The following is a 72,089-nucleotide window of genomic DNA, read 5'->3' as shown; positions in this document are numbered from 1 at the left end:
CAGAAACCATAGAAAAACAAGAAGAAAATCAAACCTGAAAGAAATCATGATAAAGAAAAGGAAAACTAAACCCGGAGTAAAAAGATCAAGTAAGGAGAATAATAATAATAAATTGAAATATTAAATTGAAGAAAATAACAAAACTGTGCTCCATGTCGAGATGTGTTTTCAGAAAAATGTTCTCAATTAAGAAAACTGTTGAAAAAGTCAAAAAAATCGCATATTGTAGAAAAAAAACTGGAAATTTTCAAAAAATAATAATCAAGTTTTGACATATTTTTCAGGAAATTTTCAAAAGAAATAATCATCAAATTTTATATACACGTTTAACTTTTTGAAATACATGATTAACATTTTTGGAAACCTTATATTTTTTAAGAATACTTTTGTCCATAAACATTGTGTTTTTGGTATATATATAAAATATATTTTAAATACATGTTTAACAATTTTTAAATATAAGATTACCAGTTTTTAAATACGTGGTCAACATTTTTCAGTGAACATTTTTTCACACATAATGTTACATTTATTGTATATGTCAGGAACATTTTGATATACATGTTTAACAATTTTTAAATACAGAATCAACTTTTTTTGAATATAGATTTTTATGTGTACTTTAATTTAATGTTTGTTGTACATTTTTTTTGCATACACAAGGAATATATTTTTATACACGTTTAACGTTTTTTAAATAGATGGTCAGCATTCTTTCGTACACATTGTATATTTTTGTATATACGACAAACATTTCTCTATAAACAATTGAAAAAAATTCAAATGCTTGATTAAATAAATGAAAATGCTTAATTTACATTTTGAAAATGTTTTGTGTGATATTTATAAGTACGAACAAAAGTAAGAAAAATAACGGAAAAAATGAAAACAAAAAACATGAAGAAAAAAAATTAGGTTGTGACCTGTGGCCTCCTGCGCCTGGGCCGGTCCATCTCACACTAGCCTTCAGGCGAGGCTGCTAAAAGTGAGTCATATATGTGTTCCCTGACGAAGTTCTCAAAAAAAAGTGCCCCCTAACCCTGAGCAGCTACATTGTGCGGTATTGGGCCGCCCAGTTGGAAGGCTCCGTGTTGTGAATCACTGTGTTCTCTTCTTGTACATGATTGCCGTTGAGGGTGTGTTTGGTTGACGGGCTATCCCTCGAGTGATAGGAACACACGATGACATTTGTTGGTAACCAGAAAAAAGGAATTGAGAGAAGCAATTATTATTGCGTTATGTTTAAAATTTGTATGTTAAGGGAGTAACCTCATCTGCTTAATAAAAAAATACAGTTATAACACTTATCCACCATTTATCCCTCAAACCAACCGCTCTAATGGATATCCTCAACCACTTTTCATCCTTCGAACCAAACAAAATAGTGGCTACCCTCACCCCTTAACCAAACAAAAAAAGAGGCTATATCTAGCCAGGTTGTTGGGGCTATCCACAACCACCCTAAAATATCCCCCGAACCAAACACACCCTAAGCCCAACGCCTTTGTCGCGTTTTTGGACTTATGTTTCTGAAAAACTCACATCTTTTGATTGGGACATCATTTCATGAGTACTCATGGGAAAGCAGTTTTCCTTAATCCAACAATATCAGCAGTCAATTTGCCAATTGATTTTCTGCCGGTGCTCCTTCACAGTACTTGTTCTTCAGCCACTGTCCCTCCCTTCATTGTTCTCCCGGCGACCCTCTTCCCCAATTTTCATTGTCCTAACTTTTAAAATTTAAAACCTCATCATGGCTTCAGCACTTCAAATCTTGTAATAGTGCTCCCTTTGACCGATGCAATTGCACAACTGTAGTGATGCATGTTCATTTCAATTTTTTTCCTCTGCCGCTCAACGTCCTAGCATCCCATTGTTTGAATTGCACCGGGAATGTGGATTTTAGTAAGTGCACTAATTGTTGTAACTACTATTTCAAAATAACTACACTCATTTTGATTATTTCGTAGCATCGTACATGCATTACACTAATGTGTTGTGAAGTCCAAGTTTTGGCAAAGTTGACTTGTGGATTTCTTGTACTGTCCGGCTTAAAAATAATCCTACATATGTAGTACACACTCTATCTCAAGCGTCAGAAATAAATGGAGCATGCATGTTCCTTAACTGTCATGCCAAATCTAAATTACCGCCGCATCAAAGCTATACAAGAAAAATGAATTCACACCCCGACCCTATATGACTAGGATAGACATAACAAAAACAAACACACATTCTATGAAAATGCAGCAAAAAACAAAGTCGTTCATGACTAGATAATGCCTGAGGCAAGGAGTAAGGGAGCTGATCCGTAGACTATGTTGTAACCTATGTTGGATAAAAATATCATTGGCCGCCTACTCAAACCGCGTGCATAATGTCGTTAACTTCTGCCACTGTTCATGTCGCCAAATAATAGACAGCGAATCATACCTATTGTGTACATTGATAGATGACCTGTAGCGAGGAGAACTTTTTATCATTAAAAACCATATTATTTCTATATAGCCTTAGTGACTTGTAAGGTGAAATTTATATGGAAATATAACTACATAAAGAAATCAAGAATGGGAAGTATAGTCAATCGCTGGGTTAGCTTAGTTGTTGGTTGAGTTATACCTTACTATGCACAGTTGCAACTTCTAGAAATTAATTGGACTTCCGAACATGTAAATGTAATTAAAAAGCCATATCAAACCCGAAGCTAGTGCATATATTACTGTGCATCGTTTTCAGAGGACAATAGCATGGAAGTCCATCCTCAGGTTGCAAGTGGGATCGTACATGGGAGTCTCACCTTTAGCCCATTTAGGCCCTTCCCAGTGCTCCACCGTGGACGGGTGCTAATCATGCCACATAAGTAAAAAAATGACATGGCACAACATTTAAGGAGGGGAGAGAGTACTTTGGTGACCCCAGGAAGAACCAATGCCAAGCGCGAGAACCTAGGCAAACCACTTAAATTAAACAATTTTGCCAATGCACGAAAGACTTTAGGTGCTAACTCATTAAATAATTAAGCACCTATGCATTGGGGAGTTGAGTTACTAAGATATTTAATGCACTTAGCACCTCATCTAAGCACCTTTGCATTGGAAGAGGTCTTAGTCCCAGTAGGTTTAGTGGGAATAACTGGACCTCCCATCAGAACATACACAAATTATGTGGGCACAAATGGGATCCCACGTAATCCACATCCACAGTGAGCTTAGTTACTCAATTAAGCTTGGAAAGAATTTCAATGTGTTGCCGTTGGATCTGGACACCAAGTGGGGGAAGAACACCTCGCTACACACATGCCAGCGAGACGGGGTGGAGTGCGCATACGGGGCAGCACGGGGCACCTTGCACACCTGCTCCGGCCAGCAGCAGGACACGAGCACAACGCAGATCCAATCGAAGACGGGCGGGGCAGGGAGGATCCGCCGCGCGGGAGCACCACACCAGGGGGAGGGGACGGCTGCTGCTGGGCACGGGCCAGCGAGGCGGGGGTGGGGGCCGCGCGCGCCGTGCACGGGAGCGCCCGCTGCTGGGCACATGCCAGCAAGGTGGGGGTGGATGGCGCGTGCGCCGCGCGCACAAGAGCACGCTGCGGCGGCGGCCATTGCTCGTGCTACGGCCCCGCCCTCTTTCGGGGTTGTGTTAATAGGGCAAGGTGGGCTCCCAATTGGAATTATTATTTTCTCTATCTGATGGGAGCCCACTAAGTTAATTTAAGTGGGATAGGCTATTTTTTTTGAAACTTCGATCACTTCATTGAATCATATAACTGTTACATCGTCCACCAAGCCTTTTACAATAAAATCCGGCGGTTCCTCGACCCACAGTGAAGGTGACGGCCTTGCCAGCCTAGCTAGGTCGTGAGATACAGAATTTGCCTCTCTAGGGCAATGAGCAAATGTGATCGAAGTATATCCTATGACGAGGACCAAACAATCTGAATAAATCGCCGCTGCACCTGAAGCCGTGAAGCCTCCATTCTTCATGGTATTGATCACCTCGAGACAGTCCGAATCAACCACAAGCTTACATATCCCCAGTTGTTGCGCCAGTAGCAATCCATGTCGAAGTGCATAGGCTTCCGCCGTCCCTGCATCTGCAACATGCTCCAGTTGTTCATTGGACGCCGCAACGAATCCACCCTTGTGATCCCGTAGGACAGCACCAACAGCTCCCTGGAGGGAGTGTGCCCTGAATGATGCATCTACATTTAAGTTCACGAAGCCTTCAAGCGGCTTTGTCCAACCATTTTTCCTTGGTTCGACGCTTTTCTTCATGGCCTTAAGGTAATTAGCAGTTAGCGCCGCAATCGACAGCGCTGACCGAGCCGGGGCTTGCACCTCCTCGCCATGAACGTGTTGTCGTCGTTCCCACCATATATACCAAATTCCAACTAGGATGAGAGCTTGGGCAGGGGCATGCGATATCAGACTCACTCGTGGCGGAGCACATAAAATATAGTCCAATGCCGCCGTTCCCGCCCTATCAGTCGCGCAAGCTTCATCAATGAAATTGTCTAGCTTCAGGCATCTCCAAATTTCAGCTGCTCTCGGGCAAGTAAACAGTTAGTGCATGATGTCCTCACATCCACCAGCGCACATAGGGAAACTATCGTCCGTGCCAATGTGCCGGTTCACCAGAACCCCACGGCAAGGAATAAATCCATGTAGAACCCTCCAAGCATGGATCTTGATCTTTGCTGGGACTTGAGAACTCCACAGATTTGCCCAAACCAGGTGTCGTTGTGACGGTTGTCCCTCTGTTCTCTCCTATCAGCGAGCAAATTGATGATCCCATTCAACGTAATAAGCTAATCTTACCGAAAAGATATTGTTCCTTGTAAATCTCCAAGCCACAAAGTCTTCCATCATACCATTTGGCCCAGTGGGATTGACAAGATCCGATGGGCATCAACCGGCCAGAACACATTATTTATCAGCTCATGGTCCCATAGGCCGGTGACAGGATCAATCAGCTCTGAAACCTTAGTCAGCAAAGTCGCACCTCTTGGTGTAATGATCCGTCCATCAGCACTAGTCTGAATCCACGGGTCAGACCAGATATTCACTTGTGATCCATCTCCTATGCGCCATATTGCTCTCTCCTGAACATGTTAATCCCAGCACAAATACTCTGCCACGTATACGAACTCCCACTCTTTAATTTAGCGTCTAATAACTTTCCATCCGGATAATATTTGGCCCTCAAGATCTGCGCACAAAGAGAGTCCGGGTTTTCCAGCAACCTCCACACTTGTTTAGCAAGTAAGGCAAGGTTAAAGCTATGAAAATCCCTGAACTCCAGTCCTCCTCTATCCTTAGGTACACAGAGTTTCCACCATGCCGCCCAATGAATACGCTTGTGGTTGTCATCATCTCCCCACCAGTACTTTGCTATTGCGTCCGTCATTCCTTTGCAAATTTTTCTTCGGAATTTTGAACATAGACATCGCAAATACCGGCATAGCTTGAGCAACAGCCTTAATAAGCGTCTCTTTACCACCAGAGGAGAGCAATTTCTCCTTCCATCCAATGACCAATTGATTTATTCTATCAATCAGGTACTCAAAAGAATCACTCCTATCAACTCCTACCATTGCAAGTAGGCCATGGTATTTGTCACTAAGAGCTTCAGTGTCAATATTTAGTTGCTGGCATATGACAACCTTCTCCTGCACCGGAGTGTTTGCACTAAAAAAATTGCTAGACTTTGCATCACTAACCAAATGACCTGAGCTCGCACAATAGTCATCGAGTACCCTTCGAAGGCATGCCGCATTGGGACCATCCGCTTTCATTAAGATCAAAGAGTCATCAGCGAAAAGCAAATGTGAAATTTGTGGTGCCTCCCTACATACCTTGACCCCAATAAGCGAGCCATCATTCTCCTCCGCCTGGAGCATACTGGATAGCGCCTCCGCACATATCAAGAACAAGTAAGGTGACAACGGGTCGCCTTGTCGAAGCCCACGAGTAGGAGAGAAACCCTCCGTACAACAGGAGTTATATCTCACATTATATGACACCGAAGACACGCATTCCATAATCAAAGCGATCCACTGCTCCGCAAAACCAAGTCTCTGCATCACTCGCCTGAGAAAGCACCACTCAACTCGATCATATGCCTTGTGCATGTCGAGCTTAACTGCACATAGGCCGGACTTTCCTTTCTTCCTATTAATTGTGTTAACACACTCATATGCTATTAATATGTTATATGTGATCAATCTCCCGGGGACGAAAGCACTATGCGTCGGGCTTATGACCTCCGGGAGAATCACCTTGAGCCGACTGGCGAGCATCTTGGAAATGATTTTGTACACTATGTTACATAAGCTAATCGGCCTGAACTGCGTGATGCTTGTTGGATTTTCCACTTTCGGTATCAACACTATGGTCGTACTGTTCCACCCTGATGAAGCTATGTACCTAGGGTAGGGTCATGGACCTGTCCTAACTACCCTACCCAAGGACATCTCTAGAAGAAATCACCTTTCAATCGACTTGAAGGTGTTTCACTCGACAGACTCGAAGTCACTCGACCAAGAAGCGATCACTCGACCAAGATCCAACCACTCAACGGCCAGGAGACCTAAAGTCACTCCGCACACTAACGGTCGGTCATTAAATAGCTTTTATGGTCATCATAGCACTTTATTACTAGCGTTACCAGTAACGCCCTGCCTTAATGTACATTGAACCCTTCGTAACGTGGGCTGGCCGGGGTCCTAGCGCACTCTATATAAGCCACCCTCCTCCTCTGAGACAAGGGTTCGCACCTCTGTAACTCATACTCACATAATCCAGTCGACCGCCTCCGGGCTCCGAGACGTAGGGTTTTTACTTCTTCCGAGAAGGGCCTGAACTCGTAAACCTTGCGTCCTTACAACTTCTCCATAGCTAAGATCTTGCCTCTCCATACTTACCCCCTACATTACTGTCAGACTTAGAACCACGACAGTTGGCGCCCACCGTGGGGCGGGTGTTTTAGCGTTTTGTTGGAGGAGTTGCAATCTTTTCCGACCCGAATCATCATGGTTTTCGATGGAGTTTTGGTGGAGGGCCGCGAGATCCGTCTCGGCGCGCTCACGTTCATCGCCGACGACTCCGCCTGGCTTCAGGAGGCTCCGCTCGACGTGGACACACTCCCTGTCCATGGTGCAACGCACTTTAGCGCGTGCGTCCGTGGCGTTCTCCTGCGGCAACCGTCGACCCCCTACCGGTCGGCTCCTGTGTTGTCCTCCCTCCCCGTTCCCCGCCGGTGCAAGCGCTCCGGTCGGTCGAGACTTCAGCGGTGGGTGAGACACGCAGTGGCCCGTCAGTCGGCCATCCCTCAAGTCGCGGCGATCGAGCCCGACGAATCCCTCTACGGCCTGTTCGACCTGTCGACTGGCTCCGAAGAGACTGCATCCGAGTGCGACAGCAGCAATCCGGCGGCAGAGGTTCTGATGGTCGACGGACCGCCCAGTCCCCCCGGTTTTACCCGCACCAACGGAGGCGCGGGAGGAGGCGACCCGTCGCGTCCCCATGAGGAGTATCTTCCCGAGCCTGTCACGTCGCTGCAGAGAGAAGAACTTCGCCGCCGGAATGTGGATGCGCTGCACACTCCTATCGTTGGAGAAACCCCCGAGGCTCGCGCCTTGGAGGACGCGCTCCTGGCAAACTTGGCCGAGCGCACTCGACTGGAGAACCTCCAGCGAGCACTCGACGAGCGGGCACGACAACGGGTTCCCGAATCCAGTCGACGTCAGCTCTTCCCGCCCCCGCAGGTATATCGGACTCCGATTCAGAATTTAGCAGCTGCGGCCCGTATAGCGGAGTCGATTCATCCTTCCCAGTCGGAGGCTGGCAGAGGCTTGCTGCAGATCAGAGCGTTACTCCGAGCAGCAGGAGATCAGAATTCCGTTGTTTCTCAGTCGCGGAACAGAATTCACAGCAGATTAGTTGCTGCGGACACAGTCCAGTCGGCTCACAGCCCGAGATCGCCCCCGAGGCGTGAGGGACGTGGAGACCGGCGTGACCAATATGGGAACCATGAGCAGTATGATCACTGAGTCGATCGTGATGGTCGACGTCGAGTGCCCACGCCTCCCCCGAGGAGCGGGTCGTATGTGCCTCGCCAGCAGGATGACAGGCGCCCTCATAGTGGTGGGCGAAGGATTCCAGTCGACCCCAGAGGGCCAGGCTTTGACGCGAGATCCATCCTCGTCCAAGGTCTGGTCGACAGGAACAGGGCTCACCGAGAAGGCCACGACAGAGATGCGCCAGCCAGCAGCAGAGTACATGTTTCGGGGCCAGAGTGCTTTAGTAGAGCCATCAGGGCTGCTGTGATTCCTCCCAATTTCAGGTTGGCGACTGGAGTCAGTAAGTTCACTGGGGAGTCCAAGCCCAATACTTGGCTTGAGGACTACCGAGTGGCCGTCCAGATTGGCGGCGGCAATGATGAAGTGGCCATGAAGCACCTGCCTCTCATGTTGGAGGGCTCGGCCAGAGCGTGGCTAAACCAGTTAGCACCTAGCAACATTTACACTTGGGAAGATCTCCCCCGAGTGTTCGTCACCACATTTGAAGGCACATGCAAGCGACCGGCAGGACTGACGGAACTGCGGTCCTGTGTGCAAAAGCCGAATGAAACTTTGAGCGATTACATCCAGAGATGGATCACGCTACATCACTCGGTGGAGAATGTGCCTGACCACCAAGCAGTTTGTGCCTTCAAGGAAGGCGTCAAGTATAGAGAACTGAATTTGAAATTCGGTCGAACCGGAGATATGTCCCTGAATCGAATGATGGAGATTGCCACCAAGTACGCTAACGACGAAGATGAGGATCGACTCAGGAGTGGCAAGTGATAACCCACAAGTATAGGGGATCGCAACAGTTTTCGAGGGTAGAGTATTCAACCCAAATTTGTTGATTCGACACAAGGGGAGCCAAAGAATATTCTCAAGTATTAGCAGCTGAGTTGTCAATTCAACCACACCTGGAAACTTAGTATCTGCAGCAAAGTGTTTAGTAGCAAAGTAATATGATAGTGGTGATAACGGTAACAAAGTAAAGACAGCAAAAGTAATATTTTTGGTATTTTTGTAGTGATTGTAACAGTAGCTACGGAAAAGTAAATAAGCGTAAACCAGTATATGGAAAACTCGTAGGCACCGGATCAATGATGGATAATTATGCCGGATGTGGTTCATCATGTAACAGTCATAAACATAGGGTGACACAGAACTAGCTCCAGTTCATCAATATAATGTAGGCATGTATTCCGTAAATAGTCATACGTGCTTATGGAAAAGAACTTGCATGACATCTTTTGTCCTACCCTCCCGTGGCAGCGGGGTCCTATTAGAAACTAAGGGATATTAAGGCCTCCTTTTAATAGAGAACCGGAACAAAGCATTAACACATGGTGAATACATGAACTCCTCAAACTATCACTACTAGTAAAATGGTTTTTAACGATGGTATATGCGGTCGTTAAAAGTCGGATTGTGGTCGTTAAAGTTCATTAACGACCACAGTCTACTGGTCGTAGTAGGCTCCGTCATTAAAAGTATAACGACCACATAGCTTTTGTGGTCGTTATTCTCGTAACGACGGGATGATGTGTTGTCGTAAATCCCAAGTCAATAACGACCACAATTATAGTATTAACGGCCATTTTTTTCGTCGCTAATAATGTTCGAATGGTGATCGCTAATTTTTCATGGTGATCAAAGCATCATACCACGTTATATACCGTTTCCGATCAACCACCTTAGAATCGCAAACAATCACATTATGCGACATCCAACATTTGAATTGACAAAAGCCTCTTTTATTAATAGACAAGAGAGAAATTGACAAAATTCCACCATACAATTCTACAATTAGTATACCATTTAAGAAATTTGGGTGAAAATCACTCTTTACATGACCATGGTACTACCTCATTTCTAATTGGAAAATGTGATAATATTTCTAAATCTTCAATCGAGAGGCACCATCCTTGTTTGAATGGATATGATTCTTCAACAGCGATTACAATGCCTCCTCGTTCTTCTATATATTATAAGCTTGATCATCAGTCCTAAAAAATGTTGGGAAATTTCTGAAAGTCAGTCAATGTAAATAAGTTGGCACAAAGTATAATACCAGATAAAATCAGTGTACGAAAACAACTAACTTGAGCGTAATTAGAAGGCATCAATGGTTATAGGCATAGAGAGCATCAATATGAACTAATATGAATGATCGTAACAGAATTCAAATGCAAACATCCACAGCTCTTATTCAAATCAGACAATAGCACCTACTGTCGGGAGAAGCTGGAAACACAATATATAATGAAACAAGGAACCATTGTGGTGCCAAAAACGTTTTGTTTTGTTTTTTGTTTTGCTAAAGCTAATTAAAGTACACAAAGAGTATATGCTGGAAATACAGAACAATGAGCTAGTATTTTAGGATCAGAACTTGTAACCAAGTAGGTTAGCTTGTGTTAATCCTAGCTGCTACATATACGTATGTATATCCATTTGTAAACATTTAATAGTGAGAGGAAATAAACGAAAAGAACCAGGCTTGATACAAGCATGTGGCAATATGCCGTTTTGTGTGTGCACGTGTACTAGTACGTTTTCAGCCGTGAGGATCGATCAATGCAAAGATATATCAAGAGCTTTGTACGTGTGTGTTTCGTCAGGCTAGAATCAATTAACTTGATGCTAACTTTGTACTGCATTGCTTCAGACAGTCTGGGGCAGGAATCAAGCTGCGTGTTCTCTTATACCAACTCCTCTGCATATAAGTACATCCTATTGCCTACACCCGGCAATGTAAACTTAACCTTTCCATGGATCACCATACTATCTTATGTATCCTATAAACCAATTTGGGCATAGATGATACCTCGGGTATTGGCAGACGGTCTGTAGGAAACAAACACCATCTTCTCTGAAGATAAAGTTCAGATTGAACTTAATACATTTTTCGAGACCAAAAAAAACTGTGATTCTCAAATAGATTTTTCTAATGGTAGTATTCAAACCTGTAGAAACAAAAAGAACAAAATCAGCACCATCTTTGTTGGAACTGATTCAAGAGCAAATAGGCAAATGCGGAACCATCTTCTCTGAAGAAAACAACTTAAGCGATTTTTACCTTCCTAAAATACCTTAATTGGAGAAAGATCATAAAAGAAAAACATGTAAAGAAGAGCTTGTACTCACCGCTCTCCCTAATTCACATCTATCCATAAATCTGCAGCAAGGAACATCTTCAGGGTGGGGACTTCCTTCCTGCTGCGGCAACACATGCGCATCCTTCTCCCCGTGCACATCCTAGGGAAGACCACTCGTCCCCTCCACCCGCCGCCTCTCCATCCTCCTCACCTCAGCCCCTACACCATGCGGGAGGCCGGTCGAGGGTTAGCTATTACCTCTCCTGCTCTCCGATGGCCGTGGATGGGGGAGGACATGGATGTGTCGCATCTTGATGAGGCTGGATGGACGAGGCGCAACACGGAAGGTGGAGGTCATGCTCGCAGCGGTGGATCGGGTGGAAGAGGAAACAAGAGAGAGGCGGTAGGTCATGTGGGAGATGAAACGAGAGAAGGTCACGTTAGGAAGGAGAGATAATTAAAGGAGATTTTTAAGCCACGAGTAGTTTGGTGGCTGTTACGAGTATAGTATTTGGTAGCCTGATTTTATCGTGCGGGGTTTGCTTTAGTTCTTTTAACGACCAATAGTTTTTTTCCATCATCGTTAATAATTGTTTCTCTAGTAGTGTATGGTCATCACCAGGAGTGGTCCCGATTATTGTCACTTCGGGGTTGCCGGATCATAACACATAGTAGGTGACTATAGACTTGCAAGATAGGATCTAGAACTCACATATATTCATGAAAACATAATAGGTTCAGATCTGAAATCATGGCACTCGGGCCCTAGTGACAAGCATTAAGCATAGCAAAGTCATAGCAACATCAATCTCAGAACATAGTGGATACTAGGGATCAAACCCTAACAAAACTAACTCGATTACATGATAAATCTCATCCAACCCATCACCGTCCAGCAAGCCTACGATGCAATTACTCACGCACGGCGGTGAGCATCATGAAATTGGTGATGGAGGATGCTTGATGATGACGACGGCGACGAATTCCCCTCTCCGGAGCCCCGAACGGACTCCGGATCAGCCCTCCCGAGAGAGATTAGAGCTTGGCGGCGGCTCCGTATCATAAAATGTGATGAAACTTTTTCTCTGATTTTTTCTCCTGGAAAGCCAATATATGGAGTTGGAGTTGGCGCCGGAGGGCCACCAGGGGGCCCACGAGGTAGGGGGCGCGCCCAGGGGGGAGGGGCGCGCCCCCCACCCTCGTGGATAGGGTGTGAGCCCCCTGGTCTTCATCTTTGGCGAGGATTTTTTTATTATTTATTCTAAGATATTCCGTGGAGTTTCAGGTCATTCCGAGAACTTTTGTTTTCTGCACATAAAACAACACCATGGCAATTCTGTTGAAAACAGCGTCAGTCCGGGTTAGTTCCATTCAAATCATACAAGTTAGAGTCCAAAACAAGGGCAAAAGTGTTTGGAAAAGTAGATACGACGGAGACGTATCAACCCCCCCAAGCTTAAACCCTTGCTTGTCCTCAAGCAATTCAGTTGACAAACTGAAAGAGAAAAAGAAAAAACTTTTACAAACTCTGTTTGCTCTTGTTGTTGTAAACATGAAAAGCCAGCATTCAAGTTTCAGCAATTATTATGAACTAACCATACTCACAATAACACGTAGGTCCCACAATTACTCATATCAATAGCATAATTAGCTAGTGAGCCATAATAATAAAACTCAGATGACAACACTTTCTCAAAATAATCATAACATGATATAACAAAATGGTATCTCGCTAGCCCTTTCTGAGACCGCAAAACATAAAGGCAGAGCACCTTTAAAGATCAAGGACTGACTAAACATTGTAATTCATGGTAAAAGAGATCCAGTCAAGTCATACCCAATATAAACCAATCATAATGAATGCAAACGACAGTGTGCTCTCCAGCGGGTGCTTTTTAATAAGAAGGGTGATGACTCAACATAAAAGTAAATAGATAGGCCCTTCGCAGAGGGAAGCAGGGATTTGTAGAGGTGCCAGAGCTCGATTTTTGAAATAGAGATAAATAATATTTTGAGCGGCATACTTTCGCTGTCAACGTAACAACTATGAGACGGTTGTATCTTCCATACTACATGCATTATAGGCAGTTCCCAAATAGAATGGTAAAGGTTTATACTCCCCCTTCTCCACAAGCATCAATCCATGGCTTGCTCGAAACAACGAGTGCCTCCAACACTCAACGGGTCTCAGGGGGAGTTTTGTTTAATTATTTTGATTTTCTTTGATCTTTTTGGATCATGGGAGTGGCATCCCGGTTACCGGCCCTTTCTCGTGAATGAGGAGCGGAGTCCACTCCTCTTGAGAATAACCCACCTAGCATGGAAGATATAGGCAGACATAGTTGCACATGAGCTGCTCGAGCATACAAAACAGAATTTCATTGGAAGGTTTGGAGTTTGTCACATACAAATTTACTTGGAACGGCAGGTAGATACCGCATATAGGAAGGTATAGTGGACTCATATGGATCAACTTTGGGGTTTAAGGAGTTTGGATGCACAAGCAGTATTCCCGCTTAGTACAGGTGAAGGCTAGCAAAAGACTGGGAAGCGACCAACTGAGAGAGCGACAACAGTTGTAAACATGCATTAAAATTAATTCACACCGAATATAAGCATGAGTAGGATATAATCCACCATGAACATAAATATCATGAAGGCTATGTTGATTTGATTCAACTACATGCGTGAACATGTGCCAAGTCGAGTCACTCAATTCATTTAAAGGAGGATACCATCCTATCATACCACATCATAATCATCTCAATAGCATGTTGGCACGCAAGGTTAACCATTATAACTCATAGCTAATCAAGCATGGCACAAGCAACTACAATCTCTAAATGTCATTGCAAATATGTTTACTTCATAATAGCTGAATCAGGAACGATGAATCATCATATTTACAAAAACAAGAGAGGTCGAGTTCATACCAGCTTTTCTCATCCCAATGAGTCCATCATATATCATCATTATTGCCTTTCACTTGCACGACCGAACGGTGTGTATAATAATAAGAGTGCACGTGCATTGGACTAAGCTGGAATCTGCAAGCATTCAACTCAAGAGAGAAGATAAGTAATATGGGCTCTAAGTTAAATAAACAATCATGCATATAAGAGCCACTAAGCATTTTCAATATAGTCTTCTCGACCCCCAAAGAAAGGAAAAGAAAAATAAAAACTATTTACACGGGAAAGCTCCCAACAAGCAAAAGAATGACGGGAAATATTTTTGGGTTTTCTTTTTAATTCTACTACAAGCATGGAAAGTAGACTAACACTATTTTTTTTTGTTTTTCTTAAGGTTTATTAAACACACAAGAAGAAAGCAGGAAAAAGAAAAATAAACTAGCATGGATATTACAGTGAAAGAGTATGAGCACCGACATCTAGCAATGAGTGTGAACATGAATGTAATGTCGGTGGGAAATACGTACTCCCTCAAGCTTAGGCTTTTGGCCTAAGTTGGTCTATTGCCAGGGATAACCTGGCTGATATCCGTAGGTGAAGCTGGGGTCGTACTGCGATGCAGCGGCTACCGCCTGCTGAGCAGCAGCACGGCGTCGGGCTGCTTCCACTCCCCTCTCGTACTCATCTGCCTCCTCTCTGGTAATAATATATCTTCCTCTTGCCTGAAAATCAAAGAAGGTAGGAGCAGGAAGAGCAACACGGACCACACGCCGTCTGTCAAAGATTAGTCGATACTGGTAAGGTGGTCCAGTCCTCTCAATGAACTGGTGGGAAAACATAGGATCAAGATCTAAATAAGAAGTGGGCAACTCCACATCACCCTCACAAATGTCTACATCAAGAAAATTAGCTAAGCGGGTTGCATAAATTCCTCCAAAGAAATCTCCGTTACGTCTATTAAGATGCAACCTACGAGCTACAATGGCTCCCATATGATAAGCTTGGTAGCCTAACACAGCACTTCTGAGAATGCTAAGATTAGGGGCACACATGTGACATGCTTCATCCTTAGCAGTTATACATCTACCAATGAAGAGAGCAAAATAATGTATAGCAGGAAAGTGAATGCTCCCTATAGTGGCCTGTGCTATATCTCTAGATTCCCCCACAGTTATTCTAGCAAGAAAATCTCTATATTCAGATTTAGGGGGATCCCTGATACTACCCCAAGATGGAATTTTGCATGCACGAGTGAAATCCTTTAAGTCCATGGTATAAGACTTGTCATAAAGGCAAACATGACTGAAGGAGAATTACGCGAAGATGAATAATCAAACCTCCCCACAAATGAACTTGTGAGATAACGATACTGAGGGCATTTATCAGCTTCAAAGTCCTCAAGACCGGCATTACGCACATATGCGTAAAATTCTTCTTTAATTCCCACTTGATTCATAAAATTTTCCGAAGGCCATTCACAGGGCCTCACGAGAGCGTCTCTTGGTGGTTCCTCGTCACCATCACGCATTGCAAGTCTGGGACCTTGCTTCCTTGAAGAACCGCCTTGGAACATCCTCCTAAGCATATTGTTTTCTCTGAAAATAATTCTGAAATTTTTAGTAACTTCAAACAAAAGTGAACCAACTTCAATAAGATTAATAGCAACTACTCATACAAGTGCCTAGAGCATATATCAAGCATTAGAACTACTTGGAACCATATATATTTGACATGCAAGCTCAAGAACATGGTCACCTATGCAGCACAAATTTGCAATGAATAAAGCACTAGAACAAAAACTAATTGGACCAATGGAGGAGTCACATACCAAGGAACAATCTCCCCAAGCAGTTTTGCGAGAGGTGCTTTGAGCAAGGAGATCGAAAATCGCAGCAAAAGTTGCTGGAACACGAGCTTGAGTTGGTTTTTCGGGTTTGTGCGAGACAGAGGAAGAAGATGATTGCAGGAATAAGTGGAGGAGGGCCACCGTGGGCCCACGAGGCAGGAGGGGCGCCCAGGGGGTAGGGCGCGCCCTCCACCCTCGTGACCAGGTGGCAGCTCCCCCCGCGGTAATTTTTGCACTAAAAATCCTTAAATATTCCCGAAAAAATCATATTAAATTGGCATGGCATTCTGAGGACTTTTATTTTTGGGATATTTTTATATTGCACGGATAAGTCAGGAAACAGACAGAAAAATACTATTTTACTTTATTTCTACTAAAGAACAGAAAATATAAAGAGGGTACAGAAGGTTGTGCTTCTAGTTTCATCCATCTCATGCTCATCAAAAAGAATCCACTAACAAGGTTGATCAAGTCTTGTTAACAAACTCATTCCGATAATCATGGAACTAGAGAAATTTCGAATAACACTATGTTACCTCAACGGGGATATGGACATCCCCAACAATAAGTATATCATATTTCTTTTTGACAGTAGGAAGAGGAAATTCAAAACCTCCAAATATAATCGATGGAATTTTTCCAATAGAGTTGATACTATAAACTTGAGGTTGTTTCCTCGGAAAGTGCACCGTATGCTCATTACCATTAACATGAAAAGTGACATTGCCTTTGTTGCAATCAATAACAGCCCCTGCAGTATTAAGGAAAGGTCTTCCAAGAATAATAGACATACTATCATCCTCGGGAATATCAAGAATAACAAAGTCCGTTAAAATAGTAACGTTTGCAACCACAACAGGCACATCCTCATAAATACCGACATGTATAGCAGTTGATTTATCAGCCATTTGCAAAGATATTTCAGTAGGTGTCAACTTATTCAAGTCAAGTCTACGATATAAAGAGAGAGGCATAACACTAACACCGGCTCCAAGATCACATAAAGCAGTTTTAACATAATTTCTTTTAATGGAGCATGGTATAGTAGGTACTCCTGGATCTCCAAGTTTCTTTGGTATTCCACCCTTAAAAGTGTAATTAGCAAGCATGGTGGAAATTTCAGCCTCCGGTATCTTTCTTTTATTAGTAATGATATCCTTCATATACTTAGCATAAGGATTTGTTTTGAGCACATCAGTCAATCGCATACGCAAAAAGATAGGTCTAATCATTTCAGCAAAGCACTCAAAATCCTCATCATCCTTTTTCTTGGATGGTTTCGGAGGAAAAGGCATGGGTTTCTGAACCATGGTTCTCTTTCTTTACCATGTTTCTTAGCAACGAGGTCTCCTTTATCATAACGTTGATTCTTTGATTGTGGGTTATCAAGATCAACAGCAGGTTCAACTTCTACATCATTATCATTACTAGGTTGAGCATCATCATGAACATCATCATTAACATTTTCACTAGGTTCATGTTCATTACCAGATTGTGTTTCAGCATCAGACATAGAGATATCATTTGGATTATCAGGTGGTTCAGCAATAGGTTCACTAGAAGTTTGCACAGTTCTATCATTTTTCTTTTTCTTCCTTTTAGAAGAACTAGGTGCATCAATATTATTTCTTTGAGAATCTTGCTCGATTCTCTTAGGGTGGCCTTCAGGATACAAAGGTTCCTGAATCATTCTACCAGTTCTAGTAGCCACTCTAACAGCATAATCATTTTTCTTACTATTCATTTCATCAAGCATTTCTTTCTGAGCTTTAAGTACTTGTTCTACTTGAGTGGTAACCATAGAAGCATGTTTGCTAACAAGTTTAAGTTCACCTCTAATATTATCCATATAATCACTCAAGCGTTTAATCATAAAGGTATTCTGCTTTAATTGTCTACCAAAATAAGCATTAAAGTCATCTTGCTTAAACATAAAGTCATCAAACTCATCCAAGCACTGTCTAGCAATTTTAGTAGGAGGGACTTCAACTTTATCATATCTATAGAGAGAACTTACCTTTACTACCTGTGTCGGGATATCGGGAGGTTCTTCAGTAAATAAGTAATTGAGATCATATACTTCTTCAATAGGCGGTAAATTAAGACCATGTATTTCTTCAATAGGAGGTAAATTCTTAACATCTTCAGCTTTAATACCTTTTTCTTTCATAGATTTCTTTGCCTCTTGCATATCTTCGGGACTGAGAAATAGAACACCTCTCTTCTTCGGAGTTGGTTTAGGAATAGGCTCAGTAATTGGCTCAGGAGCTGGCTCAGGAGTTGGCTTGGGAGGTGGCTCAGGAGGTGCCCAATTATTTTCATTTGCCAACATATTATTCAATAAAATTTCAGCGTCATCCGGTGTTCTTTCCCTGAAAAGAGAACCAGCACAACTATCCAGGTAATCTCTGGAAGCATCAGTTAGTCCATTATAAAAGATATCAAATATTTCAGGTTTCTGAAGAGGATGATCAGGCAAAGCATTAAGTAACTTGAGAAGCCTCCCCCAAGCTTGTGGGAGACTCTCTTCTTCAATTTGCACAAAATTGTATATTTCCCTCAAAGAAGCTTGTTTCTTATGAGCAGGGAAATATTTAGCAGAGAGGTAATAAATCATATCCTGGGGACTTTGCACACAGGCAGGATCAAGAGAATTAAACCATTTCTTAGCATCACCCTTTAATGAGAACGGAAATATTTTGAGTATATAAAAGTGGCGCGATCTCAGATTATTAGTAAACAGGGCAGCTATTTCATCTAACTTACGAAGATGTGCCACAACAGTTTCAGATTCATAGCCATAAAAAGGATCAGATTCAACCAAAGTAATTATATCTGGATCAACAGTAATATCATAATAATCCTGATCAGGAACACAGATAGGTGAAGTAGCAAAAGCAGGGTCGGGTCTCATCCTACCTCTAAAAGATTCCTTACTCCACTTAATTAGTAACCTCTTACGTTTAGGTTTATCCGGACAAGCAAGAATAGCTTCATAAGATTCATTATTAAAAAGATAACCCTCGGGAATAACAGGCATAGGTTCATCATCACTAACATCGTCGTGTTCAGGTTCACTAATTTCTCTTTCTCTAGACTTAGAAATTTTCTCATCTAGAAATTCACCAAGTGGCACAGTAGTATCAAGCATAGAAGTAGTTTCATCATAAGTATCATGCATAGCAGAAGTGGCATCATCAATAACATGCGTGTTGGAAATATGCCCTAGAGGCAATAATAAATTATTTATTATTATATTTCCTTGTTCATGATAATCGTTTATTATCCATGCTATAATTGTATTGATAGGAAACTCAGATACATGTGTGGATACATAGACAACACCATGTCCCTAGTAAGCCTCAAGTTGAGTAGCTCGTTGATCAATAGATGGTTACGGTTTCCTAACCATGGACATTGGATGTCGTTGATAACGGGATCACATCATTAGGAGAATGATGTGATGGACAAGACCCAATCCTAAGCCTAGCACAAAGATCGTGTAGTTCGTATGCTAAAGCTTTTCTAATGTCAAGTATCATTTCCTTAGACCATGAGATTGTGCAACTCCCGGATACCGTAGGAATGCTTTGGGTGTATCAAACGTCACAACGTAACTAGGTGACTATAAAGGTGCACTACAGGTATCTCCGAAAGTTTCTGTTGGGTTGGCACGAATCGAGACTGGGATTTGTCACTCCGTGTAAGTGGAGAGGTATCTCTGGGCCCACTCGGTAGGACATCATCATATGCGCAATGTGACCAAGGAGTTGATCACGGGATGATGTGTTACAGAACGAGTAAAGAGACTTGCCGGTAACGAGATTGAACAAGGTATAGGGATACCGACGATCGAATCTCGGGCAAGTACAATACCGCTAGACAAAGGGAATTGTATACGGGATTGATTAAGTCCTTGACATCGTGGTTCATCCGATGAGATCATCGTGGAACTTGTGGGAGCCAACATGGGTATCCAGATCCCGCTGTTGGTTATTGACCGGAGAACGTCTCGGTCATGTCTGCATGTCTCCCGAACCCGTAGGGTCTACACACTTAAGGTTCGATGATGCTAGGGTTATAAAGGAAGCTTGTATGTGGTTACCGAATGTTGTTCGGAGTCCCGGATGAGATCCCGGACGTCACGAGGAGTTCCGGAATGGTCCGGAGGTAAAGATTTATATATAGGAAGTCCTATTTCGGCCATCGGGACAAGTTTCGGGGTCATCGGTATTGTACCGGGACCACCGGAAGGGTCCCGGGGGCCCACCGGGTGGGGCCACCTATCCCGGAGGGTCCCATGGGCTGAAGTGTGAAGGGATCCAGCCCAAAGTGGGCTGGGGCGCCACTTCCCTTATGGCCCAGCCCAAAGAGGGAAGGCACCTCCTAGGTGCCTTGGGGGGGAGGGAAACCTCCCTGGCCGCCGCCCCCCTAGGAGATTGGATCTCCTAGGGCTGGCGCACCCCCCTTGGGCTCCCTATATATAGTGAGGGTAGGAGGGCCTCTTGAGACACCCCTTATGCCTTTGGTGCAGCCCCTCCCTCTCTCCCAAGTTCTTCTCCTCTCCCGTGGTGCTTGGCGAAGCCCTGCAGGATTGCCACGCTCCTCCACCACCACCACGCCGTTGTGCTGCTACTGCATGGAGTCTTCCTCAACCTCTCCCTCTCTCCTTGCTGGATCAAGGCGTGGGAGACGTCACCGGGCTGTACGTGTGTTGAACGCGGAGGTGCCGTCCGTTCGGCACTAGGATCATCGGTGATCTGAATCACGACGAGTACGACTCCATTAACCCCGTTCACTTGAACGCTTCCGCTTAGCGATCTACAAGGGTATGTAGATGCACTCTCCTTCCCCTCATTGCTGGTCTCTCCATAGATAGATCTTGGTGACACGTAGGAAAATTTTGAATTTCTGCTACGTTCCCCAACAGTGGCATCATGAGCTAGGTCTATGCGTAGTTTCTATGCACGAGTAGAACACAAAGTAGTTGTGGGCGTTGATTTTGTTCAATATGCTTGCCGTTACTAGTCTTATCTTGATTCGGCGGCATCGTGGGATGAAGCGGCCCGGACCGACCTTACACGTACTCTTACGTGAGACAGGTTCCACCGACTGACATGCACTAGTTGCATAAGGTGGCCAGCGGGTGTCTGTCTCTCCTACTTTAGTCAGATCGGATTCGATGAAAAGGGTCCTTATGAAGGGTAAATAGCAATTGGCATATCACGTTGTGGTTTTGCGTAGGTAAGAAACGTTCTTGCTAGAAACCCATAGTAGCCACGTAAAACATGCAAACAAAAATTAGAGGACGTCTAACTTGTTTTTGCAGGGTATGCTATGTGATGTGATATGGCCAAAAGGATGTGATGAATGATATATGTGATGTATGAGATTGATCATGTTCTTGTAATAGGAATCACGACTTGCATGTCGATGAGTATGACAACCGGCAGGAGCCATAGGAGTTGTCTTTATTTATTTATGACCTGTGTGTCAACATAAACGTCATGTAATTACTTTACTTTATTGCTAACCGTTAGCTGTAGTAGTAGAAGTAATAGATGACGTGACAACTTCAAGAAGACACGATGATGGAGATCATGATGATAGAGATCATGGTGTCATGCCGGTGACAAGATGATCATGGAGCCCCAAGATGGAGATCAAAGGAGCTATATGATATTGGCCATATCATGTCACTATTATTTGATTGCATATGATGTTTATCATATTTATACATCTTATTTGCTTAGAACGACGGTAGTAAATAAGATGATCCCTTACAACAATTTCAAGAAGTGTTCTCCCCTAACTGTGCACCGTTGCTACAGTTCGTCGTTTCTAAGCACCACGTGTTAATCGGGTGTGATGGATCCTTATGTTCACATACAACGGGTGTAAGACAGTTTTACACATGCAAAACACTTAGGGTTAACTTGACGAGCCTAGCATGTACAGACATGGCCTCGGAACACAGAAGACCGAAATGTCGAGCATGAGTCGTATAGAAGATACGATCAACATGAAGATGTTCACCGACGTTGACTAGTCCGTCTCACGCACAGATCGGACACGGCCTAGTTTACTCGGATCATGTAATCACTTAGATGACTAGAGGGATGTCTATCTAAGTGGGAGTTCATAAGATGAACTTAATTATCTTGAACATAGTCAAAAGGATTTTGCAAATTATGTCGTAGCTCGCGCTTTAGTTCTACTGTTTAGTTATGTTCCTAGAGAAAAATTAGTTGAAAGTTGATAGTAGCAATTATGCGGACTAGGTCCGTAAACTGAGGATTGTCCTCATTGCTTCATAGAAGGCTTATGTCCTTAATGCACCGCTCAGTGTGCTGAACCTCGAACGTTGTCTGTGGAGTTGCGAACATCTGACATACACATTTTGATAACTACATGATAGTTTAGTTAAACGGTTTAGAGTTGAGGCACCAAAGACGTTTTGAAACGTCGCGAAACATATGAGATGTTTTGAGGGCTGAAATTGGGATTTCAAGCTCGTGCCCACGTCAAGAGGTATAAGACCTCCGACGATTTTCTTAGCCTGCAAACTAAGGGAGAAAAGCTCAATTGTTGAGCGTGTGCTCAGATTGTCTGAGTACAACAATCATTTGAATCGAGTGGGAGTTAATCTTCCAGATAAGATAGTGATGTTTCTCCGAAGTCATTACCACCAAGCTGCTAGAGCTTCGTGATGAACTATAATATATCAGGGACATATATGATGATCCTTGAGATATTCGCGATGTTTGACACCACAAAAGTAGAAATCAAGAAGGAGCATCAATCGTTGATGGTTGGTGAAACCACTAGTTTCAAGAAGGGCAAGGGAACAAAGGGATACTTCATGAAACGGCAAATCAGCTGCTGCTCTAGTGAAGAAACCCAAGGTTGAACCCAAACCCGAGACTAAGTGCTTCTATAATAAGGGGAACAGCCACCGGAGCAGAATTACCCTAGATACTTGGTAGATGAGAAGGCTGGCAAGGTCGATAGAAGTATATTGGATATACATTGTGTTGATGTGTACTTTACTAGTACTCCTAGTAGCACCAGGGTATTAGATACCGGTTCGGTTGCTAAGTGTTAGTAACTCAAAATAATAGCTACGGAATAAACGGAGACTAGCTAAAGGTGAGCTGACGATATGTGTTGGAAGTGTCTCCAATGTTGATATGATCAAGCATCGCACGCTCCCTCTACCATCGAGATTGGTGTTAAACCTAAATAATTGTTATTTGGTGTTTGCGTTGAGCATAGACATGATTGGATTACGTCTGTCGCAACACAGTTATTCATTTAAAGAGAATAATGGTTACTCTGTTTATTTGAATAATACCTTCAATGGTCTTACACCTAAAATGAATGGTTTATTGAATCTCGATCGTAGTGATACACATGTTCATGCCAAAAGATAGTAATGATAGTACCACCTACTTGTGGCACTGCCACGTAAGTCATATCGGTATAAAACACATGAAGAAGCTCCATGTTGATGGATCTTTGGGCTCACTCATTTTTGAAAAGTTTGAGACATGCAAACCATGTCTATTGGTGTATATGCATGAAGAAACTCCATGCAAATGGACCGTTTGAACTCACTTGATCTTGAATCACTTGAGACATGCAAAACATACCACATGGGCAAGATGACTGAAAGCCTCGGTTTCAGTAAAATGGAACTAGAAAGCAACTTGTTGGAAGTAATACATTTTGATGTGTGCAGTCCAATGAGTGCTGAGGCATGTAGTGGATATCATTATGTTCTTACTTCACAGATGATTTGAGTAGATGTTGAGTATATTTGCTTGATGAATCACGAGTCTGAATTATTGAAAGGTTCAAGTAAGTTCAGGGTGAAGTTGAAAGATCATCGTGACAAGAGGATAAAAGATCTATGATATGATCATAGAGATGAATATCTGAATTGCGAGTTTGGCACAGAATTAAGACATTGTGGAAATTGTTTCACAACTAATACAGCCTGGAACACCATAGTGTGATGGTGTGTCTGAACATCATAACTGCACCCTATTGGATATGATGCATACCATGATGTTTCTTATCGAATTACCACGATAGTTTATGGGTTAGGCATTAGAGACAACCACATTCACTTTAAATAGGGCACCACGTAATTCCGATGATATGACACCGTATGAACTATGGTTTAGAGAAACCTAAGCTGTCATTTCTTAAAAGTTTGGGGCTGCGACGCTTATGTGAAAAAGTTTCAGGCTGATAAGCTCGAACCCAAAGCGGATAAATGCATCTTCATAGGACACCCAAAACAGTTGGGTATACCTCCTGTCTCGGATCCGAAAGCAATAAGGGATTGTTTCTAGAATCGGGTCCTTTCACGAGGAAAAGTTTCTCTCGAAGGAATTGAGTGGGAGGATGGTGGAGACTTGATGAGGTTATTGAACCGTCACTTCAACTAGTGTATAGCAGGGCACAAAGAGTTGTTCCTGTGGCACCTACACCAATTGAAGTGGAAGCTTATGATATTGATCAGGAGACTTCGGATCAAGTCACTCCCAAACCTCGTGGGATGACAAGGATGCGTACTACTTCAGAGTGGTACGTAATCCTGTCTTGGAAGTCATGTTGCTAGACAACAATGAACCTACGAGCTATGGAGAAGCGATGGTGGGCCCGGATTCCGATAAATGGCTCGAGGCCATAAAATCCGAGATAGGATCCATGTATGAAAACAAAGTGTAGACTTTGGCAGAACGACTCGATGGTCGTAAGGCTGTTGAGTACAGATGGATTTTAAAAGGAAGACGGACAATGATGGTAAATATCACCATTAAGAAAGCTCGATTTGTCGTTAAGATGTTTTCCGACAAGTTCAAGGATTTGACTACGATGAGACTTTCTCACTTGTAGCGATGCTAAGAGTCTGTTGGAATTATATTAGCGATTACTGCATTATTTATGAAATCTTGCAGATAGGATGTCAAAACATTGTTTCCTCGACGATTTTCTTGAGGAAAGGTTTTATGTGATACAGCCGGAAGGTTTTTTCAATCCTGAAAGATGCTGATAAGTATGCAAAGCTCCAGCAATCCTTCTAAGGACTGGAGTAAGCATCTCGGAGTTGGAATATATGCTTTGATGAGATGATCAAAGATTTTGGGTTGGGTTTATACAAAGTTTATGAGAAACTTGTATTTCCAAAGAAGTGAGTGGGAGCACTATAGAATTTCTGATGAGTATATGTTGTTGACATATTATGGATCAGAAATGACGTAGAATTTTTGGAAAGCATATAGGGATATTTGGAAAGTGTTTTTCAATGAAAACTTGGATTAAGCTATTTGAACATTGAGCATCAAGATCTATAAGGATAGATCAAAACGCTTAATGGTACTTTCAAATGAGCACATACCTTGACATGATCTTGAAGGTGTTCAAGATGGGTCAGTCAAAGAAGGAGTTCTTGCCTGAGTTATAAGGTATGAAGTTAAGACTTAAAGCTCGACCACGGCAGAATAGAGAGAAAAGACGAAGGTCGTCCCCTATGCTTAAGACGTGGGCTCTACAGTATGCTATGCTGTGTACCGCACCTGAAGTGTGCCTTGCCATGAGTCAGTCAAGGGGTACAAATGTGATCCATGAATGGATCACAGGACAGCGGTCAAAGTTATCCTTAGTAACTAGTGGACTAAGGAATTTTTCTCGATTATGGAGGTGGTAAAAGAGTTCGTCGTAAAGGGTTACGTCGATGCAAGCTTAACACCTATCCGGATAGCTCCGATAGAGATACCAGATACGTATAATGGAGCAACAATTTAGAATAACTCCAAGTAGAACAGTTATTTGGAATAGCTCCAAATAGAACGTGGTAGCTACATCTAGGAGATGACATAGAGATTTGTAAAGCACACACGGATCTGAAAGGTTCAGACCCATTGACTAAAACCTCTCTCACAAGCAACATGATCAAACCCAGAACTCATTGAGTGTTAATCACATAGTGATGTGAACTAGATTATTGACTCTAGTAAACTCTTGGATGTTGGTTACATGGCGATGTAACCTGTGAGTGTTAATCGCATGGCGATGTGAACTAGATTATTGACTCTAGTGCAAGTGGGAGACTGTTGGAAATATGCCCTAGAGGCAATAATAAATTAGTTATTATTATATTTCCTTGTTCATGATAATCGTTTATTATCCATGCTATAATTGTATTGATAGGAAACTCAGATACATGTGTGGATACATAGACAACACCATGTCCCTAGTAAGCCTCTAGTTGACTAGCTCGTTGATCAATAGATGGTTACGGTTTCCTAACCATGGACATTGGATGTCGTTGATAACGGGATCACATCATTAGGAGAATGATGTGATGGACAAGACCCAATCCTAAGCCTAGCACAAAGATCGTGTAGTTCGTATGCTAAAGCTTTTCTAATGTCAAGTATCATTTCCTTAGACCATGAGATTGTGCAACTCCCGGATACCGTAGGAATGCTTTGGGTGTATCAAACGTCACAACGTAACTAGGTGACTATAAAGGTGCACTACAGGTATCTCCGAAAGTTTCTGTTGGGTTGGCACGAATCGAGACTGGGATTTGTCACTCCGTGTAAGTGGAGAGGTATCTCTGGGCCCACTCGGTAGGACATCATCATATGCGCAATGTGACCAAGGAGTTGATCACGGGATGATGTGTTACAGAACGAGTAAAGAGACTTGCCGGTAACGAGATTGAACAAGGTATAGGGATACCGACGATCGAATCTCGGGCAAGTACAATACCGCTAGACAAAGGGAATTGTATACGGGATTGATTAAGTCCTTGACATCGTGGTTCATCCGATGAGATCATCATGGAACATGTGGGAGCCAACATGGGTATCCAGATCCCGCTGTTGGTTATTGACCGGAGAACGTCTCGGTCATGTCTGCATGTCTCCCGAACCCGTAGGGTCTACACACTTAAGGTTCGATGACGCTAGGGTTATAAAGGAAGCTTGTATGTGGTTACCGAATGTTGTTCGGAGTCCCGGATGAGATCCAGGACATCACGAGGAGTTCCGGAATGGTCCGGAGGTAAGGATTTATATATAGGAAGTCCTATTTCGGCCATCGGGACAAGTTTCGGGGTCATCGGTATTGTACCGGGACCACCGGAAGGGTCCCGGGGGCCCACCGGGTGGGGCCACCTATCCCGGAGGGTCCATGGGCTGAAGTGGGAAGGGATCCAGCCCAAAGTGGGCTGGGGTGCCACTTCCCTTATGGCCCATGCGCCTAGGGTGAAGGGGGAACCCTAAGGAAGAGTCCCAAGGAGGGAAGGCACCTCCTAGGTGCCTTGGGGGGGAGGGAAACCTCCCCTGGCCGCCGCCCCCCTAGGAGATTGGATCTCCTAGGGCTGGCGCACCCCCCCTTGGGCTCCCTATATATAGTGAGGGTAGGAGGGCCTCTTGAGACACCCCTTATGCCTTTGGTGCAGCCCCTCCCTCTCTCCCAAGTTCTTCTCCTCTCCCGTGGTGCTTGGCGAAGCCCTACAGGATTGCCACGCTCCTCCACCACCACCACGCCGTTGTGCTGCTACTGGATGGAGTCTTCCTCAACCTCTCCCTCTCTCCTTGCTGGATCAAGGCGTGGGAGATGTCACCGGGCTGTACGTGTGTTGAACGCGGAGGTGCCGTCCGTTCGGCACTAGGATCATCGGTGATCTGAATCACGACGAGTACGACTCCATCAACCCCGTTCACTTGAACGCTTCCGCTTAGCGATCTACAAGGGTATGTAGATGCACTCTCCTTCCCCTCGTTGCTGGTCTCTCCATAGATAGATCTTGGTGACACGTAGGAAAATTTTGAATTTCTGCTACGTTCCCCAACAATGCGACATATCAGAATTCATAGCAGTAGTAGGTTTAGGTGTCGCTAGCTTACTCATAACAGAAGGTGAATCAAGTGCAGAGCTAGATGGCAGTTCGTTACCTCCCCTCGGAGTTGAGGGATAAATTTTTGTCTTAGCGTCTTTCAAGTTCTTCATAGTGTCCAGCAGATATAAATCCCAAGTGACTCAAAGAATAGAGCTATGCTCCCCGGCAACGGCGCCAGAAAAAGGTCTTGATAACCCACAAGTATAGGGGATCGCAACAGTTTTCGAGGGTAGAGTATTCAACCCAAATTTTTTGATTCGACACAAGGGGAGCCAAAGAATATTCTCAAGTATTAGCAGCTGAGTTGTCAATTCAACCACACCTGGAAACTTAGTATCTGCAGCAAAGTGTTTAGTAGCAAAGTAATATGATAGTGGTGATAACGGTAACAAAGTAAAGACAGCAAAAGTAATATTTTTGGTATTTTTGTAGTGATTGTAACAGTAGCTACGGAAAAGTAAATAAGCGTAAACCAGTATATGGAAAACTCGTAGGCACCGGATCAATGATGGATAATTATGCCGGATGTGGTTCATCATGTAACAGTCATAAACATAGGGTGACACAGAACTAGCTCCAGTTCATCAATATAATGTAGGCATGTATTCCGTAAATAGTCATACGTGCTTATGGAAAAGAACTTGCATGACATCTTTTGTCCTACCCTCCCGTGGCAGCGGGGTCCTATTGGAAACTAAGGGATATTAAGGCCTCCTTTTAATAGAGAACCGGAACAAAGCATTAACACATAGTGAATACATGAACTCCTCAAACTATGGTCGTCACCAGGAGTGGTCCCGATTATTGTCACTTCGGGGTTACCGGATCATAACACATAGTAGGTGACTATAGACTTGCAAGATAGGATCTAGAACTCACATATATTCAAGAAAACATAATAGGTTCAGATCTGAAATCATGGCACTCGCGCCCTAGTGACAAGCATTAAGCATAGCAAATTCATAGCAGCATCAATCTCAGAACATAGTGGATACTAGGGATCAAACCCTAACAAAACTAACTCGATTACATGATAAATCTCATCCAACCCATCACCGTCCAGCAAGCCTACGATGCAATTACTCACGCACGGCGGTGAGCATCATGAAATTGGTGATGGACGATGCTTGATGATGACGATGGCGACGAATTCCCCTCTCCGGAGCCCCGAACGGACTCCAGATCAGTCCTCCCGAGAGAGATTAGGGCTTGGCGGCAGCTCCGTATCGTAAAACACGATGAAACTTTTTCTCTGATTTTTTTCTCCTCGAAAGCCAATATATGGAGTTGGAGTTGGCGTCGGAGGGCCACCAGGGGGGCCACGAGGTAGGGGGGCGCGCCCAGGGGGGAGGGGCGCGCCCCCCACCCTCGTGGACAGGATGTGGGCCCCCTGGTCTTCATCTTTGGCGAGGATTTTTTTATTATTTATTCTAAGATATTCCGTGGAGTTTCAGGTCATTCCGAGAACTTTTGTTTTCTGCACATAAAACAACACCATGGCAATTCTGCTGAAAACAGCGTCAGTCCGGGTTAGTTCCATTCAAATCACACAAGTTAGACTCCAAAACAAGGGCAAAAGTGTTTGGAAAAGTAGATACGACGGAGACGTATCAGCAAGCTCAAGTCAGTCGCCCAAGAAACCGGAGGCAATTCCAGTCGGAAACAGAAGCGGAAAGTCGAGCCAGCGGCTCCTAGGGAAGCCTTAGCTTTGGCCCAAGGAAAGTCTAAAGGGAAACCTAAAGGGCCTTGGAACCCCAAAAAGGTTAAAGACCAGGAGGGAAATGATGTGTTGGACTTACCGTGTCTCGTCCACATGAAGAAAGATGAAGAGGGTAATTTTATTTACCCGAAACATACCACTCGGCAGTGTCGACTCTTGATCCAGCAGTTCCAGGGCAAGCAGCCCAAGGGTAAGGAAAAGGAGTCGGACAAGGTCGAAGACAAAGAGGACAGTGATGACGGATACCCTCAAGTCAATTCCACCCTGATGATTTTTGCTGATGTTGAGAGCAAAAGTCGACTAAAAGTTATTAACCGAGAGGTGAATATGGTCGCTCCGGCGACACCTAGTTACCTGAAATGGTCTCAGACTGCCATAACATTCGACCAGTCCGACCACCCAACACACATCGCCACCCCTGGGAGGCAAGCTTTGGTGGTCGACCCAGTTGTTTAAGGCACTCGACTGACGAAAGTCCTGATGGATGGTGGCAGTGGTTTGAACATATTATACGCTGAGACGTTGAAGGGGATGGGCATTCCGATGTCCAGACTCAGTGCCAGCAACATGAATTTCCATGGAGTCATTCCTGGGAAGAAGGTTGAATCACTCGGCCAGATTGTTCTTGATGTGGTTTTCGGTGATTCCAAGAATTACCGCAAAGAAAAATTGACATTTGAAGTTGTAGACTTCCAGAGTGCCTATCACGCTATTTTGGGCAGGCCGGCTTATGCAAGCTTCATGGCCCGACCATGTTACATGTATCTCAAATTGAAGATGCCTGGCCCCAAAGGTGTGATCACCATTACAGGCAATCGGAAGAGAGCGGAAGAATGTTTTCAGAAGGGTTCGAAGATCACTGACGCACTGATGGCAGTGGTGGAGTTGCAGGAATACCAGAAGACTGCAGACCCGAGTGATCTGTTGCGAGCCAAGAAGCCCGCTACAGAGTCAGCTTTCCAGTCGACTGGCGACACGAACACAGCTCACATCCACCCGACCGACCCCAGCGCCGCCCCGACTCATATCTCGACAACACTCGACTCCAAATAGGAAGAAGTGCTCATCCAGTTCCTCCGTAAGAACTAGGACATCTTCGCATGGAAGCCTTCTGACATGCCAGGTGTTCCCAGGGAGCTGGCTAAGCATCACCTGAAAGTCGACTCAAAAGTAAAACCTGTCAAGGAACATCTTCGACGGTCCTCCGTCCAAAAGAGAAAAGCTATTGGCGATGAGGTGGCTCGGCTCTTAGCAGCGGAGTTCATCCGAGAAATCTACCACTCCGAGTGGCTCACCAACGTTGTCATGGTCCCCAAGAAGGACAAGTCACTTCGCATGTGCATTGACTTTAAACATATCAATCGGGCCTGCCCGAAAGATCATTTTCCTCTCCCCCGCATTGACCAGATAGTCGACTCGACTGCGGGATGTGAGCGACTGTCTTTCTTAGACGCCTATTCCGGGTACCATCAGATCCGTCTGTATGGACCTGACGAGATCAAGAAAGCTTTCATCACTCCATTCGGGTGCTTCTGTTATGTTACCATGCCGTTCGGCCTCAAGAATGCCGGAGCCACATTCATGAGGATGATTCAGAAGTGTTTACTCACTCAAATCAGTCGGAACGTGGAAGCATACATGGATGATATTGTGGTCAAGTCACGGAAGGGTTCCGACCTGCTGACTGACCTTGCTGAAACCTTTGCCAACCTCAGGAGGTATGATATCAAGCTTAATCCATCAAAGTGTACATTCAGAGTCCCTGGCGGAAAGTTACTCGGCTTTCTCGTTTCCGAACGGGGAATCGACGCCAATCCAGAAAAAGTTGGCACTATACTCCGAATGAAAAGCCCTGTGCGAGTGCACGACGTCTAGAAGCTTACTGGTTGTTTGGCCGCCCTAAGTCGATTCATATCTCGTCTCGGTGAAAAGGCATTACCTCTTTACCGATTGATGAAGAAGTCCGACAAGTTCGAGTGGACTCCCGAAGCTGATGCAGCATTTGTAGAGCTCAAAGCTCTGCTCTCCACCCAGCTGGTGCTTGCTGCCCCAATCAGCAAAGAGCCTTTGCTGCTTTACATTGCAGCCACAGGACAAGTCGTCAGTACGGTACTTACGGTCGAGCGGGAAGAAGAAGGGAAAACCTTCAAAGTTCAGCACCCAGTATATTATATTTCTGAAGTCTTGACCCCATCGAAGCAAAGATATCCTCACTATCAGAAGCTTGTATATGGGATTTATATGACCACCAAGAAAGTTGCTCGCTACATCTCTGATCATTCCATTACAGTCGTCAGTGACGCTCCATTATCAGAGATCCTGCATAACAGGGATGCAACTGGTCGAGTGGCAAAATGGGCGATTGAACTCCTTCCCCTTGATATCAAGTTTGAGGCAAAGAAAGCTATCAAGTCCCAAGCAATCAAAGATTTCGTCGCCGAGTGGATTGAACAGCAGCTGCCGACTCAGATTCACTCGGAGCATTGGACTATGTTTTTCGACGGCTCCAAGATGCTGAGTGGTTCCGGTGCCGGAGTGGTGTTGGTCTCCCCCAGAGGAGATAAACTCAGATATGTTCTTCAAATCCATTTTGATTCCTTGAATAACGAGGCAGAATATGAAGCACTTTTATATGGGTTGCGCATGGCCATCTCACTTGGCGTCCGTCGCCTCATGGTCTATGGCGACTCAGATTTGGTGGTTAATCAGGTGATGAAGGAGTGGGATGTCAGAAGTCCAGCCATGACTGGTTATTGCAATGCAGTGAGAAAGCTGGAGAAGAAATTTGAGGGGTTAGAGCTTCATCACATACCTCGACTGAAAAATCAAGCAGCTGATGATTTGGAAAAAAATAGGTTCCAAAAGAGAAGCCATTCCCAGCAATGTGTTTTTGGAACACATCCACACACCATCAGTCCAGGAGGATCCCTTCACGGAAGAGGCCCCGCAGCCAAAAAGCGCCACGGATCCGACTAAAGTTGAAGTTCCAGCTGTGGTCGATCTGATAATGGAAGTGCTAGTTATAACTCCCGTCTGGACAGAACCGTACATCGCGTACATCCTAAGGAAAGAACTCCCAGAAGACGAGGAAGAGGCTCGACAGATCGTCCGTCGATCCAAGGCCTTTACAGTCATAAAGGGACAGTTATATAGGGAAAGCGCGACTGGGGTCGGCCAGAAGTGTATCACACCAGAAGAAGGTCAGATGATCCTTAATGATATCCACTCGAGGACCTGTGGTCATCATGCGTCCTCTCGGACCATTGTGGCTAAAGCATACCGAGCGGGGTTCTACTAGCCAAGGGCCAATGAGATGGCTAAAGAGATAGTCGACAAATGTGAAGGGTGTCAGTATTACTCCAATATGCCGCACAAGCCCGCGTCAGCCCTGAAAACCATTCCACTCGTCTAGCCCTTCGCTGTTTGGGGGCTGGACATGGTTGGGCCACTGAGAATAGGCAGGAGCGGCTTCACTCATGTGCTGGTAGCAGTCGACAAGTTCACCAAATGGATTGAAGCCAAGCCTATCAAGAATCTCGATGCTTGCACCACTATCAGTTTCATCAGAGAGTTGATATTCAGATATGGAGTTCCGCACAGTATCATCACGGACAATGGGTCAAACTTCGATTCCGACAAGTTCAGGGCCTTTTGCGCCTCTCAGGGCACTCGGGTCGACTATACTTCGGTCGCTCACCCCCAGTCGAATGGACAAGCAGAAAGGGAAAATGGCCTAATTTTCAAAGGACTGAAACCCCGATTGATGCGCGATCTCAAGCACGCAGCAGGTGCATGGGTCGACGAGCTCCCATCAGTCCTTTGGGGATTGAGGACAACCCCGAATCGATCGACCGGACGAACCCCATTCTTTCTGGTCTACGGAGCCGAGGCAGTCTTACCGAGTGACCTGCTTCACAACGCTCCCAGAGTCGAGCTCTACTCAGAAGATGAAGCAGAACAAGCCCGGCAGGACGCAGTCGACCTCCTAGAAGAAGAAAGAGAAATGGCCCTGATCCGATCGACCATCTATCAGCAAGACTTGCGTCGATTCCATGCCAGAAGCGTGAAGAGCTGAGCCTTCCAAGAAGGAGACTTAGTCCTTCGAGTGGATCAGCAGAAACCACACAAGCTTGCTCCTACTTGAGAAGGCCCCTTCATAGTCACCAGAGTCCTCCACAATGGAGCATACCACCTCTACAATGTCGATCGCCAGATTGATGAGCCACGAGCCTGGAATGCGGAGCTACTCCACCCCTTTTATACTTGAATTCTCACTCGGATGAGATGTAATAAGAAAAACTCCTGTAGTTTCTTTATCAAAGACAAGAGCGTTATAATTTTCCCAGTGATTATTATTGTTTTTGTTTGCGTAAGAAATCCCCCAGTGGGTGGCTTAGCTGCGAATCCGCTTCGCCTAAGTTTGTAAAAATAGTTTCCTACCGAGTGGCGAGCCAGCCTCCCACTCGGGGGCTTAGCTGCGAATCCGTTTCGCCTAAGTTTGAAAAATCGTACCGAGTGGAGAGCAATCCTCCCACTCGGGGGCTTAGCTGCGAATCCATTTCGCCTAAGTTTGAAAAATCCTACCGAGTGGAGAGTAATCCTCCCACTCGGGGGCTTAGCTGCAGTCCAGTACTCGCCTAAGTCCTCCCACTCGGGGGCTTAGCTGCAGTCCAGTACTCGCCTAAGTTCTCCCACTTAGAGACTTAGCTGCAGTCAGGCACTCGCCTAAGTTTGAAAAATCCTACCGAGTGGAGAGCAACCCTCCCACTCGGGGGCTTAGCTGCAGTCCAGTACTCGCCTAAGTTCTCCCACTTAGAGACTTAGCTGCAGTCAGGCACTCGCCTAAGTTCGAAAAATCCTACCAAGTGGAGAGCAACCCTCCCACTCGGGGGCTTAGCTGCAGTCCAGTACTCGCCTAAGTTCTCCCACTTAGATACTTAGCTGCAGTCAGGCACTCGCCTAAGTTTGAAAAATCCTACCGAGTGGAAAGCAACCCTCCCACTCGGGGGCTTAGCTGCAGTCCAGTACTCGCCTAAGTTCTCCCACTTAGAGACTTAGCTGCAGTCAGGCACTCGCCTAAGTTTGAAAAATCCTACCGAGTGGAGAGCAACCCTCCCACTCGGGGGCTTAGCTGCAGTCCAGTACTCGCCTAAGTTCTCCCACTTAGAGACTTAGCTGCAGTCAGGCACTCGCCTAAGTTTGAAAAATCCTACCGAGTGGAGAGCAACCCTCCCACTCGGGGGCTTAGCTGCAGTCCAGTACTCGCCTAAGTCCTCCCAATTAGAGACTTAGCTCCAGTCAGGCACTCGCCTAAGTTTAAAAATCCTACCGAGTGGAGAGCAACCCTCCCACTCGGGGGCTTAGCTGCAGTCCAGTACTCGCCTAAGTTCTCCCACTTAGAGACTTAGCTGCAGTCAGGCACTCGCCTAAGTTTGAAAAATCCTACCGAGTGGAAAGCAACCCTCCCACTCGGGGGCTTAGCTGCAGTCCAGTACTCGCCTAAGTTCTCCCACTGAGAGACTTAGCTGCAGTCAGGCACTCGCCCAAGTTTGAAAAAATCCTACCGAGTGGAGAGCGATCCTCTCACTCGGGGGCTTAGCTGCAGTCCAGTACTCGCCTAAGTTCTCCCAAACACATCTCAATCCTCAAGGACGACGAGGGGCAGGTCAACTGCCACCTTCTCCTGGAGAGCTTCGACACAAATACAATGCGTGATTCATCCCGCTCCACAGTAACGAAGTACGGGTCGACTGCCACCTTCTCCTGGAGAGCTTCGCCACAAATACAATGTGCGCTCCGTCCCACTCTGCAGTAACAAGGTGTGGGTCGACCGCCACCTTCTCCTGGAGAGCTTCGCCACAAATACAATGTGCGCTCCGTCCCACTCTGCAGTAACAGGGTGTGGGTCAACCGCCACCTTCTCCTGGAGAGCTTCGCCACAAATACAATGTGTGCTCCATCCCACTCTGCAGTAATAGGGTGTGGGTCGACCGCCGCCCGCCCCTGGGGAGCTTCGCCACAAATACAAGACATGGGTCGACTACTTCCCCCCTCCTTCGGAGCTGCGCTGCGAATACAGAAAGTTGTCTCGAATAAAGATTGGGTTCACTCAGCAGGAGATTCATAAAGATATTCAACGATAAACCAAGTTCAGATAAATTCTAAAGGTTTCGGATCACAGATCAAAGTACTCAGGCACGCAGCCCGAAAAAGTTTAATGGTTACAAAAACCACTCGGCATTCCGAGGCAAATTTAAGGTAGGACATAAGAGTTTGTTCACTCCGCGGGTGGAGGGCTGGCAGGCTTGACGAACTCATCCAGGTCGACGCCATCGGCAATCCGAGTGGCGGCAGCTATGAAGGTTTCCATAAAAGTTCGGAAGTCGTGCTTCTGGGTGTTTGCGACCTTGATTCCGGCCAGCTTGTCTTGTCGCACCTCCTTGCAGTGGACACGAACCAAGGACAAAGCCACGTCAGCGCCACAACGAGCAGAAGACTTCTTCCACTCCTGCACTCGGTCCGGGATTCCGTTAAGTCGAGTCATCAGAGACTCAAGATCGTTTTGGAGTGTAGCCTCTGGCCAAAGTGACGGGTCGATCCATGACATGGCGACCTTCAGTCGCGCCAAGTAGTCCACGGCACCGTCAATGCGAGCCAGTCGGAGCAGATTCATGGCAGTTTCATCTTTCACGGGAGAGTTGATTGGATCCAGACCTAGTTCGATCCACCCAGTCTCCTCTTCAAAGTTCTGGCAAAACTCTGCATTCATGATCCAGGGATAAGTCAATTTTCATACACTGAGTCGACACAAAAAAATCAGTCGGAACTAAATGTGCACCTTCAAGCTTGATATACAACTTCTTGGCAAGGCTCCTCAGGTAGCTCTCCAGATCGTCCCTCCTACGAGCGACGCCTTCCATCTTTTCGTTCAGGTTGAGGTTCTCCTTCTTCCAACGTGTGCACTCCCTGTTGGCTTCATTCAGAGCAGTCTTCAGCCTGGTATTCTCTTCTTCCAACTGGCCGACTGAAGCCAGCTTCTGTTCGGCCAGAGCGGTCCTGTCGTCAGCCTCCTTCTGGGCAGCAAACAAATCCTGATCCTTTTTCGCCAAAGCTTCTCTCAGTTTTCTGCAAAGAAATGATGATTGATTCAGAAATAGCAGAAGGGTGCTCGAGCCTAAAACTGAGCAGTCGACAGACTTGTCTTACCAGCGGCGCCGTCTCTGACCATCTGCAGTTCTGTCCTAGCCAGCTCCAAGTCAAGTTTCAGTTGAATCTGCTGACTTTCCAAATCAGCGAAGCGAGCTCCAAGATCACAAGATTTCTGAAATCAAAGGGGAGAAATTATTCCACAGCAAAAAACGATGAAGACATTAAGTACTAAGACTACGGTCGACTGCCCGCAGTCCACCATAGTCTCGGGGACTACACCCAGTGGGTGCACTTTGCGTGCCCCCACCGGTTCTGATCCCACTCGACCGGCCCGCCGGAGTCGAGCGGAAGAAACAAACTACCAGTTCGGTTTTACTCGACAAAATACAAAGACTACAGTCAAATGCCAGCAGTCCACCGTAGTCTTGGGGACTACACCCAGTGGGTGCACTCAGCGTGCCCCCACTAGTCCAAAAAATTCAATCGACACACCCAGTGGGTGTACAGATGAAAAGATTTTCGAAAAGAATCTTCAGATAGCATATCCTAATAGAACAAGCAGCAACCAACTAACCTGAACATTGCTCTGGAGAGCCGAGCTGGCATCATAGGCGGCTTGGCTGGCGTCCCGCACCGTCTTCATCTTCTCCATCATAATGCCCGCCTGGCGTATGGCTTCCCTAGCAGCATTCACCTTGTCCTCCGGGACATGATGGGTTGCAAAAAGTGAAGGCGGGTCGACAGGGGCTCGAGCAGTCGACGAAGAAGGCAAGGCACTCGACAGTGGCTCGGCGAAGGTAACAGAACCCCGATTGACGTCGCCAGTGTCCTGAACGACTGGCTCCGCCCTCGGCGTCGACTCACTTACAGGAGCTCACCTATTCTTCCTCGTCAAAGGCCTCTTGAACTCTTCATCATCATCAGGGAGGTCGATAATGTTGGGAGCTGCGCAAAGTTCAATTGCCAAAATCACGTCACCCAATGAGGCACATTGCAGTTGAATCGACCGAATAAAGATAGTATGGCAGAAATCATACCCGGATTAGAAGTGACCGCATCCTCCATCACCTCATCATCATCCCTGTAAGCTGAGGTCCCAGAAGTGGCAGCGCTGACAATTCCAAAGTTCGTCCAGTTAAAACAAGAAAAACAAACAGCACGGAGCGTCGAGTGAATACAAAGAGAGACACTCACGCGGAGGCAACGGGGATATCAATCTTGATCTTCGGCAACGCCTTCCGAGTCCTCGGCTCTGCAACTTTGGGGTGCTTTGGCGCCTTCTCAGTCGGGGTTGGTGAAGAGATCCGAGGACGCTTCGAAGACTGACCAACCTAAGTAGTTGCCTTGTCGCGGGCACTCGGCCGTTCTTGGCCGAGCTTGGATCGCCTCTCCCTGCGAGGGGGCGACTCGATTTCTTCTCCATCACTTGAGTCTTCGCTTCCTCCATCCCCTTCACCATCGGAAGTCCACTCACCACTGTCGCCGCCACTCGCCTCGCCTTCCAGTACTTGCTCTTGCTCCCCGTTGGGCATTGAATACATTTCAATAATGGCCTGAAAGGAAGCAGGGAGAGCAAAGTCAGTCGACGCAACATAGGCAGCTACGCGAGTGAATTCAGATTACAAGCAAAAACTCAGAATCAGACCTGCTCTGGTGCGTGGGACTGGTCGAATGGAGGGACTCTCCGGGCTCCCTGGGATTGTCCTTATTCCCGGTAATGCCAGACAGCTACTTCTCCAATGTGTCGTCGTCGACCTCCTCCGGGTGGATCCGAGTGGAGTCTTCAAGACCCGAATACATCCACATCAGATGGTCTCAGGCTTGGAGAGGCTGGATGCGCCGCTGAAGGAAGACCTCCAAGAGATCCATACCAGTGACCCCATCACGAATAAGCTGGACCACTCGGTCGACCAACACCTTCACGTGTGCCTTCTCCTCCAGGACCACCTTCAAAGGGGAGGGTTTTTCCACTCAGTCCATGGTAAAGGGAGGGAGGCCAGTCGATTGCCCTAGCGTCGACTGGTCTTTACAGTAAAACCAGGTCGACTGCCATCCGCGAACTGAGTCGGGAAGAATCATGGCCGGGAAGGAGCTTTTCCCTCTCGTCTGGATGCCAAGACCCCCACACATCTGGATCACTTGGGTCCTCTCGTCACTCGGATTAGCCTTTTTCACTGTCTGGGAGCGACAAGTGAAAATATTCTTGAAGAGACCCCAGTGAGGCCGACAACCCAGGAAGTTCTCACACAAAGAAATGAAAGCGGCAAGATAAACGATTGAGTTGGGGGTAAAATGATGGAGTTGTGCCCCAAAGAAGTTCAGAAACCCTCGAAAGAAGGGGTGAGGGGGCAAGGAAAATCCACGGTCGACGTGGGTGGCAAGAAAGACACGCTCACCCTCCCGAGGCTGCGGCTCAGATTCCTTCCCCGGAAGCCGCGCCGAGTCGTAGGGGATCAGCCCCCCTTTGGCCAAGTCGTCGAGGTCTTCTTGGGAGATCCTCGAGTGGATCCAGTCGCCCTGGATCCAGCCCCTCGACAGGCCGGACCGCGAGGAAGATCCGCCCCGGCTGGTCGCCTTCCCCTTCGACCTCGCTGTCGCCTTCTTTGCCCGCTCCAGAGCCACTGTCTTCTCCTTCCCCATTGTCGCTGGCGAGATGCGTACGGTGCGGTGGCGCTAGGGCGAGAGCGAGCGCAGCGGAGGGGCGTGAGGAAGAGAAGGAGAAATGAGATGCACTGTTCGGGAGACTCCGGTCCAACGCCTTATATGAGGACGCTTCCGAGTGGCTGACGGGTAGGCCCAGGTGACTCTGTCAAATCCCGTAACGATCGCGCGCGCAGTACGTGGCGAAAAAGGCGGCGCGGGGATTGAGGTGTCTCCGCTCTATCCCATCCGATTACTGCGGCCTCCCCCGTCCCGCGCGCTTCCCAAAATTCGGATCCCACAAAATCTGCGAGCAGCAAACAAACTTGTCAGACTAAAAGATCTCCTCCGCAACGTCACTCGGAGCCTTACAAGTAAAGAAACTCACTCGACGAAGAATTAAGAATGGACCAAGGCGACTGAAAAGGAAGTTGCTGTCATCACTCGGGTCCATTGATCCGGAGCAAGATATGCTCACGGCATGAAAAACGAGTCGGAGAGGTCCTCAACTCCTTCCCCACTCAAACCTCGATCCATTCGGGGGCTAATGATGAAGCTATGTACCTAGGGTAGGGTCATGGACCTGTCCTAACTACCCTACCCAAGGACATCTCTCGAAGAAATCACCTTCCAATCGACTTGAAGGTGTTCCACTCGACAGACTCGAAGTCACTCGACCAAGAAGCGATCACTCGATCAAGATCCAACCACTCGATGGCCAAGAGACCTAAAGTCACCCTGCATGCTAACGGTCGGTCATTAAATAGCTTTTATGGTCATCATAGCACTTTATTACTAGCGTTACCAGTAACGCCCTGCCTTAATGTACATTGAACCCTTCGTAACGTGGGCTGGCCGGGGTCCTGGCGCACTCTATATAAGCCACCCCCTCCTCCGAGACAAGGGTTCGCACCTCTATAACTCATACTCACATAATCCAGTCGACCGCCTCCGGGCTCCGAGACGTAGGGTTTTTACTTCTTCCGAGAAGGGCCTGAACTCGTAAACCTTGCGTCCTTACAACTTCTCCATAGCTAAGATCTCGCCTCTCCATACTTACCCCCCTACATTACTGTCAGACTTAGAACCACGACGCACCCCTCAGGGATTACTCTTGAGTTTATAGCCTCTAACACCTCCTTCACAAGATCATCCTTTAACATACTCCAGAATCTCTTATAGAATGCAGCGTGCAATCCATCCGGTCCTGGTGCTTTAAAGTCACCTATACTGAAAACCGCACGACGTACATCCTCCTCAGTGAATGGAGCCAGCAAGGCCTCATTCATTTGTGTTGACACCCTTGGGATTACCTTCTGAATGACAGCTTCATTAGGGGCATGAACCTGAGATGAAAACAAAGTTGTAAAATAATTCTTAATGATGTCGTCCATCTCCTGTTGCCCTTCCTGGATTACCCCATTCTCATCCTTTAACCCTTGATCGTATTTATCTTCTTCCTCGCAGAAGCATACAGATGAAAAAAGTTTGTGTTGCGGTCGCCTTGCTTCATCCAGTTAGCTCTACCTCTCTGCACCCATTCAATCTCTTCTTGCTCCATCAAGTTTTCAATGAGTATAAGTATTTCTTTTTGTCTATCAATCGCTGCATCCGTTGTTGGACCTCTTCTCAAATTCTCTAGCTCCTTTTTCAGCTTCGCCAATCTCTTCTGCGGCCTTTTAAGTGTCCCACTAGTAGAAAAAGGGTCAAATATGAAGCACACTAGTGCCGGTTTGAATTTGAGCCGGCACTAATCTGACCATTAGTGCCGGTTCCAACGGCTAGGCGGGCGGGCATCATTAGTACCGGTTCGTGGGCAACCTTTAGTACTGGTTCATGCCACGAACCGGTACTAATGAGGCCAGTGCGGCTGTGGTCAGGCTGGGGCCCCCACGAAGACCTTTAGTACCGGTTCATGGCATGAACCGGTACTAGAGTTTCTTAGTAAGCTGATTTTTAGTCCCACCTCGCCAAGAGAGAGGTAGTATGAGCGTTTTATAAGCCGTGAGTGCAGAGATAATGACGAAGAGGTGCAATGCTCACCTGCACGTTGATTAGCTTCAAGCCTTTCGGAATAGCATAGATTGCACTGAGCTATGTGTAGTGCAGTCTACACTATTCCGAAAGGCTTGAAGCAAATTAACCAGCATTGCACCTCTTTGTTATTTTAATAACTTATTTGAACTCCGGACTTCTTTTGTGTTCAGTATGCAGCATTCAAAGCGACGTCATCAATTTCCAACATGTTCTGACATCATTTGTTGTTTTTCAGTCATTTACCTAATTGTTTAGAGAGCTAAATGACCGTGAAATTGAAAATCACTACAAAATGAACTGTGAAAATGTTGAAACTTGTCATGGTATCATCATTTCACCCGCATAGCATGTGCGAAAGAGTAGAGAGGGTCATGGCAAAAACTGGACGCACTTCGTGTACAGACTGGACAATCTCTTTCCGAGTATCAGGGTTTCGGACGAGAACTCATCTGTTACACGGGCACTTCAATGTTTTTTAAACTTATTTGAACTCCAGACTTCTTTTGTGTTCAGTATGCAGTATTCAAAGCGATGTCATCAATTTCCAACATGTTCTGACATCATTTGTTGTTTTTCAGTCATTACCTAATTGTTTAGAGAGCTAAATGACCATGAAATTGAAAATCACTACAAAATTAACTGTGAAAATGTTGAAACTTGGCATGGTATCATCATTTCACTCGCATAGCATGTGCGAAAGAGTAGAGAGGGTCACGTCAAAAACTGGACGCACTTCGTGTACAAACTGGACAATCTCTTTCGGAGTATCAGGGTTTCGGACGAGAACTCATCTGTTACACGGGCACTTCAATGTTTTTTAAACTTATTTGAACTCCGGACTTCTTTTGTGTTCAGTATGCAGTATTCAAAGTGACGTCATTAATTTCCAACATGTTCGGACATCATTTGTTGTTTTTCAGTCATTTACCTAATTGTTTAGAGAGCAAAATGACCATGAAATTGAAAATCACTACAAAATGAACTGTGAAAATGTTGAAACTTGGCATGGTATCATCATTTCACCGGCATAGTATGTGCGAAAGAGTAGAGAGGGTCACGGCAAAAACTGGACGCACTTCATGTACAAACTGGACAATCTCTTTCGGAGTATCAGGGTTTTGGATGAGAACTCATCTGTTACACGGGCACTTCAATGTTTTTTAAACTTATTTTAACTCCGGACTTCTTTTGTGTTCAGTATGCAGCATTCAAAGCGACGTCATCAATTTTCAACATGTTTTGACATCATTTGCTGTTTTTCAGTCATTTACCGAATTGTTTAGAGAGCTAAATGACCGTGAAATTGAAAATCACTACAAAATGAACTGTGAAAATGTTAAAATTTGGCATGGTATCATCATTTCATCCGCAGAGCATGTGCGAAAGAGTAGAGAGGGTCACAAAGAAACTAAATATAGAAAAAAACTACTCAAAAATAAATAGAAGAAAATAAATAAAGAAGAAAAGAAAAAACTATATAAAAATTACTCAAAAATAAATGGAAGAAAATAAATAATGCAGAAAAGAAAAAAAACTATATAAAAAAATTACTCAAAAATAAATGGAAGAAAATAAATAATGCAGAAAAGAAAAAAAACTATATAAAAAAATTACTCAAAAATAAATAGAAGAAAATAAATAATGCTGAAAAGAGAAAACTATATAAAAAATTTGTTGGGGCGCTACCAAGTGGGCCTGCCAGACCTAGGGTGTGCAAATGTAGGCCCAGAAGGGCCAGCAGGCTCACAGGGTAGCGCGCCGTAGTTAGGCCCAGAAGCCTGCTATATATAGAAGTTCGAAGGAGCAGCCGCGGCTGGGTTTATAAACCAGTGCGGCTGCCCTTCGCTCGACGAGGTGGGACTAAACATTATGCACCGCTGGTGGCAGCGCACAACCATTAGTACCGGTACTAATGAGTGGGCCTTTAGTACCGGTTCGTGGCACGAACCGGTACTAAAGGGACCGTTTCCTGCCCCTTGGCCTGGCGAAAATTGGCCTTTAGTACCGGTTGGTGGCTCCAACCGGTACTAAAGGCCCCTCCTATATATATGGCACTTACGAAAAATTCAGTTTTATCGACCACCACTTCTTCTCGATCCAACTTCTTCGCGCGACATTGCCGCCGTCGCCCATCGCAGGCCCCGCCGCCCTCGCAAGCCCCGCCGCCCGGCGTCGCCGTCACCGCCGTCGCCCCCGCCACCCGTCGTCGCCGTCACCGCCGTCGCCCCCGCCGCCCGTCGCCGCCGCCCCGTACTACGTCGTCGTCTCGTTCGCACCGTCGCCCCCGGCCCGCCGCTCGTCGTCGCGCCGTCCCCGTCGCATCGCCGTCTCGCGCCGCCGCCCGTACGCCGCCACTCCCCGCTTGTACACACACACAACACATTGTTTTTACATATTTTCTGTTTTCTGTTGTTTAGATTAATTTTAGATAAATTACGTAGATAAGAATGTTAGAATGTTAATGTTAGATGAATTATATGGAAAAGATGTTAAATATTAATGTCAATTTTAGAGGAATTAGCTAGATATTAATTAGTTATATATATGAGATTTGAACTAGTTGAATTAATATAACTAGTTTATTTTTAGTATGAAAATTAATAGAACAAGTTTATTTTTAGTAAGAAAATTTAGGTATATGAGATTATTTGAACTAGTTGAATTAATATAACTAGTTTATTTTTAGTAAATGCTTAGTTGAACTAGCTAGTTGAATTAGTACTAGTTTATTTTTAGTAAGAAAATTTAGGTATATGAGATTTGATGATCTAATTAAAATATTACTATATATAGCTACTTTATATATTTTAGTAAGAAAATTAATAAAACTAGTTTATTTTTAGTAAATTCTTAGTTGAATTAGTTGAATTAATAGAACTAGTTATTTTTAGTAAGAAAATTTAGGTATATGAGATTTGATGATCTAATCAAAATATTACTATATAGAACTACCTACTTTATTTTAGTAAGAACATATGTTTCACCTATATATGAACATATGTTAGATATTAATGTCAAATGTTAGATGAATTAGATATAAATTATATGTTAGATATATATTTAATTTAGTTATATGAGATTAGTAAGAACATATGTTTCACCTATATATGAACTAGTTAGTTGAATTAGTTGAGCTACTTTATTTAGGTATATTTTTCGTAAGTGCTTAGTTGAATTAGTTGAATTAATTAGTTGAATTAATTAGTTGAACTAGTTGAATTAACAGAATTAGTTGAATTGATAGAACTAATAAGTGTTTAATGTTTCACCTATGAACATAGGAATGTCGTCTGACGACGAACACGGTTTCATTATGTGTGAATACTGCGAAGACCAGCGCGGCCTGTGCGGCAGAAATTTTCTAGTTGATGATAGACGCTTCAGCATCAAGCTGGATGAGAACTTTGAAGTGGATACAGTAAGTCATAACGATAAGTCTTTTTTCGTAATTAAGCATGACTTATGCTTCATTTGCTTCAACTTTTAATTTTAATTTTTCACTATTTTACTAGCATATCCTCTGCCATGCAAGAATTTTTGTCTTGGATAAGATAGGTTTCAGTCCTAACGAAACTATGGAGGTAAAAAGAGTTTACTTGAAGACCGAACATGGTTATACCTTCAACGTCAAATTATACAATGCAGACACATACACCTATTTTGAATGCAAAACTTGGCAAACACTATGCAAGGCTTATGCATTTGAGCCTAATATGGTTATCACCTTTGATATTCATCCGGAAGATGATATTGAAGGTAATAGAGACATCTGGGTCGATGTGCAGATGCCTCCAGTTCTACCATTATGTGAGTTTCTCAACCATATTTATGTCTTCGATATGAGATTATTTGAACCATTTGAATTAATAGATCTCAATTTATATTGACAGCTTATTTCCAATCAAGCAAACATGTCCGACGCTTGGTAGACAGGACCGTCCACTGTCCAGGGCTAAACTAAACTGCGAGGAGACAAGTCATTATGTTTCATGGCTTGAGGATCTTGATGCTGTCAGGACAAATTATTTTCCTGCACTTAGAAATGTTAGTACTCAAAACGTGCGACCAATAGTGTTCGCACTGAACTACGGTCACATATATTTAGGAAAGATGGTAAGATTTCTACTATTTCTCCTCAGTGCATCTTTTGCATACATTATTTTTTTAAGCTAAACTTCATTTCTAAGTATGTTACTATACGATGTTCTTCAATAGGGAGTCCCGATGAATGTTGTGCCTGATTGGATCGAGACTAAAGGTACCATGAATATTGTTAGCTTACGGCCAAGATATCCTACAATGCACTTTAGTGCATTCAGGATTTCTAATAGCGATGAATGCTTAATAGTAAAAGACTGGAGCAAAATTGTGAACGATCGCATAAAAGTACTAGGGGGCAGCAATCAAATGCGCAACCCACGATTAGGAGACAAGTTCATCTACATGCTCCAATATGATGAATCAGAAAAGCTATACATGTTCTATGCTATTTTACCTGAGGTAGAGCAGCATGAGTGATTAATTAGCTAGTTCATGCTCTTAGTACTTGTCCTCTCATGTCCGTGTTCTTCGTCCTGAACTTAATCTCAAAGAGTGATTTGCTTTTGTGGTGTTATGAACGCTTATAATATCATTACCATGTTGAACTCGATGATATCTTTGCTTCTGGTACAAGTGAATGTTTCTTCTTTAAGCTAGTGTTGGTGATGATATATATGATGCAAGAGTTTTTATATTAATATGATGATGATGATGATGAGTTATTATATCATTTATATGAAAGAAACCGCAGATTAGTTTCAACTGGATGGATTCTAGCTAAGTGATCAAGTAGATGCCATATCCATATTACCTTGATCACTTAATTAGGTGATCAAGTATATATAATATGGATATGACATATACTTGATGACTTAGCTAGGATCCACATGCATCCAGTCAAATTAATTTGCGATACATTCACCTAATGATTTAACAACTCATTATAATGTAAAACAATCACTAAATTAAATTGAAAACACAAAATTAAAATAAAAATAAAAAATAAAACCAAAACACACCCAAACATTTAGTACCGGTTGGTGTTACCAACCGGTACTAATGTCCTACGCGCCCACGGAGCTGGCTCGTGCCACGTGATTGCCCTTTAGCACCGGTTCGTGCTGAACCGGTACTAAAGGGGGGGGCGTTAGTGCCCACACTTTAGTGCCGGTTACCGAACCGGCACTAAAGGGCCTTACGAACCGGTGCTATTGCCCGGTTCTGCACTAGTGTCTCTTTGTCCCAATTATGCAGTTCCACATGAAGTGAATCAACTTTTTGTTTGAACGGACCGAGGCCTAACAGCGACGCCTTCATCCAGGCCGTTCGGACCACCTCCTCGACTGTTTCCTCCTTAAGCCATCTTCCCTCAAATCTCCTCATTGAGCTAGGAGACCGGTTGGCCTGTGCATATTGGTCAGTATCAATCACCAACGGCCGATGGTTAGATTTAGTCATCTCCCCGTTAATGACCCCCGCATGAGGGAAAAGTTGACTCCATCTTGAGTTACAAATTGCTCGATCAAGCCTTTCCTTGATCGGTCCTCTGCTCCACGTATAAACGTCCCCCATCGCTCCCATATCCTCCAGCTCACAATCAGAAAGAGCGTCTCTGAATGCTTGCATGGATCGTTGCTCTCTAGCTGCTCCACCTTCCTTCTCATGCATAAATAGTATCATATTAAAATCTCCAAATGCTATCCATGGTTCATCTCTCAGTTGGTGCAGTGCATGCAAGTACTCCCATGATTTATATTTATTTTCTTTTGCCGGCTCACCATAGAAGCCTGTACACCTCCATTTTCTCCCGTCATCTATTGTTACATCAATGAAGTTTGCAGTTACCCCATGTTTTGTGACAGACACTCCGTTTCTCCACATCATCAGTAAGCCTCCCGCCCTACCACCACTCAGGTTAACCAGCCTCTCCTGGCACCCTAGCTTTCTCATCAACCGTTCGGCCCTTGCGTCAGACAGATGAGTTTCCGATAGAAATAACACATCTGGTTTGTAGCACTTCTGAACATCCAGGAGTGCTCTACCTGCCCGGGACTGACGCGTCCCGCGGCAGTTCCACCCTAGGAGAATCATTGGGCGTGGCGGTCCTTCTCCTGGGAGGCCGCCAATGTTGCCAAGTTCATGTCCATACTATCATCTGCTTTGCGCCGTTTCGAATCTTGTGATGTACTGTCTTGCTCTTCCCCCCGTCCTCCGTCTCAGTTCCTCTTCCAGAAATTATTCCATCTTCTCCTTTGCCCTGTGTCAGGGCCAGCTGGTTCCCCTTCCCCTTCTCTGTGAATTCGAGCCTTCTCTTGAGGGCACTCAAAGTTTGCGAGTGATCATCCATATATTTCAAAGGGCTACTCTCCGAGCTGCTCAAATCATCCTTCTCCCTCCTCCCTCCACTAGGTTCTGGGCCTGCCGCAAAACCACCCCTACCACCTCCTCCCATTCTACTACCCCCTCCTCTGCCATTTAAGCCAGCCTGCCAGCTCTGATCCTCCCTTCTGAACTCAGGCGCAATCAAGGTTATAGGATAGATAATGGCCGACTCCTCATGCACCCCATTACCATGTTCTTTTGCCACATGACCCACAAAGCCACAAACTCCACAAAACCACGACATCTTTTCATACTCAAATGGAAAATACACCTTCTTCATCCTCAGAGTTAGACTAGCACATCTTGTAAGGGGTTTGCGTACATCCAATGTTATGCGTACTCTGATGCCCCCGCCCTGGCCCTTCACGGTTCGTTCATCAACTCTTTCCACAGTACCTGCCTTCATTGCCAACTGACGAGCAATATTCGCACTCCTCATCTTCTCCTTCAGTCCCATCACCCTCACCCACACCTGGTACGTATTCAGCTCCACTTCGCCTGGTTTGGACCATCCATCATATGGAGCAAGCAACACCAGGCAGTTTCGGAAGATCCAAGGCCCGTCCTGCATGACTCTTTCCCAATCCGCCAAGCAAGCAATCTGTACAGAGAACAAGTTATCTTCTGTGGCTCTGAATTCTACTTCCTACGCAAGATTCCACGCTGATCTCATTGTTCCATAGAAGGCCCCGTGACTGAATTTTCTTGATGTGTGCACCCGGGCTAGCGCCATGAATTCTGCATCCTTCTCTAGCTCCTCCAAGTCTTCCTCTAGTACCACATATTCTTCCTCTTCTTCCCTGAGATTCAGGTACCTCAACTTATCATCTAGTGATTCCTCCCGGTCTGATCTACTCCCTTCAGCTACCTCCGCCACCTCCACCTCCGCTTCCACTTCCAATCCCCCCGCCATCGTGTCCTTGCCGCCGCCAACTCTCGAGGTAGATGAGTTTACCCTCGACACCGCCCCTCGCCTCCCTAGGGTTTGGTTCCTCCCCTAGATGATCTCCTACTGTATTGCCAGATGCCTCGCCTGGGATCAGGATCGCCTGAGAGTCCGATCCGAAATCAGGTAGAGGAACGTGATCTCCTCGGTCGCCGCCACGGAGAGAGAGAAACCCTAGAAGGGTACGAGACGTATTTTCCTTTGCTACCCTAAGTGGGATGGGCTATTTAGTCCCACTTGATCCCACCTCCACCTACAGCCTGAGTCCATCCACTCATGACATAGTAACATCAGCCACAAGGAAAGACCGACATTTTTATAGAGAGCTTAAGAACTTATTATGTACCACGCGTACCCAAAAAGACCACGGAACAAAGACCTAGAATTTTAGTTAAATCGGTTGCTAACAAGGAGGCAACAGCTGGTCCGACCCGGTCCTACGTCAAATCAATCGTAGTTGGGATCAAGAGTTCGGTCTCGAGCCCATGTGATGAATCTGAAGCCACAAATCCTTCGCAATCCAATGGTGGCCTTCTTCTTGGCCGATCGATTTGCGATGTCATGCTCGTCAACATGGAAACAACGGAGGACATGGTCGGCCTGTCACAGGGAGTTTCCTGGACGCAGAGGAGCCCAATCTGGATGCATCGTGTCAGCTTGGACAAGAGCTCGGGCTCAGACTCGGAGAGTGGCACCATTGTTGTGTCCAGAAGTTCTGCGATCATGTTCATCTCCCACAATCCCCAGGCCTGCAATAGGAGATTCGCGAACTACCGTAAGATTATATGTAGATAATCTTTTATAACATGTTTATGCTTGATGCTTCATCTCAAGAAGAAAAGGAATTATGTGTATCGACCAATTATAAGGTGCAGATGCATTTGTGAGATAGTAGCACTTACATGCGAAAGGAGGCCTTGCATGCCACCGTTCCTTCGCCCACTGAGTGTCTCCAAGAGAATAACTCCGAAACTATAGACGTCACACTTAAGTGTCATGTTCCCTTGCCGCGCATACTCCGGTGCTGCATACCCCCTTCAAGAAACTCAATAATATCAGGATATATGTATTGAGTTGATTCCACTCAATTTGAATGGAGAAACAAAGATCCTATTGGGGATGCTTGCATTTTTTTACTTACGGTGAAACTACAATTGTTTGATCAGGCCCGATCTGATCCACAGCGAACAACTTGGCAGTTCCAAAGTCTGCGATTTTAGGCTTCCATTCATCATCTAGCAGAATGTTGCCTGGCTTGAGATCCCTATGGATAACATTGTCACCGGATCCTCCGTGTAGGTATGCAATGCCATGCGCAATCCCTTGGATTAATTCCAGTCTCCTTGCCCAGTTCAGTGAGGCGCGAAGGTTAACATTGCCTGTCAATGTCAAATATGCATTCATTAGATACAAACATATGAGAGAAAAACTTGAGGAGCTTCCCCACCATATATATGGTGGTCCTGTTGGTATTCCTACATGAGAAAGTAGCAACTTGAGAAAACACTTTTGTTCCAGCAAGTAGCGAGTACCGAAAATGTGGACGTTGAGGCTCTTGTTCTGCATGTATTCGTAGATGAGTATCCGCTCCTTGCCTTCGTTGCAGTAGGCAAGGAGACGGACAAGACTACCGTGCCGGAGCCCAGCCATCACCTCCACTTCTCTTGCAAAATCTTTCTTGCCTTTTGTGGTGAGCACCGACTGCTTAAGCCTCTTGACAGCAATTGTTCTTCCTTCAGGCAGCTGCCCCTAATGATTTTGGAGTTTTAGATGTCAGAAATGAATTTGTCAACGGATACTTTTCTATATGGAAATGCCACAACAAACGAAAGAATCATCTGTTTCTTGGAGAGTACAAAACAGACACACCCACACATCATAGCATACACCATCTCATAACCAAAGACATATCTTCGATAGAAAATGACGAACCTTGTAAACGATGCTAAATCCACCCTGGCCGATCATATTGCTTTCTGAGAAATTTCCAGTGACATCCTTTATAATAGCTAGACTAACTAAGGGAACGGCCATGGCATGGCTCTGAGGAATAGCACCTGGCAAGAGCTTATATACATTACAACATTGCATGTAATTAACCATGCATTTCCTTATTTCTGCTTCATGCAAAATAATAGTAAAATTGAGCCACTAGAGCAGAATTTACCTATGATTGTGTGCTTCCTTCTCCACCAAATCGCAAAGACGACCAGTAGAATAATAACAATGGAAGCTAAAGGTATGGCAACGAGTAGAACAGGAAACTTTTTATGGTCATCTGTTATCGTAGCAAAAGAGAAAGATCAGAATGCAACTGAGCACTTATACAGACTTAGAATCCATTACAAATGAAATTTCAAATTGGAATTAATATAGTTATTATTTCAACAATATTTTATGTTGTGGCATCCGAGTGAGCTTACACATAATAAAATACGGCAAATTTCTATGGGCATGACTAGAAGTAAAAGAGAAACAAAATTTAAAAGCAGATAATATATATTTGTCAAATTTTCTATTTGTTAGGCAGGTGAAAATAAAAATTTGTAATTCTTTTTTTTTTGCGATTTTTTTTGTAATTCAACTCTCACAACAATCTTATCAGACTTCCGGATGTGTACAGTACACTGCAATAAATGATCGTGATTCGTGAATGAGTATTTATAATTAAGTCGATCAGTTGAGTGGGTATTTCAAAATAAAAACAATGATTTTTTTGTCAATTTATTTAAAGAAAATTGTTTGTCCAATACTTCTATGAGGATTGCAAAGTATTCTCTAAGTATTTTAAGAATACTACAGTTTTTTTAGATACCACGGTTTTATTTACTACGATCTGTTTGGCTAACGCCAAAAACTGTGTTATTAAAACTAAAGTATTTACATAACTGTAGTAATTTCTCTGCATAATAAAAAGAGCCCTAGACCTCTTTTTTTGACAGAGCAAGCGAAAGAAACGAGTCGATCGCTAGATATTCTCAACAAACTCATCTGGCTATCAAGCCGCCGCTCGATCCCCTGTCCTGCGTGTTCCCTAATGCGAATGAGATAGCTAGGCTAGATATGTTGATCATAGAAAGGATCCGAAGCAATCCATAGCTATCCGTTAGAGATCAGCCATGGTCCGGAGAGGCGATCTCATCTCTCTTAACGAGTACTACTAATCACCGCTAAAAGCAATTGCTAGCTACTAGCTACTAATGGATGCACGATCAACAGTTAGCTAGTAAATTTCACAGCATTACGAGGTGTAACTAAACAGATCCTCTGCATTGTGAATAATTTAAAAACTTTGTTATATTAAAACCATGGTATTTTGTACATGCATGCTAAATTACTGTCGTTTTTGATACTTTGGTTTTTTTTTAGTACTTTGCTATCAAACAGAGCCTAAATCTAGTCAGTTAACTTTTTGTCAAAGACAATGAAAAAAATGCACGGCGAGTGTAGAGATTCTGTACATACCAAGTTCTGATTTTGACAACCTCAGGTAGAGATTCTGCCCCATGTCAACGAGACGAAGATCAACGATGGCATCCGTCCACATGACGCAGCCGGAACCATCGCCGCCTCCTCTGATGTCGGCGGCGGCATAGGCCAAGCACGAGCAGTTGGCGAAGCACCTCGCCCTGCACTCCTCCAGCGTGACGCCCATGTCCACCGACGCGTTCTGCGTGTCAGGAAGCTTCACCCCCCGCACCACCGCGAAGCCGTCCGTCGTAGTGCCGCCGGCACAGTCCAGCGCTGCGTGTCTTCTGCAGGTGGTACCCTTCACCTCCTGCGCCGGCGGGGTCGTGGCGGGAGGGCTGCTGAAGCTGAAGCCCTCGACGCAGCCGCAGAACCCCGACGATGCCGCCTCGGGGTCGCAGAGGCCGAACGGCCCGCATCTCCCATACTCGTCGCACGGGTCCCTCGGCCCCTGGAATATGCGAGTCCACGCCCAGCTGCTCGCGTCCCACTCCCACCGCTCCGCCTTGCCGGTGTGGTTCACCACGACGCGGGTCAGCGGCGCGCCGGGCGCGGCGGTGTACCCGTAGGTGGTCTCCCACGGGCTCGTCGTCGCCCGCAGAGGGTACTTGCCCGCGTACGCCGACACCTCCGGGACGCCGTTGAAGTAGAGCCCGTTCCACGGGCCCGTGCGGTACGTCTTGACGTTGCCTCGCCAGACGACGAGCTCCGGTAACCCCTCGGTTTCCAGCGTGCGGCGGTAGTCCCCCGGAGCCGGGTCGTCGGCCGAGCGCCACGACGTGAGCTGCCACTCGGCTCCGGTCCAGCGGTTCTTGCCCAGCTTCATGTCAGGTAGCAAGGTGTCCGACGGATGGTCGAACGACTGCCACAGGGAGGCGTCGCTGCTGCCATTGTGTACGACCAGGTTGCCGGACACGAGAAGCTGCGCCACCACCGCAGAAGCGCCGCCGGAGAAGTCTGAAGACCAGACCGTCCGGCGGGAGCCATCTAACAGAACGAGGCTGCCGAGGTCGTTGAGCACCAGCATGCCGGACTTGTCGACCAGAGGTTGGTCGCGGTTGGCAACCCAGCAGACGGCCGTGCCGTTGGACACGGAGAACCATATGCCGAGGTACCTCTTGGTGGACGCCTCGGGAGAGAAGAACCCGAGGGTGAAGGAGCCCCCTGCTGAGACGAGCGTGTCGCCGTCGGTGAGGTTCTGGCCCTTCTCGAGCTTGTCACCAACACCGGCGGCGGCGAAGGTGTGGATCGAAAGGAGGTAGAAGCAGATCAAGAGCAACCGCAGTAGACTGGTCGCCCTCATGCTGCCGGACGCCTCTTGGAGAATGCAATGGATACATGCATGTACTCAAGTTATTAGCTGTTAAATACGAGTAGTATGGTATACTCTGCATGTACTGATAGAGATTGAAATAACTTCTTTTTTCGACGAAACTTGTCAAGATCAGGACAGGAGCACTGTAACTGTATTCTATTTTTGAATTAAGAAGAGAAACTTCTCATCTTCCCATCTCAAACCAGTAAAATAGGAACGATTCCGCGTCGCGCCTTCGCCATCAAGAGTAGCCAAAAATTTCCAGGAAGTTGCGATCTCTCTTGATTTTCTTCAATTGTAGATGCAAGGTGATGTTAAGGGCATATTCAAATCACATATGTCCGCAGATCGATGGGGACCAATCCTCAAAAACCGATGCTGGCGCTGGTCATCCAGTCGTAGCTGTAAGCATCCGCCTCTTTTTTTAAAGCTCGCAAACACTAAATAACCGCATATCAAATCCTTGTCGGGTGAATCAATGTAGTGCTCGTATATGTACTGCATATCCAAATCCATTTCTTCAAAAAAAAGGGATAAAAATTAGCACGGGGATTTCACCAAACACTTGTCGGGCATGATGAGTACCATAGAGGCGGATGGTACCTGTGCGGAGGAAGAGGAGGAGAGGTGTGGACCGACAATGGAGCTGAAAGCGGTGTGGGAGCTTGGGTGTAGTGGTGGAGGTCGCGGAGCTCCGGGAAGGGTTTGGCAGGCGGCCTGAGCGGCCTGAAAGGTGGTGCGGCGGTGTCGGCAAGATAGAAAACAAATGTAGAGAAAGAGGAAAGAATAGAGACACCAGGTCCCGAAGGGGTTTTGGGTGGGCCGACGTGTCAGAGTCCTACATGGTTGTTGTTTGTGTTGGAAATATGAGCAAATTACTACGAGATTTAATCCGAATAAACAGAAGATAAATCATGACCACAGCAGCAGAGATTAAACTAATCATGCGAACTAGCATAACAGATGAACATATCACATCTAGGGCACATACTAGAAGCATGAATTCTACTACGATCTCGAACATGAAGGATAGAATCACATACGGTGCAGCGGGTGCAGCACCGCCGGCGTTGACGTTGTCGCCCATGTTGTCGAGGACGAGGTTGCCGAGGTCGGGGAAGAAGTCGTCGTTCGCGAAGTCGTCGCTGCCAGCAGTCGCGCGAGTGCGCCCCCCAAAAACCTGATCGCCCCTCTCCCGTACAGGATCACGAGAGGCGGGGTTCCGGAGGCCTGCTGTCCCTTCTCGCGGTGCACGCCGGAAGGAGGGATGGAGAAGACTTGCTTGGCGGCGCAATGATCTGGAACGGAGTCGTCACGATCCAAAAGAATCAGAAACGGTTCAGTAATTAACGCGTCCGTTAATTATTAATTAATGACTCATTAATTTTCCCATGCAGCAAAAATATAGACAACGTGCATAGCTTTGTCCTCGGCTCGGCTCAATCCCGCAACCCGCGGCGCGGCGCGGCGCATCATGACGAGGCGAGGCGAGGCGTGGCGTGGCGTGGCGTGGCGTGGCGAGGCGAGCGAGGAGGAGAAGCGCGCGTGTAGGTCTCCTCTTCTCATACTCATACAAGTGATAGAAGAGCTCACCTTATAAAGAGGTGCAACTCTCTCTCAACTTCCGAGGTGGGACTAAACTTTAGCCTCACTCACTCCACTCACATGTGTGCATGAATGGGCCAAGAGAATTTCAGAATTTTAGTTGGGCTTTGGGCCAAAGGCCTACTAGCAAAATTCCAACAATCCCCCACAAAGTCTTATTGGCACATCTCATCATTTAGTTTCAAAACATTGTTTTATATATCGGTGCTTAGTGGAGACTGTGAAGTTGAACTTCCACTTAGAAATTTATGCTACACTAGATCACAACTTGAATAGTGGACTATGCCTTGAACTACAAGTTTTCTGTGAAACTAGTTTCACACAAATTCTTGACCGATACTGGGCTGCCGCAAGGCTTCCCCGCGGGTGGAGCATATACGTCATACTCCAGGGCCTTTCATGAATTTATTAGAGAACACCCAATTCTCACAGACTGCGACGTTAACAGTCAAATTCATATAGGTGTGTTCCTCAGAAGATGTTCTGCAGGACAACATCTCTGCTTACTTGAATAAGCCACTTGGAACACATTAAGATAAGTATCAACCTGCCATGCAGATCAGGAGAGTATTGCATCTTCACGGAGTGGGATAATTAATATAGGGATACTCTCCTCCCAGCTGACCAACAACTTGTCTCCCACTTCTACTTCACGGGATCTCCGATCACATAGAGTGGTTTACCACTATGGACAACTCATGTGGTGGGTCTCAAACCCATCTCCATCGATGCATTATCTATCACATTACGTGATAGACCCTTTGTGAAGGGATCTGCCAAGTTTTTCGACATTTGGATATAATCCAACGTAATAACTCCGGAGTTCCTCAATTTTCTGACAGATTTTAGTCTCCTCTTCACATGCCTTGAGGACTTCATATTGTCCTTAAAAATGTTTATCTTGACGATCACATTTTGATTATCACAGTTCATCAGGATAGGGGGTATTCGTTTTTCAACCATAGGTAAGTCCATCAAGAGTTCACGAAGCCACTCTGCTTCAACAGTGGCAGTGTCTAATGCTGTGAGTTCTGCTTCCATAGTTGACCTCGTTAAGATGGTCTGCTTGCAAGACTTTCAGGAAACAGCGCCACCAGCAAGTGTAAAAACATAACCACTTGTGGCCTTAATCTCATCAGCATCAGATATCCAGTTTGAGTCACTATAACCTTCCAGTACCCTTGGATACCCGGTGTAGTGAATCCCATAGCTCGCGGTGCCTTTCAAATAGCGCATAACTCTCTCAAGCGCATGCCAATGATCATCTCCCGGTTTTGACACAAACCGACTCAGCTTGCTCACAGCAAAAGAGATGTCAGGCCTCGTGGCACTCGCCAAATACATAAGCGAGCCAATAATCTGAGAATACCTCAGTTGATCTCTAGCAATCCGTCGATTCTTTCGAAGCAACACACTAGCATCATATGTAGTTGGAGAAGGCGTGCAGTCGCTATACCCAAAACGACTCAAGACCTTTTCCACATAATGAGACTGAAGCAGTGTGATCCCACCATTCTCATCTCTCAACAGCTTGATGTTTAAGATAACATCAGCTACTCCTAGATCCTTCATCTCAAAACAGCGAGATAAGAAATCCTTAACCTCCTTGATTAAATCAAGTTTGGTTCCAAAGATCAATATGTCGTCGACATACAGACAAAGAATAACTCCTTCGCCCCCACCATAGCGATACTACACGCACTTGTCACCATCATTTACTACAAAGCCGGCAGCAGTTAATGTTCTTTCGAACTTCTCATGCCACTCCTTAGGAGCTTGTTTAAGGCCATATAAAGACTTTAATAACTTGCACACCTTTCCTTCTTGACCAGGTACTACAAAACCATCTGGCTGATCCATGTAAATTTCCTCCTTCAACTCTCCATTGAGGAAAGCCGTCTTAACGTCCATTTGATGAACGAGAAGACCATGTGAGGCAGCCAGTGATAGTAGCACCCGAATTGTGGTCAGTCTAGCCACGGGTGAGTAAGTATCAAAGAAGTCTTCACCTTCTTTCTGGGTATAACCCTTGGCCACAAGCCGTGCCTTGTACTTTTCAATCGTACCATCAGGTCTAAGTTTCTTCTTGAACACCCACTCACATCCTACAGGTTTGCACCCATAAGGACGGTCAGTGATCTCCCAGGTACCGTTAGCTAAGATGGAATCCATCTCGCTACGTACAACTTCCTTCCAGTAGTCAGCATCAGGAGATGCATAGGCTTCTGAAATAGTCCTGGGTGTGTCATCCACGAGGTACACAGTGAAATCATCACCAAAAGACTTTGCAGTCCTCTGTCTCTTACTCCTCATAGGAGTTCCATTGTTACCCTCAACAGGATTCTCAACATGTTCCATCGCAATGGTGGGTTCAGGAATTACAGTGAATTCCTCACTAGATGGAGTAGGTATCTCCTGATTTGATGAACTCGACATATCCTTCATAGAAAATATGTTCTCAAAGAAAGTTGCATTATTTGATTCCATAATCGTACCAACATGCATGTCGGATACCTCAGATTTTATTATCAAAAATCTATAGCCGATGCTATGAAAAGCATAGCCCAGAAGAACACAATCCACGGTTTTTGGTCCAAGCTTGCGCTTCTTGGGAATTGGTATATTGACTTTCGCCAAACAACCCCAAGTACGTAGGTAAGAGAGTTTCAACATTTTCCTTTCCCATTCCTCAAATGGAGTCATGGTCTTATGCTTTGTGGGAACTCGGTTTAGGACATGACACGCAGTCATTAGCGCCTCCCCCCACCATTCCTTGGATAGACCCGAAGTGTCTAACATGGTGTTAACCATATCAGTTAGAGTTCGGTTCTTTCTTTCGGCTACCCCATTTGACTGGGGTGAGTAGGGAGGCGTCCTCTCATGGATTATACCATGTTCCGCACAAAACAAATCAAATTCATTGTAAAAATACTCTCCACCACGATCGGACCTAAGCCGTTTAATTTTTCGATCAAGTTGGTTCTCTGCCTCAGCTTTATAGTTTTTAAAGAAAGTCAAAGCCTCATCTTTTGATTTCAGAAGATACACATAACAATATATAGTGGAGTCATCAATCAACGTCATGAAGTATCTCTTTCCACCTTTTGTCAACACGCCATTCATCTCACAAAGATCAGAATGTATAAGCTCAAGTGGCGCCAAGTCTCTTGCCTCTGCAGTCTTATGGGACTTGCGAGGTTGCTTAGCTTGCACACATACTTGGCACTTGGAGCCTTTGACAGTAGAGATTTTCGGAATTAAATTCATATTGGCTAACCGCGTCATGCAACCAAAGTTAATATGACAGAGTCGTGAATGCCAAATATCAGACTCATTATTGTGGCAAACATTATTAATAACTTTAGTGCAAATATCTGACAAAGATAGGCGGAACAAGCCTCCGCACTCATAGCCTTTTCCAACAAATTGTCCACACTTAGAAATTACAACTTTATTGGATTCGAAAACCAACTTAAAACCATCTCGACATAAACGGGAACCGCTAATGAGATTTTTATTGATGGACGGCACATGATGAACGTTCTTCAGACGCACAGTCTTCCCCGAAGTAAACTTCAGATCGACCGTACCAACACCTCGAACGATGGTATGTGACCCGTTCCCCATCAGCACGGGTGAAGTCCCTGTTGCCTGGTAAGAAGAAAACATGGAGGCGTCAGCACAAACATGTACATTGGCACCGGTGTCAATTAACCAATCAAGGGATTGAAATACTGAAAGGATGGTAGGAAAAATACCGTACCCTGATTCCTTCATATCAGTATCACCGATGACAACATTAGAGGACTTGCCGTTCTTCTCATGTTCGCGCTCCTCAAAGCGGTTAGGACACTTCGGAGCCCAGTGATTAGGATCACCGCAGACATGGCAAAGTCCCTTCCCCTTCTTATGAGAATTCTTCTTGAAGTTGGTAGAATGTGATGGCTTGTTCTTTGTATCAAACTTGCCTTTGCCCCGAGTTTTGTTCTTATTGTTTTTGAACTTGTTGGGCTGGGAGTTCTTCTTCTGTACCATGTGGGCACTAGAACCTCCCTCAGCAACTCGAGCACGTGTGTCCTTTGCTCTCGCCTTCTCTTCAACATCAAGAGTACCAATGAGGTCCGCAACGGAAAACTCCTGTCTCTTGTGTTTCAGGGAAGTAGCAAAATTGTTTCACGAAGGTGGAAGCTTGGCAATGATGCCTCCGGCAACACACACTTGAAGTACTCAAGTTATTTTGCGAGCGACTGTATCTCATGAGCCTGCTGTACAACAGGGCGCTCATCAGTCATCTTGTAGTCATAGAATTGCTTCATGACGTACAACTCGCTGCCGGCGTTCGAGGCACCAAACTTGGCCTCGATCGTAGCCCACATGTCCTTGCCGTTGTCAAACGACATATACGAATCCACAATGGAGTCATCAAGAACACTCAGAAGAGCGCCTTTAAAGAGGGTATCGATCTTCTCAAAAGCTTCCAGCTGTGCTGGATTAAGATCGCCCTCAGGCTTGCCCTTGGTGGCATCATAGCAGCCCATGGTCTGAAACCAGTAGACTGCTCTCGTGCGCCACCTCTTATATTGCGCCCCCTTAAAGGCAGGCGGCTTCAGATGCGCAGCAAAACCACTCGGGGTAAATTGCCTATAATCAGGTTTTTGGATTGTTGGAAATATGAGCAAATTACTACGAGATTTAATCCGAATAAACAGAAGATAAATCATGACCACAGCAGCAGAGATTAAACTAATCATGCGAACTAGCATAGCAGATAAACATATCACATCTAGGGCACATACTATAAGCATGAATTCTACCACGATCTCGAACATGAAGGATAGAATCACATACGGTGCAGCGGGTGCAGCACCGCCGGCGTTGACGTTGTCGCCCATGTCGTCGAGGACGAGGTTGCCGAGGTCGGGGAAGAAGTCGTCGTTCGCGAAGTCGTCGCTGCCAGCAGTCGCGCAAGTGCGCCCCCCAAAAACCTGATCGCCCCTCTCCCGTACAGGATCACGAGAGGCGGGGTTCCGGAGTCCTGCTGTCCCTTCTCGCGGTGCACGCCGGCAGGAGGGATGGAGAAGACTTGCTTGGCGGCGCAATGATATGGAACGGTGGTGAGAAACCATACGAAGCGGCGGCATAGCTCTGTCCTCGGCTCGGCTCAATCCCGCAACCCGCGGCGCGGCGAGGCGTGGCGTGGCGAGGCGAGCGAGGAGGAGGAGCGCGCGTGTAGGTCTCCTCTTCTCATGCTCATACAAGTGGTAGAAGAGCTCACCTTATAAAGAGGTGCAACTCTCTCTCAACTTCCAGGGTGGGACTAAACTTTAGCCTCACTCACTCCACTCATATGTGTGCATGAATGGGCCAAGAGAATTTCAGAATTTTAGTTGGGCTTTGGGCCAAAGGCCTACTAGCAAAATTCCAACAGTTTGGTCTTCGGCAAGCCCCCTAGTCGCGTTGGATGAAAAAACACGTCTGAACCACATGGTCCGAACGATTGCAGACGGTTTGAGGGTTCGCTGCGAAGTTGCCCTTATGGTTTAGCCTGCGGTTGTCCTTTCAAAAAGGAAAGAAAAAAAAAGGAGCAATCCAATCATAGAGTTAAAAAAATTAGATCGGTTCTCCTTTGAACAATATCAATAGTCATTAGACTGGACTAAGGCGACCACCATGGCCGGCGCATGTGATGTGTCTATTATTTTAGTAAAATGCAGAGCATGTCATCAATCCCAGCGTGATGCCAAGCATGTTGGCAGACGTCATTTTTCAACGTCACGCATGACCGAAACTGCTCTCGATCAAATCATGTAGGAGATTGGTCGGTCATCCAGTAATCTCAAACCAGTTTAAGTACACTTGGGAGAGTCCTTTGTCATTCTTGAAAAAGAACAAGCCTTTTGTCCTTGGACCATGCGTAGCGGCCGGCTAATTTTGGCAAAGATCGACCGAGCCGGGTGTCTTTGGATATTTTCCATGGAGCCGACAGATCATCATAGCACATATCATGTTGCAGTTATCCATTGCTACATGGACCATGATGTGGTCACGTTCAGCTTAGCTTGCATGGTGTTGCAAGGGACCTTGGTCACCTACTGCAACATGGATCATGTTATGATCACCTCCAACTTGCATAATGTTGAAAAACACGAGAGCCTTTGGTCATCCCTTGCAACATGGATCATGTTGCGGTCACCTATTGCAAGATGCATCATGTTGCGGTAATCTTCAGTTTGCATGACGTTGCAAAACACGTGGGCCTCTGCAATGATAGTGTTGCGGTCTTAGCTGTCAATGCACCCCATGAAGATTCAATGGACGCCTGCAGCAGCTGACTCCTCTTGCAGCAATGCTTCTCGCGCGGAGAAAAGGCTAAGGATTGGGAAGGGAAACAGAGAAGAGGAGGATGCTCTGGGTCATAGCCGAGGGAACGAAGAGAGGAGAAGACCAACTGCACTGAAGAATTGAGAGAAGAAAAAACAGAGGTCGGATAAGGTGGGTCGAGCGAAAGAAAGGATAAGGATAGACGAGGAAGAGAGGGGCGCATCTGCATAGGCCCACGGGGACACGCATTGCATGGACCTTGCCGCCGAATCGCCTGAGCGACCAATCGGGTGATTGTCAGAGTATCCCTTTGTCCTTTGGTGTTAGCTTCCCTTCAGGACATTTTTTACGTGGTGTTCCACGCTGCACTTTATTTCTTTATTTTTCTTGTGTGTCATCACTTGGCTCTAAGCTAAAATTGCACTATGTATCTTTTGCCGCTTTCTTCTCCTTTTTATGCAACTTGTCGGTCTTGTAATTCTTGTTGGTTGCTGAATTTTTTTAAGTTGCCTATTGATGAATTTCTTAATTCAGAGTGGGCTCGACTAAAGCCTTTGTTAGTAACCACAATAATTTATTTACTTTAGAAACATAGTACATACACTTAACACTACTTAACACGCACACTCACTCTTATAAACCCACCTACGCCCATCTTAGTCTTATGAATACCTTCGAGAGACTGGGCTGACGGTCTTGAGATTTATAAAATTGTCACAAACACCTTATAGTTGACGTGCACGACATACCACGAAATGAATGTTACCGAAAAGCGTACGATAAATCATAGAAAATGTGTACACCCACGGCAAGTCTACGTAGTACTTTTTTTTTCACAAGGAACCTGATAAAGATTCAAAATAACTATCCTAAAAAAAAGATTGAAAATAATTTCTTCTTCTTTGTCGTCATCAGACGAAAGTCAGCAAGAGGGCAGGAGCACCGCACTCATATTGGAAGAACAGAAAATAGAAACCACTCCATTTCGCTGCCAGGAGTAGCCAAATTTCCAGGAAGTTGCAGTGTCAGTTGATTTCTTTCGATTGTACATGTACGGAGCAACCATAGAGTTAAGAAGTGAGCTCAAACGAGTGGTCCTAATTGGAAGAACAAGACAAGTGGTTCGACACTCATTGACTGGACCAAGTCGACCGCCGCATGCGTTATTCCTAAAAATGCCAAGCAAAGCAAGCATCTGTTGTTATCGCCATTGGGATTCAAGCATGTCGGCGACGTGATTATAAACGTGACATGTAACTGAAACTACTCTCGATCAAGTCTTGTGGCAGAGGTTGATTGGTAATCGATCAAGTGGACTTGGAAGAGTCCTTGTCAATCTAATTGGGCACATGTATAATTTTGTTCTGATTTTTATTGCCACACCGGTTGAATCTTCTTCGCGATAGTAACGAATCTTTCTTGATAGACTACTCATGGTTCTGGTATTTTTATGGAGGTTGTTGCAACCTGCAGCATTTGGATCACAACGAAAAACAGAAGCTCTTAGGGAGTTGACCCAAGTTTTGGTCGTTGGAAAATTAGTGCACTACCATCTCTTGTTCATGGCTATGGTTGGATTTTTGTATGTACTAGTTTTATATTTGTGTTTGTATTTCTTATAGTTAGCTTTGAGAAGTTGTTGGCCATCAGGTAGACACCAAAATCAGGACTAACTATTGGGCAGTCCATTGAGAAAACATGAAGTCTCTTTCCATGGAAGCTGTGTTCTTTTTATTAGACCCTTGGACAAACTAGCTAGGAGATGATCTCGCTTGTCTACCTAGTTCAATTCCCTTGGGCAGTGTTGGAAATATGAGCAATTTACCAAATGATTTTACTAACAGAAATATTAGATAAAGCATGACTAATATAGCCGCGATAAAGCAAGTCATGAAACCTGACGGAGGAAAAGTAAATAGCATTTGCATATATGAACTTGAACTGAACACATCTAGGACAGACACTAGATCATGTTGCATATATGGAGTAGAACCTAACACATGTAGGGCAAGTACTAGTACGAGGAACTGTGGCAGGACATCTGACAGAAAGAAGAAGAACACATAGGGGATAGCAGCAGAAGAAGCACTGGACTTAGGGTCGACATCCTCTCCAGCCATGTCGTTGCTGAGGTAGTCGACATCGGGGAAGAAGTCGTTGTCGGGGAAGTAGTCGTCGGAGTCCGTGATGAAGAAGCCAGTAGTCGCGCAGAGTGCTCCCCAAAAACCTTATCACCCTTCTCCCGTACAGGACTCAAAAAGTGCGGTCTCGGAGGCCTACTGTCCCGACATGCGGTGCACGCCGCAAGCCGGGATGAGGAAGACAGCAGCAGCTCAGAGATGGAACCGATGACGAGGAAAGGAGTAGTTCTGGTGTGTCTCTTTGGGAGGAGCGACCTCCCTTTTATAGGCGCAAGAGAATGAGGCGAGAGGGCAGCGACGGGAGGCGAAACAAAGAGACGGAGGCGAAGCGAACAGCCAGCAGCCGAAGGGCTGCACCGTTCGCATTCGAACTCCACTTTCGCAAAAATCTTTTCAGCTTCCATGTGACTTTTCGTATACCCGTAGTGCGTGGCAAAAATTTAGATATCGACTCGGCTCATTCCCGCAACCCGCGGCGCGGCGCGGCGGGCAGCAGAGGAGCGCGCATGGATATCCCTCTTGTTCTCATACTCGTACAAGTGGGGAAAGAACCTCCCTTATAAGGAGGTCCAACTCCCACTAAACTAGCAATGTGGGACTAAACTTTATAATATCCCCTGCCTTGCACAAATAGGTTAAGTGGGCCTTTAGGATTTATTAGGAATTTCTGAAATAGTTATTGGGCTGTCCAAAATAGACTAAATTCTAGCAGGCAGTGTACAAAGATACAATCCTTTTTTCGTCTTGTTCTTCCTTTTTGGTGATGAACAAGTTATTTTGCTAATTATTCATCACGTTTGCAATTGATCTGCCGCCTAGAATTTTTTCAAGTGTTGACGGTAACATCAGCCGAGCTCGAGACAGTGACGTCGTTGCGAGGGCTAACCAGGACGTTCTGGAAGATGAGGATAGACGACTCACTACGGTGTCGCTGCCGAAGGAGAAGAGAGGGAGAAGGGGTGGGGCATTGCGAGAAAGAAGATGTACGCGTCCTAAGCTGGTGGAGGAAGAAAAGTCTGCATCCACTGGAATTTCTTTCCGATGAATCCAACTAGCTTTTCTTTTTACAGGATCCAGTAGGCATGGGTTGATTCCATTGAAACTCAAAAATAAAGGGCGATGCTAGGCGCCGGTGCGCCGGCTGGACGTTTCGGCCGGTCGCACTCTAGCCATCAGATTGGCCCGTCCCGAGCCATTGGATCCTTATCCAACCAAGTCTTCGTCTTCCTCTCGCGAGCGCGTAACGTGCGTCCTCTTCCTCTCGCGAACCCCATCTCGCCGGCCACCCGCGTTCCCCCTCGTCGCCGCTCCTCCCTCGCCTGCCCTCCTCGTCCCTGGTCGCCGTCCTCGTCGGCCGTCTTTCCCGGCCGCCCTAGTCGCTGGTCGCCCCAGTCCCAGTCGTCGGCGACCATCCTCTTCACCGGCTTCGCCCCATGCAATAGCCCATCCCTGCGGTTGTAGCAACCCCGCGATGATGATGACGCCATTTTGCTGCAACCGTAGTAGATTTTTGCTACCACCTGCGATTGAATTTGCTACAACCGATTTCAGCAAAAAAATCGCCGTGGGGGTGTAGTCTGCCATGGCTGGTTGCAGCTCCGGCGTGGCCGGGTCCGGCGAGGTAGGCAGAGCTCCGATGCATGCGAGGTAGGCGTCGCTGTGGTAGCACCCCGTCGCCCCCAGTTGCAGCATCTCCCATGGTCACCGCCCCTCGGTCGCCGGCGAGATGGGATGGTCACCACGCAGAGCCATGGCAGCTTCGAGCGGGGAGGGGAGGCGTGGTGCTGCGACCGGGGGGCGGGGGGGAGGGGTGGGGAGGAGGGGGCAGAAGAAGAGGGCGGCGCGCGCCCCGGCGAGCTGCGTGAGATGTGGGGGAGCTGCGATGAAGGAGACATGAGAAAGAGGGAGACCGGTCCAATGTTCCGCCGGTGCCCCGGCCCCAAACGTTTTCCAAACATGAATAAATAAGGTGACTGTTTAATAGGCGGTCCCATTATGTATGGGTAGCTAAGGCGGGTCCTATTCTTTTTTCTTTTTTACGGGGAAGGCGGATCCGATTGGGAGCTCCTATCGGGCGCTTCAGGCGCCCGAACCTCTCCCTGGAGCTTGCTACGGCGCCCAGTTGGGCCGGCCCACGAATCGCGCTCAGCAGCAAACACAAAAGCTCGCGAAAAAAAAAATCAAAAAAAGACATCTCCAGGTCTCAAACACACAACCTTTCAGTTTAGGTATGAGTCCGCTAGCCACTCGATCTATCGTGTAGGTAGTGATTAGTAACAACGGCAAAGGCATAATAAATAATGTCGCTGCGCAATTCTATTTCATAGATTTTTTTGGAAAATGATTGTGACATTGAAATAGTTCATGGATTTTGAAAATTGTTCTTCGTTTTGTAGGAAAATTACACAAACCTGAAAAACTTCATTGGTTTTCAAAAAAGGTTCATCAAATTTGAAAAAAGTTCATCAAAATCAAAAAACAAATTAATGCATTTTCATTTCATGTTCATCAAACTCGAAAAATAGTTCAGCGAATTTGAAAAAAAGTTCATCAAATTTGAAAAATGTTCATCGTAATTTAAAAAAAGTTAATAATTTTTCAAGAAAACTTCATCAAATTTGAAAGAAGTTCATCGAATTTGGAAAAAAGTTCATCGGATATGAAAACAGTTCATCGGATTTGAAAAAGTTCATCGAATTTGAAAATAGTTCATCGGATTTGAAAAATGTTCACCAAATTTGAAAAAAATTCATCGAATTTGGAAAGAGTTCATCGGATTTGAAAAAAGTTTATCGGATTTGGAAAAAGGTCATTGGATTTGAAAAGTTCATCAAATTTGAAAAATGTTAATTGAAATTAAAAAAAGTTAGTAATTTTTCAAGAATAGTTCATCAAATTTGAAAAAAGTTCATCGAATTTTGAAAAAAGTTCATCGGATTTGAAAAAAGTTCATCAAATTTGAAAAGAGTTCATCAAATTTGAAAAAAGTTTATCGGATTTGGAAAAAGGTCATCGGATTTGAAAAAAGTTCATCGAAATTGGAAAAAGAGTTCATAGAATTTGAAAAGTTCATCGAATTTGAAAAAATTTCATCGAATTTGAAAAAATTCATTGATTTTTAAGAAAAAAATCACGGATTTCAAGCAAAAACATCAAATTAGGAAGAACAAAAAAAGGGAAAACAAAAACAAAAACGAAAAAAGGAAAAAAGGAAAAAAAAGGAAAAAAAGGAAAAAAAAAGGAAAAAAAGGAAAAGAGGAAAGAATGGAATGAAAAGAGAGGGAAAATATTGTAGTTTACATATAAGCAAGTTGGTGTGATGGTTGGCCATGCTTTGCTCGACAGGGATGTCGCTGGTTCGATTCTCTCCCAGGACATCCTTTTTTATTGCTTAGGAAAAAGGAGATGGGCCGGCCCAACGGGGTGAAATGGGTGTGCGCCGTGTACCAGTAAGCCTAAAACGGGCGCTACAGGCGCCGTTTAGGAAATGCCGATCCGATTCCCTGTGTTGGTCGGGGAATAGCGAACCAACGCCCACCCCCTGTGTGCCTCGTGCTTTGTATAGGTCGGCCTATTCTAGGGTTCTCCCCACTTGTTTTCTTGCTTTGTTTATTCTTATGATGATTATTTTGTCTTTTCGTTTTCTCTTTTGCATTTATTGCCTTTGTATTGTATTTTTTTGTTTCAAATTCGCAAAAACAAAATAATAATAAATAACTTAATAAAATCATGAAAAAACTAATTCATGATTTTTTTCCAAATTCGTGAACACACTTGTGAATATTTTCCAAATTCCGGAACAATTTTAGAAAGTTGTGAAATTTTTTACAAAGCCACGGAATTGTTTTTAAGTTATAATTTTTTTACAGATGATGATTTTTTTAAATTCATGAACATTTTTTGGAATTCCTGGAAATTTTCAAAACTTGGGAAGATCTTTTCTTAAAGTAGTGAATATTTTTTGAACTCATGAATTTTTTTCCAATTAGTGAACATTTTTGAATGAACTTTACATTTTTTGAACTCACAAACATTTTCTTGAAGTAAGGTACCTTTTTGAAATTCTGTACCTTTTTGAATTCGTGAACATTTGTTTATTTCGCATTTTTTTAAATTAATTAATTTTTTTATTTTGCAAACATTTTTTTTAAAGTTTTTTGAAATTCAATTTGAATTTTTTTGAATATTGTTTGCATTACAGAATTTTTTCCAATATTCGCAAAAATCCAGGAATATTTGTAATTTTTGAAATATATTCTTAAATTTAAATATATATTTTTCAAATTCTTAAACCTTTTTTGAATTTTAGATCTTTTTTTGAAATCCCTGACATTGTTTTTGTAAAATAAAAAACAAGAAAAAAAAAAGAAAATAGGGGTGCCTTGCCCCGCACATGGGCTGGGCCAAACGTTAGCGTTGTGGTAGCGCGGGTGGGGAACAGCTCGCTTTCGACTTCTCTGGTCGCTGAATAGGAGCTCTTGGTACTGTGACGCCCCCGATTCAATCGTACACTAATCATACATGCAAACGTGTACGATCAAGATCAGGGACTCATGGGAAGATATCACAACACAACTCTACAAATAAAATAAGTCATACAAGCATCATATTACAAGCCAGGGGCCTCGAAGGGTCGAATACAAGAGCTCGATCATAGACGAGTCAACGGAAGCAACAATATCTGAGTACAGACATAAGTTAAACAAGTTTGCCTTAAGAAGGCTAGCACAAACTGGGATACAGATCGAAAGAGACGCAGGCCTCCTGCCTGGGATCCTCCTAAACTACTCCTGGTCGTCGTCAGCGGGCTGCACGTAGTAGTAGGCACCTCCCGAGTAGTAGTAGTCGTCATCGACAGTGGCGTTTGGCTCCTGGGCTCCATCGTCTGGTCGCAGCAATCGGGTATAGAAAGGGGGAAAGAGGGAACAATGCAACCGTGAGTACTCATCCAAAGTACTCGCAAGCAAGGAGCTACACTACATATGTATGCATTGATATCAAATGGAAAAGGGGGTATCATAAGTGGACTAACTGCAGAATGCCGGAATAAAAGGGGGATAGCTAGTCCTATCGAAGACTACGCTTCTGGTAACCTCCATCTTGCAGCAGGAGAAGAGAGTAAATGGTAAGTTCACCAAGTATCATCGTATAGCATAATCCTAACCGATGATCCTCCCTTCGTCGCCCTGTGAGAGAGCGATCACCGGTTGTATCTGGCACTTGGAAGGGTGTGTTTTATTAAGTATCCGTTTCTAGTTGTCATAAGGTCAAGGTACAACTCCGGGTCATCCTTTTACTGAGGGACACGGCTATTCGAATAGATTAACTTTCCTGCAGGGGTGCACCACATTTCCCAACACGCTCGACCCCCTTTGTCCAGACACACTTTTCTGGGTCATGCCCGGCCTCGGAAAATCAACACGTCGCAGCCCTACCTAGGCACAACAAAGAGGTCAGCACGCCGGTCTAAATCCTATGGCGTAGGGGTCCGGGCCCATCGCCCATTGCACACCTGCACGTTGCGTACGCGGCCGGTGAGCAGACCTAGCAACCTCCATTACAAAGGAAGTTGCGTTACGCGGTCCAACCCGACGCGCGCCGCTCAGTCGCTGACGTCACGAAGGCTTCGGCTGATACCACGACGTCGAGTGCCCATAACTGTCCCCGCATAGATGGTTAGTGCGTATAGGCCAGTAGCCAGACTCAGATCAAATACCAAGATCTCGTTAAGCGTGTTATTTTGAAATAACCACGGACGCCAACCAGGCCCAGGCCCACCTCTCTCCTAGGTGGTCTCAACCTGCCCTGTCGCTCCGCCTCAAGGTAACAGTCGGGGGCCATCAGGAACTCAGGCCCACCACTACCTGGATGGAGCCACCTGCCCCTTCAGCCCCCATCTCCAAACAGTATCAACGGTAATGTAACAGTGTAAAGTATGTAGTATATGCCCGTGATCACCTTCCGAAGTGATCACGGCCCAGTAGTATAGCATGGCAGACGGACAAGAATGTAGGGTCACTGATAATAAACTAGCATCCTATACTAAGCATTAGGATTGCAGGTAAAGGTAACAACAGTAGTAGCAAGGACAGGCTATGCATCAGGGTAGGATTAACGGAAAACAGTAACATGCTACACTACTCTAATGCAAGCAATAGAGAGAAGAGTAGGCGATATCTAGTGATCAAGGGGGGGCTTGCCTGGTTGCTCTGGCAAGAGAGAGGGGTCATCAACACTAAAGTCGTACTGGGTAGCAGCGGCGTCGATCTCGGTGTCTAGCGAGAGAAGAGGGGGAGGAAACAATAAATATTAAGCAAATAGATGCATAGCGATGCATGACAATGACAAGTAGCGGTGCTAGGGGTGCCCTAACGCAATAAGAGGTGGTACCAGTGAAGGGGGGAAACATCCGGGAAAATATCCCCGGTGTTTCGCGTTTTTGGACAGATGAACTGAAGAGGGAAAGTTGCGTGTTCGCTATGCTAGGGATGCGTGGCGGACGAACGGGCTGCGTATCCGGGTTTGTCTCGTCGTTCTGAGCAACTTTCATGTACAAAGTTTTTTCATCCGAACTACGGTTTATTATATATTAATTTTAAAAAATTAAAAAATGATTTTCTAATTTCTAGATTTAATTTAATTCGAAATTTAATTTGTATTTAGATGCTATGGGTACACAGGAAGTGTACCCAGAGTGTGTCTATGGGGCTGACAGGTGGGGCCCTGATCAAATGTCCAGTCAGCGTTTGACTGGACCGTTGACTGGTTAAAAGGGCCCATGGGACCCGCATGGCATTGATACATGTTTTACTAAACAACATTTGATTAACTAATCTGGTTGATTAGGTTATTAAGCAGGTTATTTAAGTTAACTAATTAATTAGCAATTATTATTTAATTAATCTTTTTTTTCGTTTTTTCGGGTGTGGGCCCCATCTGTCATAGGCACAGGGGGCCAATGGGTGTGGGCGTAGCGGGTGGGGGCGCCAGCTAGCCAGGGCGCTCGCCCAGGCCATCCACGGCGCAGTGGGGCGCCGGTGGTCACCGCAGCAATCTACAGCAGCCGCAGGGGAAGGGGAGCAGCATCATGGCAGCGCCGGCGCGGGGCGGCAGCGGTGCTGGGCAGCAGCGGTGAAGGTGGTGGCGAGGTCGGACGGGCGCGGCCCCGGCGGAGCGACGCGGCAGGATGCGGCGGCACGGACGCTGCCACGGAGTGCAGACGCAGCAACAGCGCAGCGAGGCTGCGCGGGCGGCACCGGTGCGGGTCAAGTCAGCAAGGCTGACGGCGAGGCACGGGCGCCAAGGCGCGGCCCCGGGCGCGCTGGCCGCGGCGGTGGCCGGGACCAGCAGGGGAGGCGAGCGGGGCACGTGCGGAAGGGGGCGCGGAGTGGCCAGAGTGGCTCGGTGCGCGCGCGCCCGCGAGCCACGCGCGGCGAGGGAGAGGCGAGCGCAAGGGGGGGCGACCGAAGGGAGCTCACAGGGGGGGTTGAGCAGTCCGGCGGGGATGGCGGACGAGGAGGAGATGCGAGGCAGTGGCGGGGCGAAGGGGTCCGGTGGCGGGGCGGTGGAGGCCGCCGGGGCGCCGGAGGGGCGCCGGAGGGGCGCGCCGGCCACGGGCGGCGGGTGCCAAGGTGCCGTCGGGCTCCTGGAGCCCTGATCCAGATGGGATCGGGAGAGAAGGGGGAGTGGGGAAACGTGGGGGTGGTTAGGGTTAGGACTAGGGGGGTGGGGGTTATCGGAGGCCAGGTGGGCTGGTCTGGTTGGCCGAGTGGCCACCTGGGCCGAGGCCCAGCGAGGGGGTTGCCCCCCTGCATATTTTTATTTATTTAATTTTCTTGTCTATTTTAATTTGTGTTTCCTTTTAGTTTTAGTTTTATAAAAATTACCTCTAGCACCAAACTTAGTATCATCAATAAAGTCTACTACCCAGCCTAGCTTGGACCTGATATAAATTAGTTTAATAATTTTATAATTTAAAAAGAAATTAACTATTATTTTAGCCACTTCTTTTTTTAACTAGTTAAGTGCATTTAAACACTTTGCAAAAGGTTGGTTTCTCCACCACAATTACCTATGACCTATCCGACACATTTAGAACATTTTTGTTTTAGTGTTTGAAAACTTTTGTTGTTTGTCTATATTTTGTATTTGAATTTGAATCGTTTTTGAACTAACGCGAGTTTATCAACAGTAATTGAGGCGACATGGCATCATTAACAGGGAATTACTCTAGCTTAATTATCCGTGCGTCACAATTCTCCTCCACTATAAGAAATCTCGTCCCGAGATTTTAAGAGGTGGAGTAAGGGGGGAGATCTGGTTACGAAATTCTAATGAATCTTCTCGATCTTGGTTGCTCTTCTCGAGGAGGTTGATCCATTATGTTGATGTCTTCATCTCTCTACTTCAGGCCATCATGATGATGTCATCATCCTTTCTTCGGGAACTCCATCGTACTTACGAAAGGACAAGGGGTAACT

At 45.5% G+C, this 72,089-nt stretch overlaps 2 protein-coding genes and 1 long non-coding RNA gene across 4 annotated transcripts; all 3 read right to left on the bottom strand.

Annotated features, from left to right (window-relative positions):
- Positions 1-3,761: 3,761 nt before the first annotated feature.
- LOC147987334 (uncharacterized) lies at positions 3,762-4,277 on the bottom strand. The gene has a single exon (XM_087542350.1). It carries the CDS (start codon positions 4,275-4,277, stop codon positions 3,762-3,764), a length of 516 nt encoding a protein of 171 aa, XP_087398476.1.
- A 44,772-nt stretch (positions 4,278-49,049) lies between these two features.
- LOC125529273 (receptor-like serine/threonine-protein kinase SD1-8) lies at positions 49,050-53,588 on the bottom strand. Of its 2 annotated transcripts, none has more exons than XM_087545235.1 (7): positions 52,225-53,588; positions 50,927-51,037; positions 50,692-50,816; positions 50,292-50,502; positions 49,901-50,138; positions 49,662-49,794; positions 49,050-49,508 (listed from the first exon to the last, which is right to left on the bottom strand). In XM_087545235.1, the coding sequence occupies exons 1-7, from the start codon at positions 53,528-53,530 to the stop codon at positions 49,197-49,199; spliced, it is 2,436 nt and encodes an 811-aa protein (XP_087401361.1). In that variant the 5' UTR covers positions 53,531-53,588; the 3' UTR covers positions 49,050-49,196. The 2 variants fall into 2 exon arrangements, with proteins under 2 accessions (XP_087401361.1, XP_048549635.1); XM_048693678.2 differs by having other exon boundaries at positions 50,292-50,508; positions 52,225-53,585.
- Positions 53,589-68,187: 14,599 nt separating this feature from the next.
- On the bottom strand, positions 68,188-71,306 carry LOC147987333 (uncharacterized). Its single transcript, XR_015617624.1, has 3 exons — positions 71,088-71,306; positions 69,810-69,884; positions 68,188-68,494 (listed from the first exon to the last, which is right to left on the bottom strand). It is a non-coding gene; the product is annotated as an uncharacterized LOC147987333 (long non-coding RNA).
- Positions 71,307-72,089: the final 783 nt, after the last annotated feature.

Source organism: Triticum urartu, chromosome 2A, assembly GCF_056163025.1.
Source record: "Triticum urartu cultivar PI428250 chromosome 2A, HENAU_Tu73, whole genome shotgun sequence".
NCBI lineage: Eukaryota > Viridiplantae > Streptophyta > Magnoliopsida > Poales > Poaceae > Triticum > Triticum urartu.
Note: the sequence above shows the minus strand (reverse complement) of the source record. Positions and strands in the feature narration are given on the sequence as shown.

Bases quoted from the DNA above. Each gene is read 5' to 3' on its own strand.
- LOC147987334 (XM_087542350.1), bottom strand. From the start codon at position 4,277: ATGAAGAAAAGCGTCGAACCAAGGAAAAATGGTTGGACAAAGCCGCTT.
- LOC125529273 (XM_048693678.2), bottom strand. From the start codon at position 53,530: ATGAGGGCGACCAGTCTACTGCGGTTGCTCTTGATCTGCTTCTACCTC. The intron at 50,817-50,926 runs GTAAATTCTGCT...AGCTCTTGCCAG, and splicing joins AAGGAAGCACACAATCATAG to GTGCTATTCCTCAGAGCCAT. The intron at 49,795-49,900 runs GTAAGTAAAAAA...AGTTTCTTGAAG, and splicing joins CAAACAATTGTAGTTTCACC to GGGGTATGCAGCACCGGAGT.